The 71611-nt window shown below is 45.7% G+C and overlaps 2 protein-coding genes across 2 annotated transcripts; both read left to right on the forward strand.

The window, feature by feature from the left end:
- Positions 1-9355: 9355 nt before the first annotated feature.
- On the forward strand, positions 9356-19264 carry LOC306963098 (caspase-3-like; the record flags this gene model as incomplete). The annotated part of the gene is made up of 6 exons (XM_079556552.1): positions 9356-9375; positions 9494-9675; positions 14352-14480; positions 17149-17324; positions 18834-18957; positions 19038-19264. The coding sequence occupies 6 exons, from the start codon at positions 9356-9358 to the stop codon at positions 19262-19264; spliced, it is 858 nt and encodes a 285-aa protein (XP_079412678.1).
- A 7769-nt stretch (positions 19265-27033) lies between these two features.
- irf2b (interferon regulatory factor 2b) lies at positions 27034-53970 on the forward strand. The gene is made up of 9 exons (XM_079556890.1): positions 27034-27048; positions 32479-32571; positions 34665-34764; positions 39377-39553; positions 39615-39658; positions 39764-39872; positions 42562-42714; positions 50097-50134; positions 53690-53970. The coding sequence occupies exons 2-9, from the start codon at positions 32485-32487 to the stop codon at positions 53954-53956; spliced, it is 975 nt and encodes a 324-aa protein (XP_079413016.1). The 5' UTR covers positions 27034-27048; positions 32479-32484; the 3' UTR covers positions 53957-53970.
- The last annotated feature ends 17641 nt before the right edge of the window (positions 53971-71611 follow it).

The raw sequence follows: 71611 nt of genomic DNA on the forward strand, positions 1-71611 counted from the left end.
TCCTGACCACAGCTCCTGACCACAGCTCCTGACCACAGCTCCTGACGACTCCAGAGGTATGTACATGAACATCAGACACTCTTCTAGCTTCTCATTTAGAGACGTGATTTATTTTAGCGTTTTCTGTCTAAAAGGTCGTCTAAAGTGAGTTTTCATGTTGAATAATCCCGGATATGACATGAAAATCACTCACCCTTTAACCTTTTCATGTCTGATAAGCCTCTGTGAGTAACTGACGGGTTATTAGTCGATGAAAATGTGATTTATTATGTTTTTCAATAATTAATACTGAACATAATGTGCCTGGCATGTGGGAGGACACCATAGAAATGAAAAGGCTGATACTGATTTCATTATCTGTGCCAGTGATTAACCTATAGTTGTATCTAAAGGAATATTGTGTCTTGACCACCAGCTACTGCCAGATCAGATCTAAATGGGACTAAAGATCATCTAAACTGAGTGCAAACAACCAGGAAACCAGGAAAAAACAACTTACTAACTCAAATGTGTGTCTAATGTCTAATTAAAATGAATGAAGTGAAGGTGAAACGGCCCCATAGTTTTGCAACAGATCGAATATAACAGAATATTATAATAATGTGCTGCCACTTTCACCACTAAACATGACCTGCATTTGCTGCACGAGTCCCGTTTAGATTCTTCTTTGTTCTGAACATGTTATTGGATTCAGCAGCTCTTTTCCATTTACATAAAAGCAGCTTTTCTCCTCCTTTACTCTTTATTCTGTGATTGTTTCATTCCAGGGTGAGAAACATCAGCTCCTTTTCGCCTCTAACTTTCCTGCTGCTGGTTTTGTTCGTGAGTAAAAACCTTTGAGTGACTCATTGCACCAAAGACCGGTCTCACATCCACATTTTCACTTTCAAATCCAGCCCAGACTTTAGACTCTGAGCTGAACCTGAACGGCCTCATGTGGAGCCAAGATGGTGTTTGTTTTAAATTACGTAAAAGTCTATGTTTCAGTTGAGTAAAGATACTTCATTACAATATCCTCAAGTAGAAGCAAAAAGTACTGATCAATGTAACTTCTCTAATAAGTGCAGTTTTTTCACTTGTACTTGATTAAATGTTAGCGAGTTCTTCCCGCCTCAGTTACTCACTATGTAAAACGCTTCTGTCATGTGGTACTTACTTAACCCCTTAACCCCCACCTGAACCGAGCACATGTTCTCCAGTCTGGCTTTACCCCAATCCAAAAGCTTCTGGAAAAAAGGTGAGAAAATAGAGACAGAACTGAGACAAAAACAACGATGAAGATGTGACAAAAAATGACAAAAAATGACAAAAAAATGACAAAAAAATGACAAAAAAATGACAAAAAAATGACAAAAAAATGACAAAAAACGACAAAAAAACGACAAAAAACGACAAAAAAACGACAAAAAAACGACAAAGAAACGACAAAAAAACGACAAAAAAACGACAAAAAAATGACAAAAAATGACGAAAAAATGACGAAAAAATGACAAAAAATGACAAAAAAATGACAAAAAAACGACAAAAAAATGACAAAAAAACGACAAAAAAACGACAAAAAAATGACAAAAAATGACAAAAAATGACAAAAAAATGACAAAAAAATGACAAAAAAATGACAAAAAAATGACAAAAAAATGACAAAAAAACGACAAAAAAACGACAAAAAAATGACAAAAAATGACAAAAAAATGACAAAAAAACGACAAAAAAACGACAAAAAAATGACAAAAAAATGACAAAAAAATGACAAAAAAACGACAAAAAAATGACAAAAAATGACGAAAAAATGACAAAAAATGACAAAAAACGACAAAAAAATGACGAAAAATGACAAAAAAATGACAAAAAAATGACAAAAAAACGACAAAAAAATGACAAAAAATGACGAAAAAATGACGAAAAAATGACAAAAAAACGTCAAAAAAATGACAAAAAAATGACAAAAAAACGACAAAAAATGACAAAAAATGACAAAAAAATGACAAAAAAACGACAAAAAAACGACAAAAAAATGACAAAAAATGACGAAAAAATGACAAAAAATGACAAAAAATGACAAAAAATGACAAAAAATGACAAAAAAAAGGACAAAAAATGACAAAAAATGACAAAAAAACGACAAAAAATGACAAAAAACGACAAAAAAACGACAAAAAAATGACAAAAAAACGACAAAAAAATGACAAAAAATGACAAAAAACGACAAAAAAATGACGAAAAAATGACGAAAAAATGACAAAAAAACGACAAAAAAATGACAAAAAAACGACAAAAAACGACAAAAAAATGACAAAAAAATGACAAAAAAGTGCATGAATTACAAATAAAACATCTCCATAAATCAGCCACACTCTGGATAACGAGGACATGAGGCCCTGTGTCAAACATCCTGAAACATCCCTTTAAGTAAGTAGTACCACATGACAGAAGCGTTGTAGATAGTGAGTAACTGAGGCGGGAAGAACTCACTAACATTTAATCAAGTACAACTACTTGAGTAACTTTTTGAGTAGTTATTATTATTATTAGAGTAGTTACATTGATCAGTACTTTTTGCTTCTGCTTGAATATATTGTAATGAAGTATCTTTACTCAAAATAAACACCATCTTGGCTCCACATGAGGCCGTTCAGGTTCAGAGTCTAAAGTCTGGGCTGGATTTGAAAGTGAAAATGTGGACGTGAGACCCGTCAGTTCCAACAACGATGAGTCACTCAAAGGTTTTTACTTTACAACAACATCAGCAGGAGAAAGATTACAGGGAAAAATCTGCAACTCATTTGGAGTTACTTTGTCATTTTTGTTGTTAGTTTATAGATTATTACCTCCTGTTTTATAATTGTTGTTGGCATTTTACCCATGATGCCCTGGGAACAGGGGCCGGACTGAAACTAGCCCTGGACTCTGGTCAGCCCGGCCCAAAAGAGCGTAAATGTGACACTTCCACAAATACACATGTGAACCTCTGACCCCCCCGCCTTCACCTCTGACCCCCCGCCTTCACCTCTGACCTCCCGCCTTAACATTTTCTCCAGTTCAGCTTTACCCAAATCTAAAAGCTTCTTGACTGGAGAGCAACACTGTAACGCCTCATTTGAAAGCTCAAATCTAGAAAAGTGACGGGAACTTTTTGTCAAGTTGTCGCTGCATTTTTGTCGTGTTTTTGTTGCTTTTTCATTTCTTTTTTGTGGCTTTTTCGCTGTGTTTTCGTCTCTTGTTTTCCGTTGTTTTTTTGTCATGTTTTTGTTGCTTTTTCATCGCTTTTTTCATTGCTTTGTCGTCATTTTTTCGTCACATTTTGTTGTGTTTTTGTTGCTTTTACATTTTTGTTTTTGGATGCTTTTTATGCTTTTAGATTTGGGTAAAGCTCGGTTACGCCGGGATAAGGGTAAAGTAAAGTGAGAATATGGCCCGTCCGCCCCTGCCCGGGAACAGCTGAAACTAGCTTTGCTCACACGGACACATGTACAGAAACATGTTCATTAAAGGGACTAGATGCAAGTTGGGCATTTTATCCTCACTGCTGCCCCCTCAGGTTTTACACGTAACTGCAGCTTCTATATTAAGCTCATGCATGACGGCGCTTCAGACCCGAATTAACAGCTTTTTAGGATTTTAGAGGCAGTTGTGGAGAACAGGTCTGAGCTCGTTCACATTAGGACATGGAGGAACATTTCTTTATTTCTTTATTTAAGGATCCCCATTAGTCTTTACCAACGCAACGACTACTCTTCCTGGGGTCCATTCTCATTCAAAAGACCTTATACAGTCAAAGGGTAATTTATACAACACACATCGACAATACAGATTTCCTCATTCAAATAATTGAGGTAAGAGAAAAACAAAACAAGGTGTATTACAATACCCAAAGCAACTTTAAGTCAGGTTATTTATTTGTATTTGACTGATTACATGTTTCTTTAGATTTATTTTAAAAGAAAGATGATTTTTTAGTCTCTTAATTTCCTGAGGTAGCATATTCCAGTGCGAGGTGGCTCGGTATATAAATGTACTTTTTAGTGCATTAGATTTTGGCCGAGGCAAAGTAAAATTAGTAATAGAGGCTTGTCTTGTGCTAAAGCCATGTCTGTTACAAGTGGGCTGCAGTTTACAGAACAGGGTAAAGGGTTTGTGTAAGGTCCAGATTTTATGCAAAGACAACACAGAGCTACAGTCCAATCTGTCCTTGACTTTCATCCATGACAGTTTTTGATGCATAGCAATTGTATTTGTTCGAAAAGGACAACCCAGGGCAAGTCTAGCAGCCCGATTCTGAGCTATCTGGAGTCTGTCAAGGTGTTTTTTTGCAGCACTGGACCACACAGCGGGACAATAGTCCAAGTGACATAAAACTAAAGACTGTAATACAAGTTTTCTTGTTTCTAATGACATAAAAGGGGCACTACTTCTTATTAACGAGATGTTCCTACTCATTTTAGTCACAATGTTATTTATATGTGTCGTCCATGACAGAGTTTGATCTAAAGTTACTCCCAACAGTTTAATCTCTGTCACTTGTTCTACTGATCTGCTATTTATGGAGAGTTTTAACTTTGGAGTTTCTCTCATTGCATGTTGTGAACCTAAAATCATACACTTTGTTTTTAATACATTCAATTTTAACCTGTTCTCAATCACCCATTCATAAGTAGACATTAGCTCCTGTTGTAGCATGTTATTGACCTGGTCGACGGTAGAGGCAGAAACATACATTGTTGTATCGTCTACATATACAGTCATACAGGCCTTTCGTAAAACATATGACATATCATTTACATAAACACTGTAAAGAAGAGGACCTAGGCAACTGCCCTGTGGAATTCCACAGGTTAGGGCTATTGTGTCTGAAAGGGAACCATTGAAGGCAACACATTGTGTTCTGTCAACCAAATAACTACTTAAGAAACTGACAGCTGTGTTTGAAAAACCATATGCTTGTAGTTTCTCAAGTAGAAGTTGATGATCAACCAAGTCAAATGCTGCACTGAAGTCCAGAAACACAATTCCTACCAATTGCTTGTTATCGATTTGTCCCAGCCAGTCATCAGTCAGAGTTGTTAGTGCTGTGCTGGTTGAGTAGCCTGCTTTGTATGCATGTTGAACATGGAGGGAAATACTTAGTTTTAAACTCCGTATAGTCCCTTTAATGTGCACCGTCCCTTTAATGTGTACTGTCCCTTTAATGAGCACCGTCCCTTTAATGTGTCCCTGTCATATCAGGGGCGGCGCGGTGGCACAGCGGTTAGTGCTCGTGCTTCACAGCTCGAAGGTCCCGGGTTCGATTCCCACCTGGTCGGGGCCTTGTGGAGTTTGCATGTTCTCCCCGTGTCTGTGTAGGTTTCCTCTACCACTAAAACATGTACAATAGGTTTCCCTGTGGGGCCAGGACTCCCCTGATCTCAGCGGGACCGTCCTGGTTAAATAAAGGTCAATAAAACAAACTAATAAATACAAATGAATGAAACAGAAATGCACTGAAAGGGAGGAGTTTATTTCCTTCAGTGAATTGTTTGAATTGTTTGAATTGTTTGTGGTTTTTAAAAGTGTCGCCTTCAGTTCACAAACACGTCGCTCCTGTTTTGATCTGTTTTGATCTGAAACTGTTTTAACTGGAAATACTTTGCGTCAGAGAAACAGGTTTGTGAGTTAGATGGAAATGACTGCAGCTGCTTAACCCCTTAACTCCCGCCTGAACCTTTTTCTCCAGCTTTACCCCAATCCAAAAGCTTCTGGAAAAAAGGTGTGAAAATAGCAACAAAACTGAGACGAAAACAAGGATGAAAATGTGACAAAAAAAGTGACAAAAAAATTACAAAAAAATTACAAAAATTTGATAAAAAAGTTACAAAAATGAGTTGAATCCACAATAAAAAAATGATGGATAAAAAATGTGATGACGTGAGGAAAAAGATCCTCTGGGTTCAGCTTAAGAGGTTAAAATAACAGAGTGAAAGTAATGTGATTTCTCTCACAAATATATAGATTTATTTCTTTAGTTTTACTCACACATCTCAGTAATATCACAGTGTGGCTGCCTGATATTATTATTATATTACACATATTTGATCTTTTGCTCGCTCAGGCCAAAGAATTATGGAGCTAATTGTTTGTATTTGAATCACTTCCATAATAATGTTCATTAAGTGAGATTTTCTAACCACAGAAAGCTACAAATGTGCTGATGAGAACGTTTAACAGACGTCTATAATTATTCATTTAACTATTCATTCATTTGAAAAGCAAGTGCAGCAAGAGCATTCAACCCCTTAACTCCCACCTGAACCTTTTTCTCCAGCTTTACCCCAATCCAAAAGCTTCTGGAAAAAAAGTGTGAAAATAGCAACAAAACTGAGACGAAAACAAGGATGAAAATGTGACAAAAGTGAGAAAAAACTGACGGAAAAGTGACAAAAAATGGACAAAAATTTGACAAAAAATTGACAAAAAAGTCAAAAAAAGTCTTTCAAATGAGGCGTTACACTGGCCTACAGGATTTGGGTGAAGCTGAACTGGAGAAAATGCTCTCGGTTCAGGCGGGAGTTAAGAGGTTAAAGGTACTATACAGAGTTTAAAAATGTTACAATCATGTATGTTCCTCCGTGTTCCTCATGTGTAGAATGAGCTCAGACCTGTTCACCACAACTGCCTCTAAAATCCTGTCACTCAGAAAGACTTCGGGTCTGAAGTGCCGTCCTGCACGAGCTTAATATAGAAGCTGCAGTTACACATAAGGCCTGAGGTGGCAGTAGTGAGCATAAAATGACCAACTTGCATCTAGTCCCTTTAACATACGAATGAAAAGGAGCAGAAAGAAGTCATGTCGCCCCTGTCAACATAATCACAGTTCCATTATTCACGTTGTATTCAGTGTTAATTTTGACAACATATTTCATTTTAGTTTTAGTTTTAGTCTTTTTACTAAAATTTGCATGTCAGTTTAGTCGACTAAATTTCAGACTAATTGAGTGGACTTTGCATTGATAATATTGATTCTAATCATGTTTAATGTTGTTCCTCTGCTTCATGTTTCTGCTCCACATGAACAAAGCTCAGAGCTGATCCTTTAAACATGATCTGAGGCTCTTTCAGACGCTCAATACAAGTTTGGATGATTTTAGTCTCTCCTTTTCATTTTTATTTAGTCTGATTTTAGTCGACTCAAACATCTGGACATTTTAGTCACAGTTTTAGTCTCATGAGAAACTTTTCATTTAGTTTTAGTCCAATTTTAGTCACAAAAATATCACTTTGACTAAAATTAAGACTAAATATTTTAGTCGACGACATTAACACTGCCTTTATTAGACACATTTGTTATTTTGACTTTCGTTTCCAGGACGATGGCGACGGCGGCGGCGGCGGCGGCGGCGGCGGCGGCGGCGGCGGCGGCGGCGGCGGCGGCGGCGGCGGCGGCGGCGGCGCAGAGAAGCGGAGACACGGTCGACGCGGCGGCATTTTCAAAGTCAGTGTCGTGATTTTCAAAGTCAGTGTCGGGATTTTCAAAGTCAGTGTCGGGATTTTCAAAGTCAGTGTCGGGATTTTCAAAGTCAGTGTCGGGATTTTCAAAGTCAGTGTCGGGATGAACCACAGGGAACACAGCGACTCAGGCCTTAAACTTAAACGCTTTGAAAAGTCACATTAATCCATTATTTTGACGACCAAAGTTTGACAGAAATACAATTTATTTGTATCGAAAACAAATAATTCATCCTTAAACAAATAAAACAAATAGTTCAGTTTTGGTTGAAATTGTGCATTAAATGTATATTTTGCTGCTTGTATTTGCAGAAATGCTGTGATTACAAAGCAAAAAGAAGCTTCTCTTGATATGACAAGAACTACACATTCAAAACATAATCCAGCACTTCCTGTAAAGTCTGATTCTATAGATTTGCGTCTGACTCGGAGGATGAAATCACGCCTGTGGAGACGGCGGTGACTAAAGCACCGCAGAACCAGGACTGAACCAGGATTTCATTGTTTTGATCTGTTAGATCCACAGACTGTAAAATGAAGAAACCCTGAGGAAATGGCGTCGGCTCCGGAAGTTCCTGTAGAATTTCCATTGAAACTTTTGTGCCGCTCCTTAAGTTATTTTTAATACAGACTTTATTACATTCTAACCTCCACGTGTTTGTCTTAACAAGCACAACATCGCTCTAATTTGATCGTTTTACTGTTTTTTTTTTTTTTTTCCATATTCTAAATAACGGAGCCAAATTGTTAGCATGAAGGCGCTTCAGCCTGTGCTCAAAGCTACATTCTTCATTTTACTGTCTATGGCTCCACATATTGTAAATGATATCACTTCTTAAAGGTGCACTATGAACATAAGTAAAAAACAGCTTGGATGGTTCTGGACCTTTACTTACATCTCAGACGCTCCAGGACCTGTGGCTTTCTTAGATTTCAGGTTTTTTAAAGGGATGTTTCAGGATGTTTGACACAGGGCCTCATTTCCTATTTATCCAGAGTCAAGGCCGTGGGAACCCAGGGTGCTGAGGGCGCTGCAGCTCCCCCTGGTGGATAGTTAGTGAACTGCAGGCAATATTAACCCCTTAACTCCCACCTGAACCGAGCACATTCTCTCCAGTTTGGCTTTACCCCAATCCAAAAGCTTCTGGAAAAAAGGTGTGAAAAAGCAACAAAACTGAGACGAAACAATGATGAAAAATTTAAAAAAAAATTATGAAAAAGTGGCAAAAATGTGATAAAAATTTGACAACAGAAGGACAAATGTGACAAAAAGTGCCACAAAATTTATTATTTGAGAAAAAAAAAATACCAAAAAGTTACAAAAATGAGTTGAAAACCCCCCAAAAAAGATGGAAAAAAAATCTGCCGTGAGGAAAAAGATCCATTTAGTTTTGTAGGTCTTTCAGATGAGGCGTTACACTGGCCTACAGGATTTGGGTAAAGCTGAACTGGAGAAAATGCTCTCGGTTCAGGCGGGAGTTAAGCGGTTAATAAACAGGATTTATGCAGAAAAAGTATTTTGAGGGTACATTCTGTCCCTCAGCGCCCCCTAACTAAAACATCTTCCCACGGCTCTGACCAGAGTGTTGCTGATTTATGGAGATATTTTCTTTGTAATTCATGCAGTTCTTATGTTTGAAGAGTTTCGTGGCGCTAGGCTAATGCGAGGCTAGTGCATGTCTATGGTATCAGCTAGCCTGCATTAAACACAGTGTGACCCACAGAGCACCTGAGTCACTGATAACACCAGACTAACCATAAACACGTCTGTGTCGTCGCTTTAACCAGTGTGATGCAGGTCAGTTATATTCCAAACACTGTGTAAATGAAGCCACAAACACTCTGGGGGGGTTTGATAAGGAAATAGCAGAACAACATGGCTAAAAGCTCCGAAAAGTCAATCTGCCATGATATAGGACCTTATATTGAATTGAATATGAATCAATAAAGTCGGTCATGTCTCAGTGCACCAGGACAGTACAGGAAAAAGTCAACCATGTTTCTCTTTAATCAGGAAGAACCCGAGCTCGGGAAGTGGAGGTGACGAGAAGAGCTGTGAGACCCCGGTCCAGGACTCGGGTCCAGATGAGTCCAGTAAAGCCCAGACCGACGAGGACCCGTTCAGATACAGGACGGACTTCCCGAGTGTGGGAGTGTGTCTGCTCATCAACAACAAGAACTTCCACCGCAGCACAGGTTCAGACCTTTATCCATAATCGCTCATCAACAACAAGAACTTCCACCCCAGCACAGGTTCAGACCTTTATCCATAATCGCTCATCAACAACAAGAACTTCCACCACAGCACAGGTTCAGACCTTTATCCATAATCGCTCATCAACAACAAGAACTTCCACCGCAGCACAGGTTCACACCTTTATCCATAATCGCTCATCAACAACAAGAACTTCCACCGCAGCACAGGTTCACACCTTTATCCATAATCGCTCATCAACAACAAGAACTTCCACCGCAGCACAGGTTCACACCTTTATCCATAATCGCTCAACAACAACAAGAACTTCCACCGCAGCACAGGTTCAGACCTTCATCCATCATGTTTCCTCATGAAAAACATACTGTGAGGCGTGTTTAAACGCACCACAGGAATCATGCAGTCGGTGCCGGAGGAGGGGCTTTAGGGAAGGAGGAGGGGCTTTCAGGGAAGGAGGAGGGGCTTTCAGGGAAGGAGGAGGAGCTTTGAGGGAAGGAGGAGGGGCTTTAGGGAACGAGGAGGGGCTTTGAGGGAACGAGGAGGGGCTTTGAGGGAAGGAGGAGGGGCTTTGAGGGAACGAGGAGGGGCTTTAGAGAAGGAGGAGGGGCTTTAGGGAACGAGGAGGGGCTTTAGGGAACGAGGAGGGGCTTTAGGGAACGAGGAGGGGCTTTAGGGAACGAGGAGGGGCTTTGAGGGAACGAGGAGGGGCTTTGAGGGAAGGAGGAGGGGCTTTGAGGGAACGAGGAGGGGCTTTGAGGGAAGGAGGAGGGGCTTTGAGGGAAGGAGGAGGGGCTTTGAGGGAACAAGGGGCTTTGAGGGAAGGAGGAGGGGCTTTAGGGAACGGGGAGGGGCTTTGAGGGAACGAGGAGGGGCTTTGAGGGAACGAGGAGGGGCTTTGAGGGAACGAGGAGGGGCTTTGAGGGAACGAGGAGGGGCTTTGAGGGAACGAGGAGGGGCTTTGAGGGAACGAGGAGGGGCTTTGAGGGAACGAGGAGGGGCTTTGAGGGAAAGAGGAGGGGCTTTGAGGGAACGAGGAGGGGCTTTGAGGGAACGAGGAGGGGCTTTGAGGGAACGAGGAGGGGCTTTAGGGAACGAGGAGGGGCTTTGAGGGAACGGGGAGGGGCTTTAGGGAACGGGGAGGGGCTTTGAGGGAACGGGGAGGGGCTTACAGGGAACGAGGAGGGGCTTTAGAGAAGGAGGAGGGGCTTTAGGGAAGGAGGAGGGGCTTTAGGGAACGAGGAGGGGCTTTAGGGAACGAGGAGGGGCTTTGAGGGAACGAGGAGGGGCTTTGAGGGAACGAGGAGGGGCTTTGAGGGAAGGAGGAGGGGCTTTGAGGGAAGGAGGAGGGGCTTTGAGGGAACGAGGAGGGGCTTTGAGGGAAGGAGGAGGGGCTTTGAGGGAAGGAGGAGGGGCTTTGAGGGAAGGAGGAGGGGCTTTGAGGGAACGAGGAGGGGCTTTAGGGAACGGGGAGGGGCTTTAGGGAAGGAGGAGGGGCTTTGAGGGAACGAGGAGGGGCTTTAGGGAACGAGGAGGGGCTTTGAGGGAACGAGGAGGGGCTTTGAGGGAACGAGGAGGGGCTTTAGGGAACGAGGAGGGGCTTTAGGGAACGGGGAGGGGCTTTGAGGGAACGAGGAGGGGCTTTGAGGGAACGAGGAGGGGCTTTGAGGGAACGAGGAGGGGCTTTGAGGGAACGAGGAGGGGCTTTGGGGAACGAGGAGGGGCTTTAGGGAACGAGGAGGGGCTTTGAGGGAACGAGGAGGGGCTTTAGGGAACGAGGAGGGGCTTTGAGGGAAAGAGGAGGGGCTTTAGGGAAGGAGGAGGGGCTTTGAGGAACGAGGAGGGGCTTTGAGGGAACGAGGAGGGGCTTTAGGGAAGGAGGAGGGGCTTTGAGGAACGAGGAGGGGCTTTGAGGGAACGAGGAGGGGCTTTAGGGAACGAGGAGGGGCTTTGAGGAACGAGGAGGGGCTTTGAGGAACGAGGAGGGGCTTTGAGGGAACGAGGAGGGGCTTTAGGGAAGGAGGAGGGGCTTTGAGGAACGAGGAGGGGCTTTGAGGGAACGAGGAGGGGCTTTAGGGAAGGAGGAGGGGCTTTGAGGAACGAGGAGGGGCTTTGAGGGAAGGAGGAGGGGCTTTGAGGAACGAGGAGGGGCTTTGAAGGAACGAGGAGGGGCTTTAGGGAACGAGGAGGGGCTTTAGGGAACGAGGAGGGGCTTTGAGGAACGAGGAGGGGCTTTGAGGGAACGAGGAGGGGCTTTAGGGAACGGGGAGGGGCTTTGAGGAACGAGGAGGGGCTTTGAGGGAACGAGGAGGGGCTTTGAGGAACGAGGAGGGGCTTTGAGGGAACGAGGAGGGGCTTTAGGGAAGGAGGAGGGGCTTTAGGGAAGGAGGAGGGGCTTTGAGGGAACAGGGAGGGGCTTTAGGGAAGGAGGAGGGGCTTTGAGGGAAGGAGGAGGGGCTTTAGGGAAGGAGGAGGGGCTTTGAGGGAACGAGGAGGGGCTTTGAGGGAACAGGGAGGGGCTTTAGAGAAGGAGGAGGGGCTTTAGAGAACGGGGAGGGGCTTTAGGGAAGGAGGAGGGGCTTTAGGGAAGGAGGAGGGGCTTTGAGGGAACGGGGAGGGGCTTTAGAGAAGGAGGAGGGGCTTTAGAGAACGAGGAGGGGCTTTAGGGAACGAGGAGGGGCTTTGAGGGAACGAGGAGGGGCTTTGAGGGAACGAGGAGGGGCTTTGAGGGAAGGAGGAGGGGCTTTGAGGGAACGAGGAGGGGCTTTGAGGGAACGAGGAGGGGCTTTGAGGGAACGAGGAGGGGCTTTGAGGGAACGAGGAGGGGCTTTGAGGGAACGAGGAGGGGCTTTGAGGGAAGGAGGAGGGGCTTTGAGGGAAGGAGGAGGGGCTTTGAGGGAACGAGGAGGGGCTTTGAGGGAACAGGGAGGGGCTTTAGGGAAGGAGGAGGGGCTTTAGGGAAGGAGGAGGGGCTTTGAGGGAACGGGGAGGGGCTTTAGAGAAGGAGGAGGGGCTTTAGAGAACGAGGAGGGGCTTTAGGGAACGAGGAGGGGCTTTGAGGGAACGAGGAGGGGCTTTGAGGGAAGGAGGAGGGGCTTTGAGGGAAGGAGGAGGGGCTTTAGGGAACGAGGAGGGGCTTTGAGGGAAGGAGGAGGGGCTTTAGGGAAGGAGGAGGGGCTTTGAGGGAACGAGGAGGGGCTTTGAGGGAACAAGGAGGGGCTTTAGGGAACGAGGAGGGGCTTTAGGGAACGGGGAGGGGCTTTGAGGAACGAGGAGGGGCTTTCAGGGAAGGAGGAGGGGCTTTGAGGGAAGGAGGAGGGGCTTTGAGGAACGAGGAGGGGCTTTCAGGGAAGGAGGAGGGGCTTTGAGGGAAGGAGGAGGGGCTTTAGGGAACGAGGAGGGGCTTTAGGGAACGAGGAGGGGCTTTGAGGAACGAGGAGGGGCTTTGAGGGAAGGAGGAGGGGCTTTAGGGAACGAGGAGGGGCTTTAGGGAACGAGGAGGGGCTTTGAGGAACGAGGAGGGGCTTTGAGGGAAGGAGGAGGGGCTTTAGGGAACGAGGAGGGGCTTTGAGGGAATGAGGAGGGGCTTTGAGGAACGAGGAGGGGCTTTGAGGGAACGAGGAGGGGCTTTAGGGAACGAGGAGGGGCTTTGAGGGAAGGAGGAGGGGCTTTAGGGAACGAGGAGGGGCTTTGAGGGAAGGAGGAGGGGCTTTAGGGAACGAGGAGGGGCTTTAGGGAACGAGGAGGGGCTTTGAGGAACGAGGAGGGGCTTTGAGGGAAGGAGGAGGGGCTTTAGGGAACGAGGAGGGGCTTTAGGGAACGAGGAGGGGCTTTGAGGAACGAGGAGGGGCTTTGAGGGAATGAGGAGGGGCTTTAGGGAACGAGGAGGGGCTTTGAGGGAATGAGGAGGGGCTTTGAGGAACGAGGAGGGGCTTTGAGGGAACGAGGAGGGGCTTTAGGGAACGAGGAGGGGCTTTGAGGGAATGAGGAGGGGCTTTGAGGAACGAGGAGGGGCTTTGAGGGAAGGAGGAGGGGCTTTGAGGGAACGAGGAGGGGCTTTAGGGAACGGGGAGGGGCTTTCAGGGAATGAGGAGGGGCTTTAGAGAAGGAGGAGGGGCTTTAGGGAACGAGGAGGGGCTTTAGGGAACGAGGAGGGGCTTTGAGGGAACGGGGAGGGGCTTTGAGGGAACGAGGAGGGGCTTTGAGGGAAGGAGGAGGGGCTTTAGGGAACGAGGAGGGGCTTTGAGGGAAGGAGGAGGGGCTTTGAGGGAACGGGGAGGGGCTTTGAGGGAACAAGGAGGGGCTTTGAGGGAACGAGGAGGGGCTTTAGGGAACGAGGAGGGGCTTTGAGGGAACGAGGAGGGGCTTTGAGGGAAGGAGGAGGGGCTTTAGGGAAGGAGGAGGGGCTTTAGGGAAGGAGGAGGGGCTTTAGGGAACGAGGAGGGGCTTTGAGGGAAGGAGGAGGGGCTTTAGGGAACGAGGAGGGGCTTTCAGGTCCAGTCAGGAGGGAGACGGATCATTTACTTTAAAGATCTGCCTCTACTCATCACTTTAACTCTACATTTATCGGAAAACGATGACATTGCTGGACTATTTTCACTGCAGTTTTGGCTGAAATAGTTTTGAACTGAAACTGAGACTTTTAACCCGTGTTTTCCAGGAATGGGCGTTCGAAACGGCACAGATGTGGATGCAGCTGCGGTGACGAAGACGTTTGAGAACCTGGGTTACAGAATGATGGTGTGTCAGGACCTCACTGTAAAGGAGATGAAGGAGAAGCTGCAGAGCGGTGACTATATTACTATGTGTTTATAAATGTACTGTGACTAAACAGGTGAACAGACCTGCAGGGGGCAGCAGAGTCCAGCTATTCCTGCCGTAAATGTTTCTACTTATGTTATATGAAAAGGAAAAATAGTTTTTAGTTGGTGAAACTGTGGCTGTGGGACTTTACAAACTCAAACTTAACATTTCAATCAATCAATCAATCAATCAATCAATCAATCAATCAAATCTTTATTTCTACAGCAACATCTACTGTTGACTTAAGTGCTGAACAGAGACGAACTGGAAATGATCATCCATGCGTTTGTGTCCTCGCGATTGGATTACTGCAACAGTCTCTTTACGTGCCTGAGCAAGAAAGAGCTCGTCTGCAGTCAGTTCAGAACTCAGCTGCGAGACTTCTGACCAAGACAAACAGGAGAGCCCACATCACACCTGTGTTGAAGTCCTTGCACTGGCTCCTGTTGAACATCGGGTTCAGTTTAAAATCTTGGTGCTGACCTTTCGAGCTCTACACGGTCAGGCGCCCACTTATATTGCTGACCTACTTAAACCCTACAGTACATCTCGGAACCTGAGGTCCTTTGGGCAGAACCTGAGGTCCTCTGGGCAGAACCTGAGGTCCTCTGGGCAGAACCTGAGGTCCTCTGGGCAGAACCTGCTGATGGTTCCACGAACACACTTTAAAACCCGGGGAGAAACCGCTCCTTCAAAGCCGTAGCGCCCCGACTTTGGAATGAACTTCCTCTTGACTTGTGCTCACTGGAGTCAGCAGCTACTTTCAAAAAGCACCTAAAAACCATCTGTTTGAGAAAGTATTTGAGTCCGGCTGATGCAATACTGACACCATTTGTACCATGATTACTGAATTTTGAATATTATTATGTTTTAACACTGTGAAGCGCTTTGTGACTCTGTGTCTGTGAAAGGCGCTGTACAAATAAAGTTTACTTACTTACTTACTTACTGAACAGACTAAAAACAACATAACCAAGATGAAATGACCGAGTGTCTGAGCATCACGTCTAAGGACAATCATTTCAGAACAAACGTGTTTTAGGCAGAGTTTAAAATGCTCCGGTGTCTCTCGCGCTGGTGAAGCCAGTCCAGAGTTTCGGCTGGACCGGCTCGGCTCGGGTCGGGTCGGGTCAGTGCACGTTGATGAACATACATGGGGCTCATGCATGTAAACGCACCACGCCGGACTGTAGCCCCGCCCACTCGCTCTCAAACACGCTCTCGTTCATCCTGGGGGTGTCGGGGAAACCGGAGGAAACCACGGGAGAACAGGCAAACTCCACAGAGAGAGGCCCCGCCCAGAGGGGAGTCGAACCCGGGACCAGCACGAGCACGAACCGCCCAGAGGGGAGTCGAACCCGGGACCAGCACGAGCACTGACCGCCCAGAGGGGAATCGAACCCGGGACCAGCACGAGCACTAACCGCCCAGAGGGGAGTCGAACCCGGGACCAGCACGAGCACGAACCGCCCAGAGGGGAGTCGAACCCGGGACCAGCACGAGCACGAACCGCCCAGAGGGGAGTCGAACCCGGGACCAGCACGAACCGCCCAGAGGGGAGTCGAACCCGGGACCAGCACGAGCACGAACCGCCCAGAGGGGAGTCGAACCCGGGACCACGAACCGCCCAGAGGGGAGTCGAACCCGGGACCAGCACGAGCACGAACCGCCCAGAGGGGAGTCGAACCCGGGACCAGCACGAACCGCCCAGAGGGGAGTCGAACCCGGGACCAGCACGAACCGCCCAGAGGGGAGACGAACCCGGGACCAGCACGAACCGTCCAGAGGGGAGTCGAACCCGGGACCAGCACGAACCGCCCAGAGGGGAGACGAACCCGGGACCAGCACGAGCACGAACCGCCCAGAGGGGAGTCGAACCCGGGACCAGCACGAGCACGAACCGCCCAGAGGGGAGTCGAACCCGGGACCAGCACGAGCACGAACCGCCCAGAGGGGAGTCGAACCCGGGACCAGCACGAACCGCCCAGAGGGGAGTCGAACCCGGGACCAGCACGAGCACGAACCGCCCAGAGGGGAGTCGAACCCGGGACCAGCACGAGCACGAACCGCCCAGAGGGGAGTCGAACCCGGGACCAGCACGAGCACGAACCGCCCAGAGGGGAGTCGAACCCGGGACCAGCACGAGCACGAAGCGCCCAGAGGGGAGTCGAACCCGGGACCAGCACGAGCACGAACCGCCCAGAGGGGAGTCGAACCCGGGACCAGCACGAACCGCCCAGAGGGGAGTCGAACCCGGGACCAGCACGAACCGCCCAGAGGGGAGACGAACCCGGGACCAGCACGAACCGTCCAGAGGGGAGTCGAACCCGGGACCAGCACGAACCGCCCAGAGGGGAGACGAACCCGGGACCAGCACGAGCACGAACCGCCCAGAGGGGAGTCGAACCCGGGACCAGCACGAGCACGAACCGCCCAGAGGGGAGTCGAACCCGGGACCAGCATGAGCACATCACATGCTTTATTAACAAACAATAACAGTTTAATAACAGTTTAGTGAATAACAATGAGCTGAAGTAGTAAATATCCCAAACTCCTTGTCACATGATATATTTGAACTCAGTGTTTGTTGCTTCTCCTACAGCTGTTCCTGAGCACATCTGTCCAGGTTCCTAATGTTCATGTTTGTTTTGTAGTGGCTCAGGAAGACCACAGTAAACACGCCTCCTTCGTCTGCGTGATTCTGAGCCACGGAGACGAGGGCGTGATCTTTGGCATCGATGGACCAGAGGAGCTGGACGTCCTCACCAGATACTTCAAAGGAGACAAATGCAAAACGCTCGTAGGAAAACCCAAGCTCTTCTTCATCCAGGTGCGTTGGCTCCTCTGTCCCCCCCCCCCCCGTAACCCCTGGAAGTTTGACCCACAACGATGAGACCGTTCGAGAAGGCTTTGTGGCTTTTATGGGAAACTCTGGAATCACATATACAGATGGTCTAACACCGGTGTGTGAGGTCAAAGGGGCCGGATCATACAGTGATTTAAGGACTGACACAAAACACAAAGAATCCCTTAAAACAAAGCTTTAACAGTGTTATGTCACGGATAATGTTCACTTATAATGACAGACTTTTTACTCATGTCTAACCCAGATTATATTTCTAAAGTGAAACCAGTTTGTTGTGACACTCCATCATCCATCCATTTTCTTCCACTGTTCCGTCTCCGGGTCGTGGCGGCTGTTGGAGTTGCACCAGTCCGTTATGGCGCCCCCTGCAGGTGGTGGGTCCACAGAAGGACGGCCTCATGGTTCTGACCGGGCCTGTCGGTCTCTCATGAGGAGCTTCTGACCCGCTCTGTGTCTGACCCGTCGCCTATAGGACCTGTTTGCCCTGGGAGACCCTACAGGGGCACGAAGCCCCGACAACAGAGCTCTGTTCTCAGGGAAACTGATGCATTAACTGTTGCCCACGAGACATTAGGTGTGTTTGAGATGAGCCAGACGGACGCAGTTTTACAGCGACTGCAGACTCTCGGTGCCGGTTAGATTTCTGTTCTTGCTCCAGAGGCTCTGATGTCACGGGAAGATCTGAGACCCCGACGAGAGCAGCCGACTGGACCAGCCGCTGCATCTCTCCAGAGGAACTGCAGCGGCTCCACGGCCCAGTGCATGATGGGAAAACGCCCACCTGTCCTCACGCTCAGGTGATCGGATACGAGTCTGTGTGATCAGAAACGTGCTCCGCCCCCTCCTCCTCCTCTCTCCTCCTCTCTCCTCCCCCTCCTCCTCTCTCCTCCTCCCCCTCCTCTCTCCTCTTTAGATCTGAACAAATAAACTATGACTGAAACTATTAAAGTTCTGCATCGCCCCTAAAACTGAGCTCATGTTTGATGCTTTTCAGAACAAACTCATGATTTAAAAGGACGTGTTTTATCACAAACCTGAACAAACAAACGAATGTAAAGTTTCCTCTGATGAAGAATGACGTCTCTGGAGTAAAGGAAACAGAGCAGGAGGTGAAGGACTTTTATTTAGGATAAACTTTAAATGAACGCGATATCTGAACGAGACGCTGCTGATCTGAGGCTCTCGCTGTTCTGCATGTGGAGCGGTCGGATCATGGGTCGGATCATGGGTCGGATCGGCTTCAGACTTTTTGTCTCCGCCCCCGTTGCGCCGGCTACTCTCGTCGATCATCCAGGCGAGACACGACGGCATCTCAAACACACCTATTCTCTTTCCCAGTGTGCAGTACACAGGGCGGCCACCAGAGGGCCCCCTACTGACATTCTTGCTTCTTACTCCTTTTGAGCCTCTATGACTGTTTCATGTATTTTGTGAATTAGAAAAGTGTATAAATAAGTGTGATCTGTGTTAAAGGCGTGTCGTGGGGAAGACCTTGATGGTGGGACAGACATTGAGACGGATGCTGTTGCTGAAGACCCCTCGACAGACAGGATCCCGGTGGAGGCGGACTTCCTCTACGCCTACTCCACCGCCCCAGGTACTCCCTGTTATCTGCAGCTGTTCTCTTATTATTCTCTTATGAGGAACCAGGAAGACCCTTTCCCGCCTCATCCTCAGGTTACTACTCCTGGAGGAACACGGGCGACGGCTCGTGGTTCATCCAGTCGCTGTGTGAGATCCTGGAGAAGAACCAGGACCTGGAGCTGATGCAGGTCATGACCCGAGTGAACAGAAGAGTCGCCTATCACTTCGAGTCGAACTCAAGCCTCCCCGACTTCAGCGGCAAGAAGCAGATGCCCAGTATCGTCTCCATGCTGACCAAAGAGTTCTACTTCCCCAAATAACTCCCACCTGAACCGAGCACATCTTCTCCAGCTTTACCCCAATCCAAAAGCTTCTGGGAAAAAGCTGTGAAAATAGCAACAAAACTGAGACGAAAACAATGATGGAAATGTGACAAAAAAGTGAGAAAACATTGACGAAAAATTGATGAAAAATGGACGAAAAAATGACAAAAACGTGACAAATGAGTTGAAAACCCAACAAAAAAAAAAAGTCAGATGACGTGAGGAAAAAGATCCTCTGGGTTCAGGCGGGAGTTAATATAAAGAGGTTAATATTGATATTATGTGGACATGATTGTGAGTTTACACTGAATATGTTGCTTCTTTTGTCGCACCAGCGTCACTACAGGCGACAGAAAACAGTTCCTTCACAAAGAAGGTGCTTCACAGACCGGTGTGTTGACGACCCCCCTGTGTTGAAGACCCCCCCCCACAATGACTCCCCTCTATATGTTTATCCAGAGGGAGAGTCTGAACCCCCGTTCAAACGAGCCCCACTCAGATTAGTTTATTGTTATTATAATAAAGGCAGTGAGTGGTTGAAAAGGGGCTGTGCAGAAGTTACAGTGGGAGGAAGAATGAGTGGAATTTCTTACATTTCTGCCTAAATTTGACCTAAATGTGTCTGATCTTCAGTAAAACCACATGATGTTTGAACTAAAACCTCCCAAACATTTACATTTGTATCATATTTTTAATGGCCATAACATGTAGACATTAAATACAGGGGTGCACTCACTGTGTGTCCAACACTGGACCCTCCCCGAGCTGTTGTTTGGAGCCACAGCTGTCCTGGGGCAGACTGGCAGAAGAGCGGCTGTTCTGCGCCATTGGACCGACCATGATTCATCATTTTTTATAAATAGTTATATTTACTAAACTTACGCTTAAACGCAAGCAGAGAGTTTGTTTTTAAATATTCCATTGTGTGATGTTCAGAGAGATGTAATCGGCACCACTGTGTTTATTTGAAATCCATTTGAAACATTTGATCCAACATATTCAGTGTAAATGAGAAGTTGTGTTCTGAGAGGTTTGACATTTTATTGTATGAATAAGGACCAGGACATGGGTTAGTTTTAATTCAGTAGCTTCACTTTACTTTACTTTACTTTTCTAACTGTGAAAGGGATTTTTGCATAAACTCCGCGTGACCAAAGGTGGTGGAAACATGAGGAGCTGTTTCTATTTACTTTTCAAGACCAAGTACTTCAGATGAGTTAGATACAACACCAAGTACTTCAGATGGGTTAGATACAAGACCAAGTACTTCAGATGAGTTAGATACAAGACCAAGTACTTCAGATGAGTTAGATACAAGACCAAGTACTTCAGATGAGTTAGATACAAGACCAAGTACTTCAGATGAGTTAGATACAAGACCAAGTACTTCAGATGAGTTAGATACAAGACCAAGTACTTCAGATGAGTTAGATACAACACCAAGTACTTCAGATGAGTTAGATACTTCTTGGTTTACGTGGGTGAAATCATTCGAGCTGCACTGACTCACCCGCTCTGTCCGTCTGTGGGTTCAGGGTGGATGGAGCCTTTCCTTGTAAAACTATCAGGCTGTGGGGGGGGCACATCGTGGATCAGAGGCCAGAGGGATTTTGAAGTCTCTGATACTTGTCTTTGAATTACAGTCCCAGAACTCCTGCCTATTTCTATTCACCACATCATCATGAGGGTAAAACTAACATGTCTAACCTCAGCTCATGTCCTCGTTAGTGCGTAGAGATGCATGTACAGGTGAACTGGAATATCATAATATTGTAAGCTCCATAACTGTCCAGAATCGTCCCCACCAAAGGCCCATAGTTGTTTGGAAAAGGCTCCAATCTTTCAAAGTCCAAAGTCCTTGAATAATGGATTGAATTGCTCTGCTGGGATAATTCTGTGGCTTTTTCTTCATTGCACAAATGTGGTCTCAAAACTCAGGATAAAAGGTGTGACTGCTTTTTAATAAAGTATATTTTTAAATGGAGTTTAGTTTGTTTTTTGCTCTTGCTGTGTCTTCTTGTTTTTTTAAATTTGCGCTCAATAAGAAATTCAAATGTGTTCAGTGAAGGGGATTTTCAACTAAAAAAAGAAGAAGAAAAAGAAAAAGAAGAAAAAGAAGAAAAAGAAGAAGAAAAAGAAGAAAAAGAAGAAGAAAAAGAAAAAGAAGAAAAAGAAAAAAGAAAAAGAAGAAAAAGAAGAAAAAGAAGAAAAAGAAGAAAAAGAAGAAAAAGAAAAAAGAAAAAGAAGAAAAAGAAAAAAGAAGAAAAAGAAGAAAAAGAAGAAAAAGAAGAAAAAGAAAAAGAAGAAAAAGAAGAAAAAGAAAAAAAAGAAAAAGAAGAAAAAGAAAAAAAAGAAAAAGAAGAAAAAGAAAAAAGAAGAAAAAGAAGAAAAAGAAGAAAAAGAAGAAAAAGAAGAAAAAGAAGAAGAAAGAAAGAAAGAAAGAAAAAGGATTTAGAGGCGTGATCGACCTTTGACCTTTCCTGAATCCTCCAGTTGTCGGGTGTAGAATCAAAGCCAGTTACATTTCCTGCTGTGTCCTTTGGCAAGGCACATGTCACTGTGGCTTAAACCACTAGAGGGAGCTGAAGAGCCACAGAGAAACCAGAATGAATCATAATAATCATCATGAGTCATTTCTAGAGTAAGATGAAACATCAGGTGCTGGTAAATCATCTCTGTGGAGCAGGTTCAACCACATTCAGGCTCACGCAAGATTCCCTTTAATTACAAGTGTTTGCAGTCGTGTAATTCAAATCACCGTCTTCCTTTTGCAAAACACATTTACATTAGTGACCACAGGCCGGAGGGGCCAGGACTCCCAGGAGATATTTACATTTCAGAGGGACTTTCCTGGTAAATAAAGGTCAAATGAAAAAGAAAATACACAGGGTTGTTGATACAGTATATTAGGCCTAGTTTATTTTGTGATTTAACCCCTTAACTCCCACCTGAACCAGTTTGGCTTTACCCCAATCCAAAAGCTTCTGGAAAAAAACAGTGAAATTTACAACAAAACTGAGACGAAGAAAATTATGGAAATGTGACAAAAATGTGACAAAAAAATGACAAAAATGTGACAAAAAAATGACAAAAATGTGACAAAAATGTGACCAAAAAATGACCAAAAAATGTCAAAAATGTGACAAAAATGTGACAAAAAAATGACAAAAATGTGACCAAAAAATGACCAAAAAATGTCAAAAATGTGACAAAAATGTGACAAAAATGTGACAAAAATGTGACAAAAAAATGACAAAAAAATGACAAAAAAATGACAAAAAATGACAAAAAAATGACAAAAAAAATGACAAAAAAAATGACAAAAATGTGACAAAAAAATGACAAAAATGTGACAAAAATGTGACAAAAATGTGACAAAAAAATGTCAAAAATGTGACAAAAATGTGACAAAAATGTGACAAAAATGTGACAAAAAAATGACAAAAAAATGACAAAAAATGACAAAAAAATGACAAAAAATGACAAAAAAATGACAAAAATGTGACAAAAAAATGACAAAAATGTGACAAAAAAATGACAGAAAAATGACAAAAAAATGACAAAAAAATGACAAAAAATGACAAAAATGTGACAAAAATGTGACAAAAAAATGACAAAAAAATGACAAAAAAATGACAAAAAATGACAAAAAAATGACAAAAAATGACAAAAAAATGACAAAAATGTGACAAAAAAATGACAAAAATGTGACAAAAAAATGACAGAAAAATGACAAAAAAATGACAAAAAAATGACAAAAAATGACAAAAATGTGACAAAAAAATGACAAAAAATGACAAAAATGTGACAAAAAAATGACAAAAATGTGACAAAAAATGACAAAAAAGTGACAAAAAAATGACAAAAATGTGACAAAAAATGACAAAAATGTGACAAAAAAATTACAAATATGTGACAAAAAAATGACAAAAAAGTTACAAAAATGAGTTGAAACCCAACAAAAAAAATGATGGAAAAAAATAATCTGATGACGTGAGGAAAATGTGAAGAGGTTAGAAAAAAACCCAAGCACTAAAACTTCTTACTCATTTTATTAGCCTTGTTTTGCGCTGAGCTCTGTGGGCTTAATAACTGCTCACACATCCAAGCACCGGCTCTGGTTTCACTTCTACTTTCCTGTTTGCTTCATCGACGGTGTGTCTGCAGCCTGTCTGTCTGCAGTCTGTCTGTCTGCAGTCTGTCTGTCTGCAGCCTGTCTGTCTGCAGCCTGTCTGTCTGCAGCCTGTCTGTCTGCAGCCTGTGTGTCTGCAGTCTGTCTGTCTGTGTGCAGCCTGTCTGTCTGCAGCCTGTCTGTCTGCAGCCTGTCTGTCTGCAGCCTGTGTGTCTGCAGCCTGTGTGTCTGCAGTCTGTCTGTCTGTGTGCAGCCTGTCTGTCTGCAGCCTGTCTGTCTGTCTGCAGCCTGTCTGTCTGTCTGCAGCCTGTCTGTCTGCAGCCTGTGTGTCTGCAGCCTGTGTGTCTGCAGCCTGTCTGTCTGCAGCAGATAAACTTAGCAGGATCGCCCTTTCCAAAAGCTTTGACCTTAAGTGACTTCCCAAAACTAAACCCCAAAAACCCCTCACGCTTCAGCCACGTTTTTGCTGAAAGGCACCGTCAGTTTCACACAGAGGGGCAGATGTGAGTGTTTTAGAGATTTGCAGATGTTCTACGGTTTTGCATAAAAGTTTCTAGTTTCGTTTTAGCTCCAGACCCGGCGCGGTGGTGGAGGAGGGGGGAGGAGGGGGGAGGGGGGAGGAGGGGGGGGGGGAGGAAGTGAAACCAAACTGCGCAAAGATCGTCTCTACAGCGCAGAGAACAATAAAGGCACGGGGAGGTTTTTTCTATTTCTCTCTCTTTCTTTTTAATTAAAAATGTGGATGAAGTGAGTGAGTGAGTGAGTGAGTGAGTGAGTGAGTGAAGTGAGTGAGTGAGTGAGTGAGTGAGTGAGTGAGTGAGTGAGTGAGTGAGTGAGTCAGATCTACCCCAGGGCAGCTGTGGCTACACTAGTAGCTTACCACCACCACCAGCATGGAGAGAACGAATAATGAGTGTCCAGTGAAGCGCTGTATAAAACCAATGCATTATTATTATCATATCTTAACTAAAGTACAAAACATAACTTCACAGTCTTTAAAGGAACAGGCCGTGGTTTTTCCACACTGAGATATGTTCTTACCTGAGCTGTGACGAGTTCTTTAGGACCTGTCTGATCTTCCCCCGTGCCTTCAGTCATGTAATAATACCAGGAGTAGTTTGGCATCCGCACAGTAAAGTGAAGATTACTGCGCAGATGCCGAACTACTCCTGGTATTATTACGCCTTACAATATAGTCCCCCCTTTTATCCGCTTAGAAAATCCACATTGTTTAATTGTGTGTAATTATACTTTGTAGTGGAACACTTCACGTAACCATATTTAAATAGGGGAAACGTGGAAGAGCTTGGTAGCTTCTATCTTGACCTGTTTTGGAGCTATAGAGGAGAGAGGGAGAGGCTAAATGCTAACGCCGTCTGTGCTGTGTTTACGTGACTGAAGATCAGACAGGTCCTAAAGAACTCGTCACAGCTCAGGTAAGAACATATCTCAGTGTGGAAAAACCACGGCCTGTTCCTTTAAATATGTTCAAATTAAGTATTTTCCCCCCCTACATGTTCCTCCATGTCCTCATGTCCTGTTCACCACAACTGCCTCTAAAATCCTGCACTGTCCGGGTCCAAAGTGCCGTCGTGCCCGAGCTTAATATAGAACCTGCAGTTACACGTATGACCTGAGGTGGCAGTAGTGAGTATAAAATGGCCAACTTGCATCTAGCCCCTTTAAAGCCGCACCACGTAGAATTTTACTCAATAAATAAAATTGAAATACAAGCATTTATTTTATGACATACATTTTCATCATTGAGAAATACCTCATAAATTTACATTAAAACTAGGACGAGATGCAAGTTGGTCATTTTTATGCTCAATGCTGCCCCCTCAGGTCATACGTGTAACTGCAGCTCGTGCATGACGGCACTTTGGTGGTGAACAGGTCTGAGCTCATTCTACACATTAGGACATTAGTTTTAACATGTTTAAACTCTGTATAGTCCCTTTAAGACTGTAACCCTTACCAGGAGTGGGGACGTCTCCAGCTTGTTTCCATGGAGATGTAATAATAATAATAATAATAATAATAATAATACATTTTATTTGTATAGCGCTTTTCAAGACACTCAAAGCTTTACAGAAAACAAGAATAAAATCACACATAAAATGAGCCCATTAAAACAGAGGGCAGATATTCAGTATTAAAAGCCTTTTTAAAGAGGTGAGTTTCGAGTTCTCTCTTGAAGGTGGGGGGGTCAGAACAGGCGGAGCGGTGGGGGCAGTGAGTTCCAGGGTGTGGGGGCGGTGATGGAGAAGCCTCTGTCTCCCCAGGTTCGCTTGGTCTTACAGGGGAGGGACAGGAGGTTGGCGTTGGAGGAGCGGAGGGAGCGAGATGGAGTGTGATGGTGGAGCAGGTCGGTGAGGTCTGGAGGGGCCACATTATGGAGGGCTTTGAAAGTGATGAGGAGGACCTGGAACTGGATGAGGGACGGGGAGCCAGTGGAGGTTCTGAAGGACAGGGGTGATGTGTTCCCGGGGAGCGAGTGTGTGTGAGGAGGCGGGCAGCGGAGTTCTGGATGTACTGGAGTTTGTTGAGGGTTTTGGATGCTGAGCCGTAGAGGGCGCTGTTGCAGTAGTCGATTCTAGATGTAATGAACGCATGAATCAGTGTTTCAGCGGCAGAGAAAGTGAGGGATGGGCGGAGTCGTGATATGTTTTTGAGAAGAAAGACAGTAGAATTTGAGATTTAAACAGGTTCCTCATCCAAACCCATTCTTTGATCACCCACTGACAGCATTTTCTGTGTTGAGCTGGTCATTGGGAGCAGGTTTTGTTTTGCTGCAACTGTTTAAAATGTTACGCAGTGTATCTTTAACCCCTCACCACCCGCCTTAAACAGGTGCATTTTCTTCAGTTAGGCTTTACCTAAATCTAAAATGTTCTTGACTGGAGATCACAGACTTTGGCCGCAGTAACGCCTCATTTGAAAGACCCACAAAACTGATCTTAACGGATCCTTTTCTCGGCGTCATCGTCACTTTTGTCACATTCTTTTTCATCTTCATTTTTGCCACTTTTGTCTTTTTGTCCCTTTTTTGTCACTTTGCGCTTTTGTAACATTGTTGTCACTTTTGTGGCTTTTTGTCACGTTTTGTTTTGTTTTCGTTGTGTTTTCATCCTCATTTTCTTCTTGATTCAGTCACTATTGAGAGGCTTTCTTCAAGAAGCTGTTAGATTTGGGTAAAGCCAAAGTGGAAAAATGTCCTCGATTCAGGTTAAGACACGCCATAAAAGACCTTGAAGTTACACATACAATAAATAATAAAATGAGCAGCACCGCGTGAGCCCTCTTCGCCCCAGCTCCCTCACCTCTGCCGATCCGCACCTCGGCACTTTCCGACTTCCCTTCGTCTCCCGTCCAGCTCACCTTCGTGTGTTTCCGCCTCCCTTCGGCTCTTTCCGGAGCACCGCCAGGGAGGGGGATTTCCTTCACTCCCGGGGCCTCTCCTTCGCTCGCACTTCCCCGTGTCCCGCCGCCGCTGTTTTGCTTTCGCTCTGGACTTTTGGAAACAGAAAAAGAAAAACACCCAAACACTTTCATCTGTACCATTTCAAAAGTACGAATCCCCGCAGTTTTCCCGCGGTTCGGCTGTCACCGGCGGCGCGGCAGCGGGATTAGCCTCCGAAGCTAACAGGTAACATTTCTGACAATTTCCGCGTTATCTCCGTCACAGATCCTCTCGTGCTATCGCGACCACAAGGAGAGCTTTGCAAACGAAAGTAAAGCTCCCCGTCCGCTCTCTTTGCCCCACAGCCTCGGAATCACATCTATTTTCACTTTTGTATTCGTTGTTTTGGTGTCGGGATAACTTTGCGCGCTAGCGTCGCCCGAACGCGGAGAATTAACTTGGTTAGCATCGCGGATTCCAGCTCGGGAATCGAACCCGCAGTTTGACAGTCGAGATCCGCGACCAGGGCTGTTTTGTACGACACGTTTTAGCCTCAGATTATGGAAGAAGTCGACAGTAAGGTGAGATAAAGCGCATGTGTGGCTGTTTGTGAGTGAGTCTCTGTGTTGTTTACTCCACTTCAAGCTTCGGGATTGACTTTCGTGCAGAATCATACTGAATATTTCATTATAACTTTTGCATTTGTTGCAGCCAGACCTGTTTATCAGACGTTGTGTTTCCTGGTGTTGCTGAAAAGGGGAATTTGAAATGTTTTAGAGGAAGCTGGTGTTTTGGTTCGACTCAAGGAAGAAGCTCTGATCAACACGGACTGATTAACGACAATAACCTGTTCCGTCTATTACGTAACGTGCACTTTTATCACAGGTTTATTCCACACTTAGATCCACTGATATCACTCATCACTGTGTCACTTTATATCACTTTATATGAGCACGTAATCACTTCACACACCTGCATGTGAGGCAATGGTTGTCCTCTACCATATTCACCTCTTATTTACTTTAATATTCTTATGCTCCCAAAGCCTCACAGTGAAAGTTTATAGCCTGTTTTTATCTAAAGTCTGTGTTTTATGTTTTTATGTTTAATGTTGCACCAGGAAACATTCCTCGTTTGTGAACCTGTTTACAAACAGTCGCATTAAAAACTGTTCTGATTCTGATGAGCTGGAACCGTGATTGTCCTCCAGCTTTTGCAGGTTCACACATCGTTCTAAAGGTTTGGAAATGATTTGTGCAACACTTTACTTTCTCTAAATGACTGGGTGTTTGGCAACTCCAGGTGGGCGGCTCAGGCTGTGAGTGTTGGCACCAGTGCAGTCATAGGTCACCGTAAAGCGGCAGCACGGTGGTCACTCACCTACTTTATGCCACGATAACAAGTGAAACTGTTCACTCGTTAATGATTACTAAATACTAATGCTTTATCTGCTGTGTGTTGATCTGCCGTGCCTTAAAGAGACACTGGGATTGTTCTCACTTCTCTGTGTTCCCTCCGTAATAAGGAACTTCATCTGTTTGGTGTTTGTTGTGAAAGGTTAAGCTGCACCTCGGCCTTAAGTGCGTTTTCTCCACAGATTTACCCAAACGCCTCATTTGAAAGCTAAGACCTACAAAGCTCATCTAAACCTTTGCCCCGCGTTGTTGTCGTTACTTTCGTCACGTTTTCCACAGTTTCATCGCTTTTCTTCACTTCTGTTGCTCTTTTGTGGCTTTTCTGTCACTTTTTGTCATTATATGTAACTCTTTTGGTCACGTTTTTCACGTTCTTTTTGTTGCTATTTTCGCCACACATTTTTGTCACTTTTTCGTCACTTTTCTGACGCCCTTTTGTTGCTTTTCTGTTATATTTTTGTCATGTTATTGTCACGTTTTTCACGCTCCTTTGTGGCCTTTTCATCCTTTTTTTGTCTAATTTTTGTCGCTATTTTGACACTTTTCTCATGCATTTTCGTCACCTTTTTTGTCGAGTTTTTGTTCCGTTTCTATTGCTCTTTTGCGTTTTTTTGTCACTTTTTGGTCACGTTTTTGTCACTTTTTGGTCACGTTTTTGTCACTTTTTGGTCACGTTTTTCACGCTGCTTTGTGGCGTTTTCGTCTCATTTTTGTCGCTATTTTGACATTTTTTCATCGCTCTTTTGTTGCTTAGCTGGTGCTTTTTTGTCACTTTTCTGTTCCTTTTCTATTGCTCTCTTGTGGCTTTTTTGTTCACGTTTTTGATGCTCTTTTTGTTGCTATTTTGTCACTTTTCAGTCGCTCTTTTGTTGCTTTTCTGTTATATTTTCGTCACCTTTTTTTGTCACGTTTTTCACGCTTCCTTTGTGGCGTTTTCATCCTTTTTTTGTCTAATTTTTGTCGCTATTTTGACACTTTTCTCATGCATTTTCGTCACCTTTTTTGTCGAGTTTTTGTTCCGTTTCTATTGCTCTTTGCGTTTTTTTGGTCACTTTTTGGTCACTTTTTTCACGCTCCTTTGTGGCGTTTTCATCCTTGTTTTCGTCTCATTTTTGTCGCTATTTTGACATTTTTTCATCGCTCTTTTGTTGCTTAACTGGTGCTTTTTCGTCACGTTTCTGTTCCTTTTCTATTGCTCTCTTGTGGCTTTTTTTGTCATTATATGTAGCTTTTTTGTTCACGTTTTTGATGCTCTTTTTGTTGCTATTTTGTCACTTTTCTGACGCCCTTTTGTTGCTTTTCTGTTATATTTTCGTCATGTTATTGTCACGTTTTTCACGCTTCTTTGTGGCGTTTTCATCCTTTTTTTGTCTAATTTTTGTCACTATTTTTTTTACACTTGTTCATCATTTGTCTGACACTCTTGTTGCTTTACTGTTGCATTTTTGTCACGTATTTGTCGCTCTTTTTGTTGCTATTTTGACACTTTTTCATAGCTTTTCTGACACTATTTTGTCACTTTTCTTTTGCTCTTTTGTGTCATTTTCGTCCCACACTTGTCACGTTTTTCACGCTCCTTTGTGGCGTTTTCATCCTTGTTTTCGTCTCATTTTTGTCGCTATTTTGACATTTTTTCATCGCTCTTTTGTTGCTTTACTGGTGCATTTCCGTCCCTTTTGTTGTCACGTTTCTGTTCCTTTTCTTTTGCTCTTTTGTGTCATTTTTCTCATTTTTTGTGGTCACGTTTCTGACGCTCTTTTGTTGCTTTACTGTTGCATTTTCGTCACCTTTTTTGTCACTTTTCTGTTCCTTTTCTATTGCTCTCTTGTGGCTTTTTTGTTCACGTTTTTGATGCTCATTTTGTTGCTATTTTGTCACTTTTCAGTCGCTCTTTTTTGTCGCTTTTTCGCCACACATTTTTGTGGCTTTTCTGTTATATTTTTGTCACATTTTTCACGCTCCTTTGTGGCGTTTTCATCCTTGATTTTGTCTCATTTTTGTCACTATTTTTTTACACTTGTTCATCATTTGTCTGACACTCTTGTTGCTTTACTGTTGCATTTTTGTCACGTATTTGTCGCTCTTTTTGTTGCTATTTCGTCACTTTTCTCTTGCTCTTTTGTGTCATTTTCGTCACACACGTTTTTCACGCTCCTTTGTGGCGTTTTCATCCTTGTTTTCGTCTCATTTTTGTTGCTATTTTGACATTCTTTCATCGCTCTTTTGTTGCTTTACTGTTGCATTTCCGTCACTTTTGTTGTCACATTTCTGTTCCTTTTCTTTTGCTCTTTTGTGTCATTTTTCTCACTTTTTGTGGTCACGTTTCTGACGCTCTTTCGTGTCTTTTTCATCCTTGTTTTCGTCTCATTTTTGTCGCTATTTTGACACTTTTTGGAGAAAATACGATCAAGAGATTAAGGTCTAATCGAGGCACAGGGTTTTATTACAGTAATCTCTATTATTAACATGATCACACTTTCTGCTTTACACTTGACCAGATGTGCAGCTCGTACTGGCTGAAAACAGGAAGCAGATGTTTAGTTCAGTTGAAAGACCACAAGTGGCTGCTGTGCTTATTGTTTCTGATGGAAAGTGAGCGTTTCCTGCATGATGAGCGTTTTGTTCGGCGGTGAATGCGTTAGATTCAGTTTGTCCTGGTGAGAGAGTGTTATCACCAAACAAAGGTCTCGGCTCGAGCCATGGGTCAGGGTTAGGGTTATGAATGCGTTAGATTCAGTTTGTCCTGGTGAGAGTGTGTTATCACCAAACAAAGGTCGCGGCTCGAGCCATGGGTCAGGGTTAGGGTTATGAATGCGTTAGATTCAGTTTGTCCTGGTGAGAGAGAGTGTTATCACCAAACAAAGGTCTCGGCTCGAGCCATGGGTCAGGGTTAGGGTTATGAATGCGTTAGATTCAGTTTGTCCTGGTGAGAGTGTGTTATCACCAAACAAAGGTCTCGGCTCGAGCCATGGGTCAGGGTTAGGGTTATGAATGCGTTAGATTCAGTTTGTCCTGGTGAGAGAGTGTTATCACCAAACAAAGGTCTCGGCTCGAGCCATGGGTTAGGGTTAGGGTTATGAATGCGTTAGATTCAGTTTGTTTTCTCCTGGTGAGACGTGTGTTATCACCAAACAAAGGTCGCGGTTCGAGCCATGTTTATAACTTTATGGCGCTTTTATCTTTACAACTCGAGACATGAAGCGTCTGTTTTTCAGATGAAGGTGGAAAACGAACGTCTTGACTCTGAGGCTTTTTGTTTTAGAGGAAATGCAGGATGTTTAGGTGCTGGAAGTCGACTTTTCGAGCGTTTAAAATCTTACATCCCGCCTTAACCGAGCACATTTTCTCTCCGGCTTTACCCAAATCTTAAAGCTTTTCGACTGGAGCTTACAGCCTATAGGTCATAATAATGCCTCGTTTGAAAGACCTGCAAAATGGATCCTAGCTTTTCTGTTGCTTTGTCGCTGAGCTTTTGTCATATTTGTTGCGATTTTATCTGTTTTTGTTTTGCTTTTTCATTGTTTAGGTTTTGTTTTTCTGTAACTTTTGTTGTCGTGGTTTCGTCACGTGTTTGTCACCTTTTTGTCATGTTTTTGTTGCTTCATTGTTGCTTTTCTGGCAGGTTTTTGTTGCTTCTTTCTTGCTTTTTTTGTCACTTATTTGTTGCATTTTTCTCGCTTTTTTTGTTGCGTTTTCGTCAAGTTTCTGTCTTGTTTTCATTCTCGTTTTCATTCTGTAAGTCGACTTTTTGAGCTTTTAAAATCTTACAACCCGCTTTAACCGAGCACATTTTCTCTCCGGATCGGCTTTACCCAAATCTTAAAGCTTCTCGTAATGCCTCGTTTGAAAGCTAAGACCTACAAAATGGATCCTAACTTTTCTGTTGCTTTTTTCGCCGAGCTTTTGTCATATTTGTTGCGATTTTATCTGTTTTTGTTTTGCTTTTTCATTGTTTAGGTTTTGTTTTTCGGTAACTTTTGTTGTCGTGGTTTCGTCACGTGTTTTTCACCTTTTTGTCATGTTTTTGTTGCATCATTGTTGCTTTTCTGGCAGGTTTTTGTTGCTTCTTTCTTGCTTTTTTTGTTGCGTTTTCGTCACAGTTTTGTCGCGTTTTCGTTCTCGTTTTCGTTCTCGTTTTCGTTTTCGTTTTCGTTCTCGTTTTCGTTGCTGTGTTGAGTCTGGAGAAAAAGTGCTGGGTTTAGGCGGGGGTTAAGAGGTTAAATGTGATTGTGGACACTTATATTTCCCCCTCTCTGTCCAGGACGCGATGCCGGTGGAGCGGATGAGGATGAGGCCGTGGTTGGAAGAACAGATCGACTCGTGTCAGATCCCGGGACTCAAATGGGTCAATAAAGTGAGTACCAACAAATACACCGCAAATAAAGTGAGTACCAACAAATACTGCTCCAGACAAATATCTAAGTGTAAAACCAGCTTATAGATGAGTAGGTTTTCATTCATGATCTGCTCTTAGGTTTGAAATGCACTGTTGTTTCTCTTGTCATAAACTTTGATTGGAATATTTGCACTTAGGTTTATTGGCTTGGTGCACGGTGTGGCTATGCTAGCTCCTCTGACCTGAAGGTGTGAGCGCCTGGACTTCCTGTCTGTTTTCTTTTCCTGGAATAATAATCATATTTTCTAAAGATTATGTTGTGGGCGGTGAGTTCCCGGTAGACGATCATTTACTGTGTTCAAATCATGAAGTTCAGATCAGAGACGCCTGTGATCATGAAGGATCGAGAGTTTGTCTTGAAGCTAAAGGCTAACATGCTATAAAAATATATATAAAGGCACTATTTCAAGTTGTTTAATGCATAAACCCCTTAACTCCCACCTGAACCGAGCACATTTTCTCGACGAAAACAATGATGGAAAAGTAGCAAAAATGTCACAAGAAATTGACAAAAAATTGACAAAATAATGACCAAAAAATTAAAAAAAATGTGACAAAAATGTGACAAAAAAATGGCAAAAATGTGATAAAAATTGACAAAAAATTAACAAAAAATTGACAAAAAATGACAAAAATGTGATAAAAATGTGATAAAAATTTGACAAAAAAATGGCAAAAATTTGATAAAAATTTGACCAAAAAAAAAAAAAAGTGACCAAAAAGTGACTAAAATGATGGAAAAAAAATGTGATGACGTGAGGAAAAAAGATCCTCTCGGTTTAGGCGGGAGTTAAGAGGTTAAATTAGCCTTTAGCTTCAAGACAAACTCCCTGATCCTCACAAACATAAACGTCTCTATGGAAATATTTCTACCAGGAACTCACTGGTCTGAGCTCATCTTAATGGAAATGAACACAAACAGGAAGTACTGGCGCCCACAGCTTCAGCTCAGAGGATCTAGCGTAGCCACATTGTGCAACAAGCCGATTGGAACTTCTGGCCTTCCACACTAGTTCAATAAACATCTCAGGTTGTTATTAGGATGAAGAAACCACCGTGAGGTTTGTGTACAGTGGTAAAAATAACCCGCGACAGGTGAAATCCGTGAAGTCGTCAGCTTTATTTTTCACAGTTATTCTATGTTTTAAGGCTGTAAAACCCCTCACACTTTATACACTTTACTCACGGGTTCACACGGGTTCTCACGGGTTCACACGGGTTCTCCCTCACGCCTGGTGTCGCTGTGGGATGTTTTTTGTCTTTTTAAATTCACATTACAGACGTGGGGATGAAACATCGTGAGCTGAGCGATTGTTCAAACTAAGAGACAATCGTACCAAAGTGTTACGGTAGCAGTTTCAGCTTCAGAAGGCGAGTGTTTAGCCGAGGCGAGCGCTACGTGCTAGCGGTGCTTATTTCTGCGGAAAATCAATCGACTAAACATCAGAATATTCTCCCTCGTTCTCCGTTAAAATGAACGGGCTTCGCGCTCGACCGGACGTGTCTGGACAACGAGGCGCCGAGACAACGCGAAAAGTGGGCGGGGCGGAGTGAGGTGAACAGTGAGGGACCGCGTTACAGTGAGGGACCGCGGTTCAGTCAAATCTTTCCCAGCTTTGGTTATGGCAGAACTGAGCTTCATTCTCAGCTCTGACAACTTGCTGAATGTTTTACCCCCTTTTTCCCACTTTTTAACCTCTTAACCTGCAATTCGGCTTTACCCAAATCTAAAAGCTTCTCGACTGGAGCTTGCAGCCTTGGTTTGAAAGCGAAGACCTTTTTTATCGTGTCATTGCTGTGTTTTTGTCATGTTTTCGTCTCTTTTTTGTCGTGTTTCATCACTTTGTTTCTTTGCGTTTTTGTTGCTCTTTCGTTGTTTCATTGACGTTTTTTTACTGTGTCATTGTTGCTTTTCCGGCACATTTTCATTCTCGATATTACTTTTTTTTAACTTTGAGATTTGGGTAAAGCCGAGCTCGGTTCAGGCGGGGGTTAAGAGATGAAACAATAACATCTTAAATCATTCTGAGTCCTGTTTCTCTTTGTTTCAGGAGAAGCGAATATTCCAGATCCCGTGGATGCACGCGGCTCGTCACGGCTGGGACCTGGAGAAGGACGCTCCTCTGTTCATGCGATGGGCCATTCACACAGGTACGAGTTTATCTGGAGCAGAAGCACCGACGTTCCTCCTCACATGTGTCAGTGATGGGTCATTCACACAGGTATGAGTTTATACAGAGCAGAAGCACCGACGTTCCTCCTCACATGTGTCAGTGATGGGTCATTCACACAGGTACGAGTTTATCTGGAGCAGAAGCACCGACGTTCCTCCTCACATGTGTCAGTGATGGGTCATTCACACAGGTATGAGTTTATACAGAGCAGAAGCACCGACGTTCCTCCTCACATGTGTCAGTGATGGGTCATTCACACAGGTATGAGTTTATCTGGAGCAGAAGCACCGACGTTCCTCCTCACATGTGTCAGTGATGGGCCATTCACACAGGTATGAGTTTATCTGGAGCAGAAGCACCGACGTTCCTCCTCCTCACATGTGTCAGTGATGGGTCATTCACACAGGTATGAGTTTATACGGAGCAGAAGCACCAGCTCCTCCTCACATGTGTCAGTGATGGGTCATTCACACAGGTATGAGTTTATACGGAGCAGAAGCACCGACGTTCCTCCTCCTCACATGTGTCAGTGATGGGCCATTCACACAGGTATGAGTTTATACGGAGCAGAAGCACCGACGTTCCTCCTCCTCACATGTGTCAGTGATGGGCCATTCACACAGGTATGAGTTTATACAGAGCAGAAGCACCGACGTTCCTCCTCCTCACATGTGTCAGTGATGGGCCATTCACACAGGTATGAGTTTATACAGAGCAGAAGCACCGACGTTCCTCCTCACATGTGTCAGTGATGGGCCATTCACACAGGTATGAGTTTATATCGAGCAGAAGCACCGACGTTCCTCCTCCTCACATGTGTCAGTGATGGGCCATTCACACAGGTATGAGTTTATACAGAGCAGAAGCACCGACGTTCCTCCTCACATGTGTCAGTGATGGGTCATTCACACAGGTATGAGTTTATCTGGAGCAGAAGCACCGACGTTCCTCCTCCTCACATGTGTCAGTGATGGGCCATTCACACAGGTATGAGTTTATACAGAGCAGAAGCACCGACGTTCCTCCTCACATGTGTCAGTGATGGGCCATTCACACAGGTATGAGTTTATACAGAGCAGAAGCACCGACGTTCCTCCTCCTCACATGTGTCAGTGATGGGCCATTCACACAGGTATGAGTTTATACAGAGCAGAAGCACCGACGCTCCTCCTCAGAGACATGTGTCAGCGATGGGCCATTCACACAGGTATGAGTTTATACGGAGCAGAAGCACCGACGTTCCTCCTCCTCACATGTGTCAGTGATGGGTCATTCACACAGGTATGAGTTTATACAGAGCAGAAGCACCGACGTTCCTCCTCCTCACATGTGTCAGTGATGGGCCATTCACACAGGTATGAGTTTATACGGAGCAGAAGCACCGACGTTCCTCCTCCTCACATGTGTCAGCGATGGGCCATTCACACAGGTATGAGTTTATACAGAGCAGAAGCACCGACGTTCCTCCTCACATGTGTCAGTGATGGGCCATTCACACAGGTATGAGTTTATATCGAGCAGAAGCACCGACGTTCCTCCTCACATGTGTCAGTGATGGGTCATTCACACAGGTATGAGTTTATCTGGAGCAGAAGCACCGACGTTCCTCCTCACATGTGTCAGTGATGGGCCATTCACACAGGTACGAGTTTATCTGGAGCAGAAGCACCGACGTTCCTCCTCACATGTGTCAGTGATGGGTCATTCACACAGGTATGAGTTTATACAGAGCAGAAGCACCGACGTTCCTCCTCACATGTGTCAGTGATGGGCCATTCACACAGGTATGAGTTTATCTGGAGCAGAAGCACCGACGTTCCTCCTCACATGTGTCAGTGATGGGCCATTCACACAGGTATGAGTTTATACAGAGCAGAAGCACCGACGTTCCTCCTCACATGTGTCAGTGATGGGCCATTCACACAGGTATGAGTTTATACGGAGCAGAAGCACCGACGTTCCTCCTCCTCACATGTGTCAGTGATGGGCCATTCACACAGGTATGAGTTTATATCGAGCAGAAGCACCGACGTTCCTCCTCACATGTGTCAGTGATGGGCCATTCACACAGGTATGAGTTTATCTGGAGCAGAAGCACCGACGTTCCTCCTCACATGTGTCAGTGATGGGTCATTCACACAGGTATGAGTTTATACAGAGCAGAAGCACCGACGTTCCTCCTCACATGTGTCAGTGATGGGTCATTCACACAGGTATGAGTTTATATCGAGCAGAAGCACCGACGTTCCTCCTCACATGTGTCAGTGATGGGCCATTCACACAGGTATGAGTTTATCTGGAGCAGAAGCACCGACGTTCCTCCTCACATGTGTCAGTGATGGGTCATTCACACAGGTATGAGTTTATACGGAGCAGAAGCACCGACGTTCCTCCTCCTCACATGTGTCAGTGATGGGCCATTCACACAGGTATGAGTTTATATCGAGCAGAAGCACCGACGTTCCTCCTCACATGTGTCAGTGATGGGTCATTCACACAGGTATGAGTTTATACGGAGCAGAAGCACCGACGTTCCTCCTCACATGTGTCAGTGATGGGCCATTCACACAGGTATGAGTTTATACAGAGCAGAAGCACCGACGTTCCTCCTCACATGTGTCAGTGATGGGCCATTCACACAGGTATGAGTTTATACAGAGCAGAAGCACCGACGTTCCTCCTCCTCACATGTGTCAGTGATGGGTCATTCACACAGGTATGAGTTTATACAGAGCAGAAGCACCGACGTTCCTCCTCACATGTGTCAGTGATGGGCCATTCACACAGGTATGAGTTTATACGGAGCAGAAGCACCGACGTTCCTCCTCACATGTGTCAGTGATGGGCCATTCACACAGGTATGAGTTTATACAGAGCAGAAGCACCGACGTTCCTCCTCCTCACATGTGTCAGTGATGGGCCATTCACACAGGTATGAGTTTATACGGAGCAGAAGCACCGACGTTCCTCCTCACATGTGTCAGTGATGGGCCATTCACACAGGTATGAGTTTATACAGAGCAGAAGCACCGACGTTCCTCCTCACATGTGTCAGTGCGACGGGGCTGAAACCCTGATGTACTGATTTACTGCATCCAAGAATGTGTCTCAGATGGAGGAGCTCAGTTTCTGCACAGCCGTTCTTTTATGAGGATTGTTTGATTTTCTTTGATTTATGCATCTGTTAACCTCTTAACCCCCGCCGGAACCGAGCGCATTTTCTACAGTTCAGCCTGTAGGCCAGTGGAAGCTACAAAGGGATCACACTAGTGATGCGCGGGTTGCGGGTTCCACCGCCGGCCCCGCGGTCTGCCCGCGGTTCGGGTCGGGTCGGGTCGTGAAATTCTCCTTCGATCGCGGGGCGGGTTGGGGCGGGTCAAAAAATGCCGGTCGCGGGCACTCTATGCCTCCGTACGCCCATTCATTGAATTCATTCACAACTTATTCCGTCGTCTTTACAGCAGGTTTTTAGCGTAAATATACGTCGGATTTTCATAAAACAAGCAGCGTTTTGCAGCTTGTGATCCAGAGAACGCTTTTGTGGAGCTCATGTTTCCTATTTTCCACCGTATGTGCGACTGTGTGTGACTTCGCTTTAGGCCGACCTCTGCTCTTCCTCTCTCCCTCTTGCCCAGCGCTCTTCGGAGGGGGAGAGAGAGAGAGAGAGAGCGCGCGCGCGAGGGGCTGACACGCCGTTGCTGTTCATACGGATCATAGTTGTAACGGGTAATTTTTAATGGTTGCGGGTGCGGGTGCGGGTGCGGGTGCGGGTGCGGGGCGGGCTGTAAAAATAGAACAACGTTGCGGGGCGGGCCGGGTCGGGTTAGAACCTGCTCCAAATGCGGGACCCGCGGGTTGAAAAAAACCCTGACCCGCGCATCACTAGATCACATATTTTTTGTCACGTCGCCACATTTTTTTTTTCTGTCATGTTTTTGTTGTGTTATTGTCACCTTTTTCTCATTTTTTTGTCTCATTTTTTCACTTTTTTGTCATTTTTTTTTGTAGTTTGTTGTCTTTTTGTTGTGTTTTTGTCACATTTTTGTTTTCATCTTGGTTTGTATCGTTATTCTGATGGTGTTTTCAGCGTTTACATTTGGTCAGAGACCATGTGCTCGGTTCAGGTGAGGAGGTTAAAGACTCTTTAAGGCTGAACAGGAGCCTCAGAGGAAGCTCGGTTCAGGTGCAGGTGAGGAGGTTAAAGACTCTTTAAGGCTGAACAGGAGCCTCAGAGGAAGCTCGGTTCAGGTGCAGGTGAGGAGGTTAAAGACACTTTAAGGCTGAACAGGAGCCTCAGAGGAAGCTCGAGCCTCCACCCCCTTACTTTCATTTTCCAAGTAAGAACTTGTGTAATCAAGCCCTGCCGGTGACGTCGCCGGCTTTTATCTGACACGAAGTGAAACTGTTGATTTTGGCAGAAATAAAAGTGAACTGGAGGAGAGTGAAAGTCTCTGACAGTTTGTGTGATTGTGTAGTAAAGCTACAAAGAACATGAACAACTTTCAATCTGTGGCTGAACAGATTTGGAAATGAACATGAAGGGACTCTCATCAGATGCTCCATTGTGGTTCTTGTTTCTTTTTGTTCAGGTAAATATCAGCCCGGAGTGGACCGTCCCGACCCCAAAACGTGGAAGGCGAACTTCCGCTGCGCCATGAACAGTTTGCCGGACATCGAGGAGGTCAAGGACAAGAGCATCAAGAAGGGAACCAACGCCTTTCGGGTTTATAAGATGCTGTCGTTCCCAGAGAGGTGCATGAAGAAAGGTGAGTTTGTGTTCACAGACGTCCTCCTCGTGCTGCTTTTACTCAAACGTTTGTGTTTCAGGAAAAAAGAGGATCGACAAAGAGCTGAGGATCAAAGCAAATCGAGTAAGTTTTAGTCGCAGGAGATGGAAAAGAAACGGTTCAATCATTTGATCAGGAGCTGAAGTCGTGTTTGTCCCGTAATGGAAAGATCTTGTGTGTTTTTTGCAGACGTCCACGTCGAGTCCAGAGCAGTATTACGCTGAAGACGGTCCCATCGACTACACCAAACCAGACCCGTCCAGAGTCAAACAGGAGCCTCTGGACAACGGCGCCTCAGGTGGGACACGTCTCCTCACACAGGGCTCGGGCGGGGCATTAACGTCTTCACCCCCGCCTGATCGCATTTCCCTCCACCTGCCACTACGGCTAAAACTGTTTCCTGTGCACAAGTTCATCGATGTGAAACGCTCAGGCGGATCGTGCTGCTTCATGTAAATATCAGCACGGGATTAGAATGACCTCGGGACCACAGGTTATTTCTGACTGACTCTGAGTTTCTGTTGTGATTCTGCCATGACAGACATTTTGAATTCCCCATGTGATTCTAGTCCCGTGTGAATCCACATGTCGGAGTTTGGAACGTTTTTAACCAGCGTAGTAAAGTATAAATACACATCACGTCTTTTTACCAATATACTATTTATGTCCACAGTTAAAGGGATGTTTCAGGATGTTTGACTCAGGGCCTCATGTCCTCGTTATCCAGAGTGTTGCTGATTTATGGAGATATTTTTTTTGTAATTCATGCAGTTCTTATGTTTGAAGAGTTTCGTGGCGCTAGGCTAGTGCAAGGCTAGTGCATGTCTATGGTATCAGCTAGCCTGCATTAAAAACAGTGTGACCCGCTCCACAGAGCACCTGAGGCACTGATAACACCAGACTAACCATATACATGTCTGTGTCCATAGAGTCATGTTTGGAATATAACTGACCTGCATCACATGAATGATCACATTCTGAGGGACTATTTTCCATCAGATCACTCCGCCGCTGGGATATCACTGTGGAAAACATTCATGTTAGTTCAACGGCACCGTCCTTTCTGTGAGATGTGGGTCGTCTGATTGGTCAGGTGACCACTTCATGTCTGACGAAGGGTCACATTTTTGAAGCGTTTTTGTCTTGTTTGTGTTGCTTTTTCGTCACTTTTTTCATTCCTTTTTTGCCGCGTTTTCGTCACATTTTTGTTGGTTTTCCGGCACATTTTTGGCGCTTTTTTGTCATGATTTTGTTTTTTTTGTTGTGTTTTCATCTTGTTTTTGTCACGTTTTCATCGTTGTTTTCGTCTCTATTTTGATGCGCTTTTTTTTAGGGTTCAGATTTGAGCAAAGGCAAAAACTGGAGAGAACGTGCTCGGTTCAGGCGGGGGTTAGAAGGCTAAACGAGAAAGGAAACTACTGTTGCTCAGAACATTACAGCTTGTCATCATTCAATGTTCATTATCTATATCATTTCTGCAAAGTCCCATGTGACTAAACCCGTGTGAATAGGGCTGTAGAACACGTGTGGTAATAACAGTTATGTGTGTGTGTGTGGTAATAACAGGTGGTAATAACAGTTATGTGTGTGTGTGTGGTAATAACAGGTGGTAATAACAGTTCCTTGTGTGTCAGTCCTGCACAGTTCCTTGTGTTGGTAATAACAGTTCCTTGTGTGTGTTGGTAATAACAGTTGTGTGTGTGTTGGTAATAACAGTTGTGTGTGTGTTGGTAATAACAGTTGTGTGTGTGTTGGTAATAACAGTTGTGTGTGTGTTGGTAATAACAGTTGTGTGTGTGTTGGTAATAACAGTTGTGTGTGTGTTGGTAATAACAGGTGGTAATAACAGTTGTGTGTGTGTTGGTAATAACAGTTGTGTGTGTGTCAGTCCTGCACAGTTCCTTGTGTTGGTAATAACAGTTATCTGTGTTGGTAATAACAGGTGGTAATAACAGTTCCTTGTGTGTCAGTCCTGCATAGTTCCTTGTGTGTGTGTGGTAATAACAGGTGGTAATAACAGTTGTGTGTTGGTAATAACAGGTGGTAATAACAGTTCCTTGTGTGTTGGTAATAACAGTTGTGTGTTGGTAATAACAGGTGGTAATAACAGTTCCTTGTGTGTTGGTAATAACAGTTGTGTGTTGGTAATAACAGGTGGTAATAACAGGTGGTAATAACAGGTGGTAATAACAGTTCCTTGTGTGTCAGTCCTGCACAGTTCCTTGTGTTGGTAATAACAGGTGGTAATAACAGTTCCTTGTGTGTGGGTGGTAATAACAGGTGGTAATAACAGGTGGTAATAACAGTTGTGTGTGTGTCAGTCCTGCACAGTTCCTTGTGTTGGTAATAACAGTTCCTTGTGTGTGCGTGGTAATAACAGTTGTGTGTTGGTAATAACAGGTGGTAATAACAGTTCCTTGTGTGTCAGTCCTGCGCAGTTCCTTGTGTTGTTAATAACGTGTGTGTGTTGGTAATAACAGTTGTGTGTGTGTCAGTCCTGCGCAGTTCCTTGTGTTGGTAATAACAGTTCCTTGTGTTGGTAATAACAGGTGGTAATAACAGGTGGTAATAACAGTTCCTTGTGTGTCAGTCCTGCGCAGTTCCTTGTGTTGGTAATAACAGTTGTGTGTGTGTTGGTAATAACAGGTGGTAATAACAGGTGGTAATAACAGGTGGTAATAACCGTTCCTTGTGTGTGTGGTAATAACAGGTGGTAATAACAGTTGTGTGTGTGGTAATAACAGGTGGTAATAACAGTTCCTTGTGTGTCAGTCCTGCACAGTTCCTTGTGTTGGTAATAACAGTTGTGTGTGTGGTAATAACAGGTGGTAATAACAGTTCCTTGTGTGTCAGTCCTGCGCAGTTCCTTGTGTTGGTAATAACAGTTCCTTGTGTTGGTAATAACAGGTGGTAATAACAGGTGGTAATAACAGGTGGTAATAACAGGTGGTAATAACAGGTGGTAATAACAGTTCCTTGTGTGTCAGTCCTGCGCAGTTCCCCGGACGACCACATGGTGATGTCGGAGCAGCTGCCGTTCGTGTGTCAGACGGTGGAGGTTCGGACGGAGAACTGTGAGGAGCAGACGGTGTCGTCCTCGCACTCGTACCCGCTGCAGATCTCCCCGGTCTCCTCTTTCGGTCAGTGGCCACGCCCCCTTTTCATATTCAAACAGGATTTAACTTTATTTAAACTCTTACCACCGCCTGAACCCAGCACGTTCTCTACAGTTCGGCTTCAAATCCAAAAGCTTCTCGAGTTTGCAGCCCATAAGTCAGAGTGAAACTACAAAACTGATTGTGACTTTTTTGTTGTTTTTATCACATTTTTGTCTTGTTTTTGTAGGTTTTTTTTTAGTTTTTGTCGTTTTGTGTTGATTTCTTCACTTTTTTGTGCTTTTTTCGTGTTTTTGTGGCTCTTTTGTTGGTCTTTTTTTGTTGCTTTTTCATCAGTTTTTAATTCTGTTTTCATCACTCTTTTTCACTCTTTTTTTTTTTTCTTTTTCATCATGTTTTTGTGGCTCTTTATGTGTTGCTTTTCCATCACTTTTCAATTGTGTTTTTGTGGCTCTTTTTCTTTTTTTTTTTTTTCATCACGTTTCCATCATGTTTGTGTCGCTCTTGTTGCTTTTCCCGCCACTTTTTTGGTTTGTACTTTGATCCTCGTTTCCGTCTCTATTTTGACACTTTTAACTTTTCGATTTGGGTAAAGCTGAACTGGGTGCTGGGTTCAGGTGGAGGTAAAGCAGTTGTTTTTAATGGCACATCCCTGAAGCTGAACAGTTTCTTTAAGCGTTTACTGTATCGAACACAGACCTGTGAATGGAAGGTCAAACAGACCGGTCGCTCAGGCCGGTCCGGTTTCTCTCCACTCCTTATCGTCACTATTGTCTCTAATAACATCGTACGTTCCCTCTGCTCCCACTGCTGCAGACCCAGGGTTTAAACTGTAACACGTTCCCTCTGCTCCCACTGCTGCAGACCCAGGGTTTAAACTGTAACACGTTCCCTCTGCTCCCACTGCTGCAGACCCAGGGTTTAAACTGTAACACGTTCCCTCTGCTCCCACTGCTGCAGACCCAGGGTTTAAACTGTAACACGTTCCCTCTGCTCCCACTGCTGCAGACCCAGGGTTTAAACTGTAACACGTTCCCTCTGCTCCCTCTGCTGCAGACCCAGGGTTTAAACTGTAACACGTTCCCTCTGCTCCCACTGCTGCAGACCCAGGGTTTAAACTGTAACACGTTCCCTCTGCTCCCACTGCTGCAGACCCAGGGTTTAAACTGTAACACGTTCCCTCTGCTCGCACTGCTGCAGACCCAGGGTTTAAACTGTAACACGTTCCCTCTGCTCCCACTGCTGCAGACCCAGGGTTTAAACTGTAACACGTTCCCTCTGCTCCCACTGCTGCAGACCCAGGGTTTAAACTGTAACACGTTCCCTCTGCTCCCACTGCTGCAGACCCAGGGTTTAAACTGTAACACGTTCCCTCTGCTCCCACTGCTGCAGACCCAGGGTTTAAACTGTAACACGTTCCCTCTGCTCCCACTGCTGCAGACCCAGGGTTTAAACTGTAACACGTTCCGTCTGCTCCCACTGCTGCAGACCCAGGGTTTAAACTGTAACACGTTCCCTCTGCTCCCGCTGCTGCAGACCCAGGGTTTAAACTGTAACACGTTCCCTCTGCTCCCACTGCTCCAGACCCAGGGTTTAAACTGTAACACGTTCCCTCGGCTCCCACTGCTGCAGACCCAGGGTTTAAACTGTAACACGTTCCCTCTGCTCCCACTGCTGCAGACCCAGGGTTTAAACTGTAACACGTTCCCTCTGCTCCCGCTGCTGCAGACCAAGGGTTTAAACTGTAACACGTTCCCTCTGCTCCCACTGCTGCAGACCCAGGGTTTAAACTGTAACACGTTCCCTCTGCTCCCACTGCTGCAGACCCAGGGTTTAAACTGTAACACGTTCCCTCTGCTCCCACTGCTGCAGACCCAGGGTTTAAACTGTAACACGTTCCCTCTGCTCCCACTGCTGCAGACCCAGGATTTAAACTGTAACACGTTCCCTCTGCTCCCACTGCTGCAGACCCAGGGTTTAAACTGTAACACGTTCCCTCTGCTCCCACTGCTGCAGACCCAGGGTTTAAACTGTAACACGTTCCCTCTGCTCCCACTGCTGCAGACCCAGGATTTAAACTGTAACACGTTCCCTCTGCTCCCACTGCTGCAGACCCAGGGTTTAAACTGTAACACGTTCCCTCTGCTCCCACTGCTGCAGACCCAGGGTTTAAACTGTAACACGTTCCCTCTGCTCCCGCTGCTGCAGACCCAGGGTTTAAACTGTAACACGTTCCGTCTGCTCCCACTGCTGCAGACCCAGGGTTTAAACTGTAACACGTTCCCTCTGCTCCCACTGCTGCAGACCCAGGGTTTAAACTGTAACACGTTCCCTCTGCTCCCACTGCTGCAGACCAAGGGTTTAAACTGTAACACGTTCCCTCTGCTCCCACTGCTGCAGACCCAGGGTTTAAACTGTAACACGTTCCCTCTGCTCCCACTGCTGCAGACCCAGGGTTTAAACTGTAACACGTTCCCTCTGCTCCCACTGCTGCAGACCCAGGGTTTAAACTGTAACACGTTCCCTCTGCTCCCACTGCTGCAGACCCAGGGTTTAAACTGTAACACGTTCCCTCTGCTCCCACTGCTGCAGACCCAGGGTTTAAACTGTAACACGTTCCCTCTGCTCCCACTGCTGCAGACCCAGGGTTTAAACTGTAACACGTTCCCTCTGCTCCCACTGCTGCAGACCCAGGGTTTAAACTGTAACACGTTCCCTCTGCTCCCACTGCTGCAGACCAAGGGTTTAAACTGTAACACGTTCCCTCTGCTCCCACTGCTGCAGACCAAGGGTTTAAACTGTAACACGTTCCCTCTGCTCCCACTGCTGCAGACCCAGGGTTTAAACTGTAACACGTTCCCTCTGCTCCCACTGCTGCAGACCCAGGGTTTAAACTGTAACACGTTCCCTCTGCTCCCACTGCTGCAGACCAAGGGTTTAAACTGTAACACGTTCCCTCTGCTCCCACTGCTGCAGACCAAGGGTTTAAACTGTAACACGTTCCCTCTGCTCCCACTGCTGCAGACCCAGGGTTTAAACTGTAACACGTTCCCTCTGCTCCCTCTGCTGCAGACCCAGGGTTTAAACTGTAACACGTTCCGTCTGCTCCCACTGCTGCAGACCCAGGGTTTAAACTGTAACACGTTCCGTCTGCTCCCACTGCTGCAGACCCAGGGTTTAAACTGTAACACGTTCCCTCTGCTCCCACTGCTGCAGACCCAGGGTTTAAACTGTAACACGTTCCCTCTGCTCCCACTGCTGCAGACCCAGGGTTTAAACTGTAACACGTTCCCTCTGCTCCCACTGCTGCAGACCAAGGATTTAAACTGTAACACGTTCCCTCTGCTCCCACTGCTGCAGACCCAGGGTTTAAACTGTAACACGTTCCCTCTGCTCCCACTGCTGCAGACCAAGGATTTAAACTGTAACACGTTCCCTCTGCTCCCACTGCTGCAGACCCAGGGTTTAAACTGTAACACGTTCCCTCTGCTCCCACTGCTGCAGACCCAGGGTTTAAACTGTAACACGTTCCCTCTGCTCCCGCTGCTGCAGACCAAGGGTTTAAACTGTAACACGTTCCCTCTGCTCCCACTGCTGCAGACCCAGGGTTTAAACTGTAACACGTTCCCTCTGCTCCCACTGCTGCAGACCCAGGGTTTAAACTGTAACACGTTCCCTCTGCTCCCACTGCTGCAGACCAAGGGTTTAAACTGTAACACGTTCCCTCTGTTCCCACTGCTGCAGACCAAGGGTTTAAACTGTAACACGTTCCCTCTGCTCCCGCTGCTGCAGACCCAGGGTTTAAACTGTAACACGTTCCCTCTGCTCCCACTGCTGCAGACCCAGGGTTTAAACTGTAACACGTTCCCTCTGCTCCCACTGCTGCAGACCCAGGGTTTAAACTGTAACACGTTCCCTCTGCTCCCACTGCTGCAGACCCAGGGTTTAAACTGTAACACGTTCCCTCTGCTCCCACTGCTGCAGACCAAGGGTTTAAACTGTAACACGTTCCCTCTGCTCCCACTGCTGCAGACCCAGGGTTTAAACTGTAACACGTTCCCTCTGCTCCCACTGCTGCAGACCCAGGGTTTAAACTGTAACACGTTCCCTCTGCTCCCACTGCTGCAGACCAAGGGTTTAAACTGTAACACGTTCCCTCTGCTCCCACTGCTGCAGACCCAGGGTTTAAACTGTAACACGTTCCCTCTGCTCCCACTGCTGCAGACCCAGGGTTTAAACTGTAACACGTTCCCTCTGCTCCCACTGCTGCAGACCCAGGGTTTAAACTGTAACACGTTCCCTCTGCTCCCACTGCTGCAGACCCAGGGTTTAAACTGTAACACGTTCCCTCTGCTCCCACTGCTGCAGACCAAGGATTTAAACTGTAACACGTTCCCTCTGCTCCCACTGCTGCAGACCAAGGGTTTAAACTGTAACACGTTCCCTCTGCTCGCACTGCTGCAGACCAAGGATTTAAACTGTAACACGTTCCCTCTGCTCCCACTGCTGCAGACCCAGGGTTTAAACTGTAACACGTTCCGTCTGCTCCCACTGCTGCAGACCCAGGGTTTAAACTGTAACACGTTCCCTCTGCTCCCACTGCTGCAGACCAAGGATTTAAACTGTAACACGTTCCCTCTGCTCCCACTGCTGCAGACCCAGGGTTTAAACTGTAACACGTTCCCTCTGCTCCCACTGCTGCAGACCCAGGGTTTAAACTGTAACACGTTCCCTCTGCTCCCACTGCTGCAGACCCAGGGTTTAAACTGTAACACGTTCCCTCTGCTCCCACTGCTGCAGACCCAGGGTTTAAACTGTAACACGTTCCCTCTGCTCCCACTGCTGCAGACCAAGGGTTTAAACTGTAACACGTTCCCTCTGCTCCCACTGCTGCAGACCGAGGGTTTAAACTGTAACACGTTCCCTCTGCTCCCACTGCTGCAGACCCAGGGTTTAAACTGTAACACGTTCCCTCTGCTCCCACTGCTGCAGACCCAGGGTTTAAACTGTAACACGTTCCCTCTGCTCCCACTGCTGCAGACCCAGGGTTTAAACTGTAACACGTTCCCTCTGCTCCCACTGCTGCAGACCCAGGGTTTAAACTGTAACACGTTCCCTCTGCTCCCACTGCTGCAGACCCAGGGTTTAAACTGTAACACGTTCCCTCTGCTCCCGCTGCTGCAGACCAAGGGTTTAAACTGTAACACGAGGGAAAGAACGATCTCTGAGAACTCTGCTTTATCACGACCACTGTTTGAGGAGCTTAGTCCAGTATCACAAAGTCAGCAACACATTTAGGCTCTGCTTCCATTGTCCACCTTCTAGTTTCTTCCTAACACTGACTCTAATAAAACCTTCTGGAAGCCACTTTTAGAAGCCACTGTCGTAAATAATCTCTGCTTTAGTAATGTGCAAAAAGTGCTTTGATTCAATAACAGCGGGTTGTTTGTCAGAGTTTGCTGCTCCTATAATTCGCACAATTATCAAGGTTTCAGCGGGGCATTAAAAACCTCTTTACCTCCACCTGAACAAAGTACATTTTCTCCAGTTTGGCTTTTACCCAAATCTTCTTTCACAAAAATAACAACAGAAATGAAACGACAACGTGACCAAAAGAGGAGCTGAAAAGTTACCAAATAAACTATGAAAAACCCAACAAAAATGCGATGGAAAGAAATGCAACCACACATGGAAAAAGATCCATTTAGATCAGTTTTGTAGTTCTCAGCTTTCAAATGAGGTGCTACTCTGACCTTCAGGCTGTCATCTTGTACAGTAAGTGTGACGTCACGAGTTCCGCTTCCGGGTCCGAGCGTATCGGCTACTATGCGAGAACAAAAACATGAAAAACTCTTTAATACAACAATCAGTATTTCTGAAACTCCACAGAGTGACTGAACAGACTTATTTCTCAGACTAAAAAAGTAATATTTACTAAAGTCTGTACTTCCGGGGTTAGCGTAGCGTTAGCATTTATCTCCGTTAACCTGGAAGTACCGATTTTAGTAAATATTACTTTTTTAGCAGCAGGTGCGGCATTTTTGGCTAATGAGTCTGAGAAATAAGTCTGTTCAGTCACTCTGTGGAGTTTCAGAAATACTGATTGTTTTATTAAAGAGTTTTTTGTAGTTTCTCGCACATCTAAGACCCCGTAAGCAGAGCTGTGACGTCACCACTTAAACGTACAGATTTGGGTAAAGCTGAACGGGAGAATTAAGGCGACGGTTAAGAAATTAACCAGGAAAGCTCCACTGAGATTGGTAATATAGTTTCCAGGGGGGAACCTATTGTACATGTTTTAGTGGTGGGGAAACGAGAGTAAGTTGTACCTGTGGGTTAGATACACAGTGGAATAATATGTGTTTGCAGTTTGTAGGTACAGAATGTAATAAGACATAACTCTAACCTTCAGCCTTAAAGGTCTCGTGTCCGATTACATTATTTACCTACAGTAAATTTAGTTTAATCAAAGTTTCTGTTTTTCTGTACACATTTGTCAAAAACAAATGTTACATGTACTGCAGTAATGCAGTAATGCAGTAATGCAGGGGTGAGTATGTGTGAAAGTGTCCGACCACATTCCGTCGAGTCTGATCGTTTCCTCGATAAGAAGTTACGCTTTTGTTTCCAAAACCACACGTTCCACAACAGCAGAAACCGAGACTGTAAAACTAGTTCCTGAAGTCTCATCATGAGTTTAATTGGAGAGTTTAGAAATTCATCTTATTGAGCTCTGACCTCGTAACCCCCGCATGAACCGAGCACTTTCTCCACTTCAGCTTTACCCAAATCCTACAGGCCAGTAACACCTCATGTGAAAGCTACAAAACTCATCTAAATGGATGTTTTTCCTCACGTTGTCGTCACTTTTTAGATTTTTCTCTCATCACTTTTTTGTGGGTTCATCGCCTCATTTTCGCCAAGTTTTCATCACCTTTTATCACTTTTTTTGTCACATTTTTATCACTTTTGTGTCACATTTTTATCACTTTTTTGTCACATTTTTATCACTTTTTTGTCACATTTTTTAATCACGTTTTTGTCACTTTTTTTAATCAAATTTTTGTCACTTTTTTTAATCAAATTTTTGTCACTTTTTTGTTTCATTTTTGTCATTTTTCATCACTTTTTTGTTGCTATATTGTCACTTTTTTCAAGAAGCTTTTAGATTTGGGTAAAGCCAAACTGGACAAAATGTGCTCGGTTCAGGTGTGGGACTTTAAAGACTTTAAATATTAAATATGTGCCTTTTTTTCTGCGTTTGTGGCATTAAAACACAGTGTTCAGGATTAGAAAGCTCAGACAGATGCTGATGTGTCTAACATGTTATTCAGACAGTGATGATGTGTCTAACATGTTATTCAGACAGTGATGATGTGACTAACGTGTTATTCCGTGTGTTCCAGGCAGCGACACGGAAAGCGACACGGAGGAGAGCAGTAAAGTAAGTACGGTCCGTGCGTTTTATCCCGTGTGTTTAGGCAGCGACACCGAGGAGAGCAGTAAAGTAAGTACGGTCCGTGTGTTTTATCCCGTGTAGCGACACTGAGGAGAGCAGTAAAGTAAGTACGGTCCGTGTGTTTTATCCCGTGTGTTTCAGGCAGCGACACGGAGGAGAGCAGTAAAGTAAGTACGGTCCGTGTGTTTTATCCCGTGTGAGGAGAGCAGTAAAGTAAGTACGGTCCGTCCACACAGGGTTAGTCCGGGACAGGTCTGGGCCTGCTGGGACACTGTTGAACGAGTGCGAGGCCGAGCGTGAGCTTTGTTTTGGAGGCGTTTCCTGTATCTCGCAACAGGCCTCTGAGAAAAGGGGAGGGTCTTACCAGGAACCGGCGTCAAACATTAACATGAGCTCATCAGAGGCGAGGAGGAAACGTGACTCACAGATCAGGAAATGTCAAACACAGAACATGGTCCTGGTTCTTTTAGAATCCGGCCCGGTAAGTCCATGGTACTTACAGTGGTAATTACTAGTATTATGTGGTACATCTATGGTACTACAGCAGCAGTTCCTTGGTAGTAAATGTGGTGGTACTTCTAGATACAATCAATCAATCAAAGTTTATTTATATAGCACTTCACAACAACACCAGGAGGACCAAAGTGCTTCACAGAAAGATAAAAACTATTTAAAAACACAGATGCATTCAGAGGTCATTTCTAGAAAATCATCGTACTCATTAATGAGGTCCCGATACCACATGACGTGCGGCTCCTACAGGAGCAGCTCAGCTCTCAGAGTCTGAGCTGGATTTAACCAGAGCTAATGTTGTTAGTGCTGCAGAGTTTACAACATACAGGCTAATGTTGCTAACTAGCTGCTAACAGTTCTGGAGACGCTGTTTTAAGCCCAGGGGTTTATTCTGAAAAACTAACCCAGCGACTAAAAAGTCCTCAGAAAATCCAAAGTAAAGACACACAGCATGTTTATATTGAGCGAAAATGAGCTGCAGCAGAACCATCAAAATACTTGCCTACTCGCTAAGTTACTACAAACACACGAGAAAATCTACAGGAGCTGAAGTAAAGACGAAAAGAGACCATTTATCTGCAGTAATAAGTAACATCTCAATACTATTGTTAAATAAAAACACATAAATGAATAAAGCACAAGCACTGAGGAGCTTTAGGACATGAGCTGTTCTGTCTGTGAAGGACAGTGTAATAAAAAAAAGAAAAGGAAAGATAAAGGCATCTGAACAATTCTGATATAACTTCTCTTAAAAGTCTTTAAAGTGTCGCCTACTTTGCTTAAGGAAATGTAAATGAGTAAATTTACTAATTACAAATCTATAAATTGTGTTTTTCATCCTCGTTTTCGTTGCTAAAAATGTTAAAAGTAGTCGAGCAATGTCATTATTTATGTCAGTGTGAATCAAATGTAATGCTTTTTAATGCCATTCAAGGCCTTAAACTTTCACACAATTCATATAATGATTTTTTTATGCCCTGTGGAAACACTTTCTACAGACAGACCTTTATTTAACTACATTTCTGTCTTTTTACATCACCTTTAATCTGTCGCAGGAGATTTCTGCAGCGTCCGCCCTGTACAGGAGATGTAATAAATATATAAACAGAGGAAGCACAAACAGGGGATTAGTGGCTGTAGTGAAAGAGGAAAGTTTCATTTCAAATGTTTGTCCCGTCTGAGTCAGTCGTGTTTACGTCGTTCCCGCCGGTTCCTCGAATGCTGGGAATGTGTTAATCATTACAGAAACGACTCCCTTTGACAAACATTCAGGGACTCGTCCACCAGGTTCAGTCTGGGACAATCTTTAACCTCTTAACCCCCGCCTCAACTGAACACAACGTTTCTCCAGTTCGGCATTTCCCGAATCCCCAAAACCTGCCCGAAAAGCAGCAGCAACTTTGAAAAGTGAGAAAAACATGACACAAAAACAAAGACAAAAAGTGATGACAAAGCAACAAAAAGAGCGACAAAAACACAACAAAAACGCTACATAAAAAGAAAGGCAGATGTGCCACAGTCACTGTAGGCCTTAGCTTTCAAATGAGGCATTTCACTGTTTTGAAATTGTACCCACATTTTTGTTCAAAAGTCCAATTTTCTTTATTGTCTCTTCGTTCTTCTGTTCAGTGGAATGTTTCCGGTAATGCTTTATTTTAAGGTGTGCTCGTTAAGTATTAATAAGCGTTAATAACAAGCCTGTAAAGTATTAACACACTGCTTATTATACCTTTATCTGTTAACATACTAATAGGCCATTAATAATCTGCTTATTCATAGCCAACCCTAACCCTAATGTATGATTACTAATGCTTATAATGCTTAATGAGCACCTTAATCTAAAGCAACACCATGTTTTCAAATGAAGAAAAATAAATGAAATATGCCCAGACTTTTCTATTCTTTAACATTGTGGGATTGAACTGTTATTAAAGGAACCGTTTCCCACACTGAGATATGTTCTGACCTGAGCTTAGACGAGTTGATGCGTACCTGCCTGGTCTGCGTGCGCTCAGTCACCGACGGCCTCTGGCTGCTCTTGCTGTAGTACCTCCATACAGCCACTAGTCTCCCATTGGAATGCATTGACTTCAGACACATGAAAAACACCTTTGGAATAACTACACATCAAAACCATATTAATGAAACAAATTAACCTCAGATCCCCCATGTGAACTCAGCACCTTTTGGAGGCTTTACCCAAATCGAAAAGCAAAAGAGCAACAAAAATGTGCCGTAAAAGCAACAATAAGACAATTTTTAAGAAAGTGGCAAAAACACACGACTAAAGAGCGATGAGAAAACAAGAAAAAGGGACAAAAAAGTGATAAAAATCGGATGGAAAAAAGTGATGAAAAACAACAAAAAAGCGACAAAAAAGTGACAAAAAATAGATTTAAAAAAGCAACAAAAACGCAGCAATAACACAACAAAAAAGTGACAAAAACACAACTTAAGAGCGATGAAAAAACAACAAAAAAGCAACAAAAAAGTGACAAAAACACGACTGAAGAGTGATGAGAAAACAAGAAAAAGTGACAAAAAAGTGATAAAAATCGGATGGAAAAAAGTGATGAAAAACAACAAAAAAGCAACAAAAAACTTGACAAAAAATAGATTAAAAAAAGCAACAAAAACGCAGCAATAACACAACAAAAAAGTGACAAAAACACGACTGAAGAGTGATGAGGAAACAAGAAAAAAGTGATAAAAATTGGATGGAAAAAGTGATGAAAAAACAACAAAAAAGTAACAAAAACACGACTGAAGAGTGATGAGGAAACAAGAAAAAAGTGATAAAAATTGGATGGAAAAAGTGATGAAAAAACAACAAAAAAGCGACAAAAAAGTGACAAAAATCCAATGAAAAAGTTGCCAAAACTCAAAAACGCTTAAATGAAAATGGGGTTAGTAGGTCTTAGCTTTCAAATGAGGCGTCACACTGGCATCTACAGGCATAAGCTCCGGTCTAAGCCAGGTTAAGGTGAATATGTCTCTGATCCCCGACCTTCCCTCCTGTGCCCGCAGTGCGTGGGCGCCCTCTGGAGGCCGGAGTTCACCCCGTCCGTGCTGCGCGTTCCCTCCTGCTCCCTGCCCAGCATGTCCACCTTCGTCAGCTCCAACAAACCCAACTTCAGAGTGACCAGCACCCGCGACCCCACCCCCCTCATCAGTTACCACGCCAACGGCTGGACCCCCGCCTTCGCCTCCAGCGCCCCGGGAACGCCGTTCGCCCCGGGCCACGAGAAGAGAGCCAGCGTCATCATGAAAACGTCCGACGTCACTTCCTCCTGACCCGAAGCGCAAAGACAAAGATACGGACTGCGCTCTCTGCTGCGGCTGCGGCGGCGGCTGCGGCTGCGGCTGCGGCTGCGGCTGCGGCTGCGGCGGCTGTGGCTGCGTCTGCGGCTGCGGCTGCTTAGGAATCAAACCACAAATGTCACTTTTTACATTTGTTTTTAAGACGAATCATAGGAACAACAGCTCTTCTAGGAAAAGGGTAAGAGATGAAATGTGTTTGATTGTATTACTTCCTGTTTCCCGCTGGAGGACAGTGGGCCATCACTTCCAGCCGACGCCATTTTGGGAAGGTCAAAACATCAGCACTCGCATAGGAATCTAAACTACAGCACTTAATGTTCACGTATTTTAAAGCAGCTGGCGGTTCTGTTACGGCACCGGAACATGGCACAAATAAATGGGTAATAATCATGTATTTTTTAAATGATAAATTATGTCTTATTTAAAACACATAATTATGAATTTGACCAATATTCTTTGTATGAAAACTTTATTGTCCAACAAGTCTCACCGTAACACATGAAACAACACCCAGCCACCAAAACACGGTGTATATATGATATAAATAACTATATATATATATACTGTATAAATAACTATATTTATTTATTTAAGTTTATTTAAATAGGGACAAGTTTGTCACATAAACTCGTGCTACTACAACATTTTAGCCAAAGCTAATTCTCGATGTCCGTCCCTTGTTGAGCCTTTACATAGAAAATAAACAATCCATCGTTAAAAGAAACGTAATAATACAGTCGTCTGTCCCGACATGTGCAGAGTATATGAACATTTACATGTATAATATACAAGACCTTAAAAAAACCTTCACATTTAAACTTCCTGTTGTAATTAATACCATGTGATTCCTAAAAGTTCTAATTTTTTAACTTAAAGCCACATTTCACCTGAGCCGTGGGAACATGTTTTGTTTAGGGGCTGCTGAGGGACAAGAGTTCCTTCTGTGCAATACACAAACTATCCACCAGGGGGAGCTGCAGCAGCCTCAGTTTCATAAATCCAGTCAAAACTAAAATGTGTCTTGTCTTCAGGCCTGTCGACAACAGAATCTGAATAAGAATCAAACTAACAACCCTAACCTGCTGCGCCACCTCGACCTTCCCAACATGGCGGCTTCGTAAACCAGATAAACCACAGATTAACTCCACAATGAGCTGCAAACCGCGACCTTCCCAACATGGCGGCTTCGTAAACCAGATAAACCACAGATTAACTCCACAATGAGCTGCAAACCTTTCAGTCGGTGACTCAGACCTTTCACAGTCGGTGAGCTCTGACTAAATGACTCAGAACATGAGCTCTACTGACTAAATGACAGACCTTTAACATGAGCTCTACTGACTAAATGACTCAGAACATGAGCTCTACTGACTAAATGACTCAGACCTTTAACATGAGCTCTACTGACTAAATAACTCAGAACATGAGCTCTACTGACTAAATGACTCAGAACATGAGCTCTACTGACTAAATGACAGACCTTTAACATGAGCTCTACTGACTAAATGACTCAGAACATGAGCTCTACTGACTAAATGACTCAGAACATGAGCTCTACTGACTAAATGACAGACCTTTAACATGAGCTCTACTGACTAAATGACTCAGAACATGAGCTCTACTGACTAAATGACTCAGAACATGAGCTCTACTGACTAAATGACTCAGACCTTTAACATGAGCTCTACTGACTAAATAACTCAGAACATGAGCTCTACTGACTAAATGACTCAGAACATGAGCTCTACTGACTAAATGACTCAGAACATGAGCTCTACTGACTAAATGACTCAGAACATGAGCTCTACTGACTAAATGACTCAGAACATGAGCTCTACTGACTAAATGACTCAGAACATGAGCTCTACTGACTAAATGACTCAGACCTTTAACATGAGCTCTACTGACTAAATGACTCAGAACATGAGCTCTACTGACTAAATGACTCAGACCTTTAACATGAGCTCTACTGACTAAATGACTCAGAACATGAGCTCTACTGACTAAATGACTCAGAACATGAGCTCTACTGACTAAATGACTCAGACCTTTAACATGAGCTCTACTGACTAAATGACTCAGAACATGAGCTCTACTGACTAAATGACTCAGACCTTTGTGTATTTTGGGGAACGTTCTCTGAGCAAACATCGGGATAACTCCGGGTTCTTCAAGTTTTAAATCAAACTTTCGACGGCTTCTGATGAGTAATTAGCAGAAATGTAGCATGATTCCACACGAGTTGCATGTGACCTGGTGAAAGTTGAGCAGAATCTGTTGAATATACTCACTGCAGTGGTTAATCGTAGCTGTCGTGGAGTTTCCCGCTAAGTCCCCATGTTTCGCTTCACCCACTGGGATACTTTTACATCAAACTAATCATGTGTCTGCGCTGCCGAGGACGTCAAACTTCAGAATCCCGGCGGAAACGAGCGCTTCGGGAGATGTGGATCCTGTACATAGATGATCATGTGTATTTGAAGCTTTTGCACCTTAAAAACCGCACTGCTGTGTTCAAATCTAAACTTTGTGAATGATTTCGAGGAGTGACGGATGTGCCTTTGAAACGAAGCGGCTGGAGCGAGAGGCTGCGCACGAGGCCAACATGTTGCTCAAGCCGGGCCTCATTTGAAAGCTCAGAACCTCCAGAGTTCACCCACCGCCGCTTTGACGGATGGAAGGAAACACTGTGGATGTTTTTGGTGCTGGGATGTCGGTGTGTGGGGAGTTTTAGGTTGATTACAAACTGGTTTCAGCCGGATTTACTTTAGTTTGAGTCATTTGGATATTTTATTTTGTATTTGTTCATGTAAAAGTATTTGATTTTGTCAGAAAACAGTCCAACACTACAAAAAGTCATCTGGGAATCATTATTATGCTCACTACTGCCACCTCAGGCCTTATGTGTAACTGCAGCTTATATATGAGCAGCTTTCTGAGCGACAGGGCAGGTTTTAGAGGCAGTTGTGGTGAACAGGTCTGGGCTCAGTCTAAACATTAGGAAATACTGGAAAATACTTAGTTTTAACATTTTTAAACTCCACAGAAATGGCTGTAAATGATATTATTATAAACTCCCAAAGGAGGTACTGTTTGTGGCTGTAAACCTGTCGATTATAAACTCCCATGAGGATTATTGGGATTGACCAAAGTAGACATTGCCATTTCGATTAGATTTCGATTCATTGCCAGCTCTGTCTGGAAATGATTCAAATTTATGTAAATAAGTTTGTTTTCCCTTGATTTGAGTTTGTGAGTGAAACATCCGCCAGTGGAATAAGTGTTATTGGGTTTAAAATGACAGAAAAACATCTTAAATCAGGCAAATTAAAGATTTTTACATCATTTTTAGTGCAATAAAATGTTCTTTCTTGATGTTTGTTCCACTGGCAGATTTTTTACTCTCAAACCAAAGGGAAAACGTGATTATTCCATTCCCAAAGTTCTTGATTACTTTTGGCCTCCTGTTTTCTGATGACAAAACAAACTACTTTTACTTCATGAATAAAGTTTTTGTAATTGCTCGTCAAAAGGCTCTGGGCTAATGTGGTTCCACGTCGGTTCTTGCGTCTCCGTTCGTTCCTGTGAAGTCTCGTCTAAAACAAACAAAAGGAAACTTCACTGTGAGACACGGACCCGAAGTGACCGTGAGATGTTGGAGGAAACGTCTGTGTTTTTGGAGATAAGACTTTTTATCTCAGAGCTAACGGCAAAACAAAACAACGCCACAGTAAAGAAACGGCTAAAAAGTATTTATACTAATGTCGCTGGGAGAATGTAGGGCTTTTTTTTAGATTTTTTGAGCGGCTCGTTTAAAATCTTGTAGCCATTTTTTTTTGTTTTTTTTTTTTTTTTTTTTTTTTTTTTTTTTTTATTTAAGGTAGTGCAGACGAACAATACAAAAACAGTAGACAAGTCCACTGACGTGTAATAATAATAATAATAATCATAAAACAAATTCTATACAACAACAACAAAAAAAGGGCACAAGTTAGAAGTGCTACCTTAAACATTTACATGTGTGTGCGTGTGTGTGTGTGTGTGTGCGCATGTGTGTGCGTGCCTGTATGAAATGCTAAGTGCGACTTGGATATGTTTATAGGGGAAACACAAGAGAAGGAGAGTTTGGCAACATAGAAAGGAGCAAAAAACAAAAAAGAAAAACAAAAAGATACTAATGATAATATTAATAGTAATAGTCATACAACTAAAATATAGAATAGTAAAATCAATCAAATAGAAGACATTTCTTTCCAATTATACAATGCTTATAATTTTATTTTATTTATTTATTAATCATTTTTACTTATAAGTTCAATACCCTTTTGAAGTGGATGTAAGACCAGGGGCTTAAACTCTGCTGCTGCCCGACCCTGGGGAGGCAACTCGCAGAGCAAGGACTGCTCCATCACCTCAGAGCAACCCACTGACCAGATGAGGAGAGGGTCTGCTCACTTGATCAAGCAGTGTTTTTACCTGGCTAATATCCACCTCTACATTTGTCGTTAATTTTCTTTTTAGTATTATTATTATTATTATTATTATTATTTATTTATTTATTTGCATTCTTTAATTTTGAGGTGGGGTAAGACCATGGTGCTTAAATTCTGCTGCTGCCTGTCCGTGGTGGGGAGGCAGCAGCATAGCAGAGACCGCTCCATCACTTTAGAGCAACCCTCTGACCTGATGAGGAGAGAGTCTGCTCACTTGATCAAGCAGTGTTTTTGGTGTATCCCCCTTTTTTTTTTTATATATACATATATATATATTTTTCCTTACTCTACCTCCCCCCCAAAAAATGCATTATAAGCACTGCATAACCTCGGGGACATATAATTCATGAAAATTAAAAATAAAGGGGAGCAGAAAGGGAGAGAGAGATAGTGAAGAGGAAGAGAAAGGAACAAGAGGAGATATTGTGTGTGTATCTACATTTTTATATGCGTGTGTTTATTGTATAATTGACATGGATGACAATTAACCAATAAAAAAAATAAAAAAATACATAAATAAATAAAAAGATTATGAGTGAAATAAATGATTTCATGTCAAATTTTATGTTAATTATGAGAAGAAAAAAAAAAGAAAAAAACAAAAAAAAAATATATAAATAAATAAAAAAAAAGAAAAAAAAAAAAAAGAAAAAAACAATAATAATAATAAATAATAGTAACAATAAAAGCAAAAAATATACATATATATGTATATATATATACATACACATACATACACATACATATATATATATATATATATATATACATACATATACATACATGCACATACACGTACAGGAAAGATATATATATATATATATATAAAAGAAGGGGACAATATATTTCAAAGAGTACTGAAGTTATCTATTTTGCAGACATTTTGTGAGTTTGGTTTGGAATGGAGAGGGTTCTATCATCATAAATTCAGGGAATGTTGACTGAGATTCTGTAAGGATATAGTCAGACAGCAGATTTTTCCATTGGTGTACACTGATATTATTTTTGGATTTCCAGTTTGTGAGTATGGTTTTCTTGGCAATGGTTAGGGCTACAAGCAGTAGTTTAGTATGGGATGAGTCAAGAGTGATGGTTGAGGTATCTCCTAGGAGACAGAGTGAGGGGGATAGTGGGATGCGGCAGTCCAGAAGGGCAGAGAGGGAATCTGTCACCTGTTTCCAAAAAGCTGAAACAGGTGAACAGAACCATATGGCGTGAATGTAGTTGTCTATCTTGTTTTGTTTGCAGTTTGTACATGTATCAGAGTTTATGGTGAATTTAGAGAGTTTCTGGCCTGTGAGGTGAGTTCTGTGTATTGTCTTGTATTGTATCAGTTGTAGATTTGCATTTCTTGACATGTTGTAAATGTTATTGCATATCTGAGTCCAGAAGTTGGCATCAGGAGCAAGTGACAGATCTTGTTCCCATTTGTGATGTGGAATTGCCATCGCTTTGTCCGACTTTGTAATAATTTTATACATTTTGGTTGTGAGTTTTTTTGTGGACTTGATATTGACGACTTCTGAAGACAGAGGAGGGAGTTCCAAATTTATTTGTCTGATTTTGTATGCTGAAAGTACTGAAGATTGTAATTGTAAATATTCTAAATATTGTGAGCTCCTGATGCCAAACTCCTGGACCAAGTATGGAAATGAAACCAGTGTGTTATCCTTAAAGATGTGCCGTAGGTGTGTGATGCCTTTCTCTACCCATGTGCGGAAATGTAATGGTTTTTTGTTAATTTGCAAGTCCGGGTTATTCCAAATGGATGTGAAATTTGATGGTGCCAATGTAGAATTTGTAATTTTATGGAATTTCCACCAGGCTGTCAGAGTCGAGGATATTGTTGGGATTTTGAAACATGGATGACGCTTAATTGAATTATTAAAGAAAGGTAGGTCTGAAACTGAAATGTTACTACAGAAAGCTTCTTCTATATCTCGCCAGGTGTGGTCTGATGGGTCAGGATGGGTCCATTTGTATATGTATTGTAATTGGGTAGCTAATGAATAATGGAGAAAATTGGGAGCAGTGAGGCCTCCTTGGGATTTAGGTTTTTGTAAGGTGGAGAGTTTAATTCGGGGTGGTTTGTTTTTCCAGTAGAATGAAGTCTGTGAATCTTGTAGCCATTTTCATATTTAATTAGTGTTAGCCGTTAGCCGTTAGCTTCAAGACAAAAACACAATGTTTTTAACCTGATGCTGTGACTGTCCAGCAGGAACTCAGTGTCTGCCTGGAATCTGGAGCGTTTTATTCTTTAGAAAAGACCTCATAGGGAAATAACGGAGACGGAAACTCAAGCACCAACGTAAGATCCACCCGGAGTCACGTGACGCTCGTGTATCTGTTAACTTTATAATGACCTCCAATCCCAGCACATGGATGAATATTTACCAAAGAAACTTCCTTCTATGCAGGGAGTAAAGTAAGTTTTCTCCCAGAACTAAACCCAGTCACAGCTTGACTTGCTGTTTGAGAACCTCTGCTTGGCAACATTAGCGTCCGACTCTGGCACAGCCGTCGCCTCCAGCCGCTCCCTCTGCCGTGAGCTCCACCTTTCGGAAAACTGAACCCAACTCTGGAAATCCTCAAAGCAGAACTCGCTCACTTTCCTTTGCACTTTTTCTGTCATTGTGAACATTGTAGTGAGTCTTAGTGAGCCGTAGTGAGCCGTGGTGAGGGTTAGTGAGCCGTGGTGAGCCGTAGTGAGCCGCGGTGAAATCTGACACAAGTTTGTGCTCAGAAGTGTCAGTTTATTACATTTTCATTTGAATATCGACGTTCTGTTTGTTAATCGTAAGAAATGAAATCTGCACAGACGTCTTAACCTCTTAACCCCCGCCTGAACCGAGCACGTTTCCTCCTGATTGTTAAAAGCTTCAACAAGAACAAAAAAGCATCAGAACAGACCTGGAAACGAGGATGAAAACGGAACAAAAACGTGACAATGAAGTGACGAAAACACGGCAGAAAAGCAACAAAGAAACACAAAAAAAGGCAACAAAAAAATACGAAAACACAATAAAAAAGTGAATTAAAAACACAACGACAATGTGACAAAAAAGTCACTTGTAGGTCTGGTAGAGAAGCTTTTAGATTTGGGTAAAGCCGATCTGTTCAGGCTGGGGTCAGAGGTGCTGCTCGTCTTGTTCTCACATGTCAGAGTGAGAACAAGTGTCTTCAGATGGAAAAGAAACATCAGTGTTTCCCAACCAGGGGTGCGGGACACCTGTGGGACGTGAGAACTCAGCGGGTTCTTCTTTCAGATTAAGAGATGACGTGAAACTGTTTGTTTCAAAATGACTTTCAAAGGAAAGTCAGTTCAAATGATGTTTCCCATTAAAAGGTTTGAATTAGTGTCTTTCAGCTCTATTTACTAAATACTGAATAACCTTAGTCTAGTTGGTCACGTGTAATAATGTCTGCAGGAGTGACTCGTCTACATTAATGACCTTTGACCTTCTATGTGTGCTCTCCTAACCATTATTTATAAAGATAAGATAAGATGGTACTTTGACTAAAAAGGTCAATTAAAACTACTATTTATTAGTAATATGGAAAAAAAAAAGGTTCAAGATCAAACTAAAATGTCTGTAGTTGTTTGTTTTTTTGTCTTTATTAATCTCCGTGGGACTTTCCTGGTTAAATAATCTCTTGTCCAGGGGAGTCCTGGCTCCAGAGAGGACCCTATTGTACATGTTTTAGTCGGGGAAACCGGAGTACCCGGAGGAAACCTGCACAGACACGGGGAGAACATGCAAACTCCACACAGAAAAGCCCCGCCCAGGTGGGAGTCGAACCCGGGACCTTCCAGCTGTGAAGCACGAGTCACCACTGCACTACTGCCCCGCCTTAGAGTCTGAAGTATTTAAAGTATTTCAGATATTCTTCTGTCAGTACACGGCTCGGCTCGATCCCCCCAGTCCAGGCGACGATGTTTGAAGAATCTTTCCTACGATAGAAAGATCCTTCAGCCTCTGCGGCGCCGACCGGTCACTCAGACGTCTCCTCTTTTTAACCAACCCCTAACCTCCTGATGAAACTGAGCGGGTTCTGCTTTGGGAAAGAGTTTCCAGGTTCATTAAAACGAGAGGCCTTGGTTTGACTTTACCAAACTCTCTGATCTTTGACTTTACCAAACTCTGATCTTTGACTTTACCAAACTCTCTGATCTTTGACTTTACCAAACTCTCTGATCTTTGACTTTACCAAACTCTGATCTTTGACTTTACCAAACTCTCTGATCTTTGACTTTACCAAACTCTGATCTTTGACTTTACCAAACTCTCTGATCTTTGACTTTACCAAACTCTGATCTTTGACTTTACCAAACTCTCTGATCTTTGACTTTACCAAACTCTCTGATCTTTGACTTTACCAAACTCTGATCTTTGACTTTACCAAACTCTGATCTTTGACTTTACCAAACTCTCTGATCTTTGTGCCTTCGTAAGTGTTTCTTTGTGACAGAGAGCCTCGCGCTCCTCGTGTTGCGTTCAAAGACGTGAATCCTTATGAACGAATGCTTGGTTTGTTTTTGTATTGTTAATTTAAACTAATGTCAGATACATCTTTATATACGTCGTGTACAGGATTAAAATGAGCTGCAATTAAACCATTTATGTTTGAATTAAGCCAAACAGGAGGGATTTCACCAGACGGACAAAGACGAAACTGCTTAAACTTCTGATTTGCCGTTGTTGCTTCAGAGTGAATGTGTCGCTCTTCTCTTCTCTTCTCGCCTCTTCTCTTCTCTTCAGTGCTATATTTATCTCATTTTGCGAGACGACATTGTGGGCTGTGAACCATGTGTTTGAATGGCTTTAAGTTTGTAATTTTTAATATAATGAAAAGAGATTCTAATGATGTTAATAAAGTCAGTGATGTTTTACAGAAATGTGAGCTCTTTTTTTTCCAAGGGCCAGAGCTTTGTCTGTTCAGAGGGGCAGGTCGTACACATGTTCTTTAAAAATAATCCCTCTACAGGTCGGGGGGGGGAGTCCTCGCCTCGGGGGGAGTCCTCGCCTCGGGGGGAGTCCTCGCCTCGGGGGGAGTCCTCGCCTCGGGGGGAGGAGTTCAAGTATCTCAGGTCTTGTTCTCAGTGAGGGACGGATGGAGCGTGAGATGGACAGACGGATCGGTGCGGCGTCAGCAGTGATGCGGTCGCTGTATCGGTCTGTCGTGGTGAAGAGGGAGCTGAGTCGACCCCGCCCTCACCTGTGGTTATGTGATGGTCGGGTCCCCCAGAACAGCTGGAGGAGGTCGGGTCCCCCAGAACAGCTGGAGGAGGTCGGGTCCCCCCAGAACAGCTGGAGGAGGTGTGTGTGGAGGTGTGTGTGGACCTCTGCTGAGGCGCTGCCCCCGCGACCCGGCCCCGGATAAAGCAGAAGGATTGTATTTGGATAAATGAAAATGACTCGATGCTTGACAAATATTTGCAGGTGGAACATGTTTTTAAACTAAAACAAAAAAGAAATAAAATAGATGTATAATTGAATTATAATTGCATTGAGATGTTTTTAACTCATTCAACGGACAAATGTTTGAATAACCTGGTCAAATGAAGACCAGGTTGTTCCAAATTGCCGTTCGCAGAGTCTGACTAAAACAGGACAAGCTAATTGGCTCCTGTTTTTGTGCTTTGGGGACAGATGTGGTTCTGGACTCTGGTCTCCAGCACGAGTCGAGGTTAAGGTTCAGATAAACTTAAAACTTCCTGGAAAAAAGATTGGGATCAATATGCAAAAATAAAAGGAACACTTGAAAAACTCAATGTAACTCCGAGAGTTTATGTATGTATGAAATAAAGGGAACACTTGGAGTCACATTGTGTTGCTTTTCTTTGAGGAGGATCCTTCACCTCCCCTGGTGCTGCATCCTTCACCTCCCCTGGTGCTGCATCCTTCACCTCTCCTGGTGCTGCATCCTTCACCTCTCCTGGTGCTGCATCCTTCACCTCCCCTGGTGCTGCATCCTTCACCTCTCCTGGTGCTGCATCCTTCACCTCTCCTGGTGCTGCATCCTTCACCTCTCCTGGTGCTGCATCGTTCACCTCTCCTGGTGCTGCATCCTTCACCTCTCCTGGTGCTGCATCCTTCACCTCTCCTGGTGCTGCATCCTTCACCTCCCCTGGTGCTGCATCGTTCACCTCTCCTGGTGCTGCATCCTTCACCTCTCCTGGTGCTGCATCCTTCACCTCTCCTGGTGCTGCATCCTTCACCTCTCCTGGTGCTGCATCCTTCACCTCTCCTGGTGCTGCATCCTTCACCTCCCCTGGTGCTGCATCCTTCACCTCCCCTGGTGCTGCATCGTTCACCTCCCCTGGTGCTGCATCGTTCACCTCTCCTGGTGCTGCATCCTTCACCTCTCCTGGTGCTGCATCGTTCACCTCCCCTGGTGCTGCATCCTTCACCTCCCCTGGTGCTGCATCCTTCACCTCTCCTGGTGCTGCATCGTTCACCTCCCCTGGTGCTGCATCCTTCACCTCTCCTGGTGCTGCATCGTTCACCTCCCCTGGTGCTGCATCCTTCACCTCCCCTGGTGCTGCATCGTTCACCTCTCCTGGTGCTGCATCGTTCACCTCCCCTGGTGCTGCATCCTTCACCTCTCCTGGTGCTGCATCGTTCACCTCTCCTGGTGCTGCATCGTTCACCTCCCCTGGTGCTGCATCCTTCACCTCTCCTGGTGCTGCATCGTTCACCTCTCCTGGTGCTGCATCGTTCACCTCCCCTGGTGCTGCATCGTTCACCTCTCCTGGTGCTGCATCGTTCACCTCCCCTGGTGCTGCATCCTTCACCTCTCCTGGTGCTGCATCGTTCACCTCCCCTGGTGCTGCATCCTTCACCTCTCCTGGTGCTGCATCGTTCACCTCCCCTGGTGCTGCATCGTTCACCTCCCCTGGTGCTGCATCGTTCACCTCCCCTGGTGCTGCATCCTTCACCTCTCCTGGTGCTGCATCGTTCACCTCCCCTGGTGCTGCATCGTTCACCTCCTCTGGTGCTGCATCCTTCACCTCTCCTGGTGCTGCATCGTTCACCTCCCCTGGTGCTGCATCGTTCACCTCCCCTGGTGCTGCATCCTTCACCTCCCCTGGTGCTGCATCGTTCACCTCTCCTGGTGCTGCATCCTTCACCTCCCCTGGTGCTGCATCGTTCACCTCCTCTGGTGCTGCATCGTTCACCTCCCCTGGTGCTGCATCCTTCACCTCTCCTGGTGCTGCATCCTTCACCTCTCCTGGTGCCGCATCCTTCACCTCTCCTGGTGCTGCATCGTTCACCTCCCCTGGTGCTGCATCCTTCACCTCTCCTGGTGCTGCATCCTTCACCTCTCCTGGTGCTGCATCCTTCACCTCCTCTGGTGCTGCATCGTTCACCTCTCCTGGTGCTGCATCCTTCACCTCTCCTGGTGCTGCATCGTTCACCTCCTCTGGTGCTGCATCGTTCACCTCTCCTGGTGCTGCATCCTTCACCTCTCCTGGTGCCGCATCCTTCACCTCTCCTGGTGCTGCATCGTTCACCTCCCCTGGTGCTGCATCCTTCACCTCTCCTGGTGCTGCATCCTTCACCTCCCCTGGTGCTGCATCCTTCACCTCCCCTGGTGCTGCATCCTTCACCTCCTCTGGTGCTGCATCGTTCACCTCTCCTGGTGCTGCATCCTTCACCTCTCCTGGTGCTGCATCCTTCACCTCTCCTGGTGCTGCATCGTTCACCTCCCCTGGTGCTGCATCGTTCACCTCTCCTGGTGCTGCATCCTTCACCTCTCCTGGTGCTGCATCCTTCACCTCTCCTGGTGCTGCATCCTTCACCTCCCCTGGTGCTGCATCGTTCACCTCCCCTGGTGCTGCATCGTTCACCTCTCCTGGTGCTGCATCGTTCACCTCCCCTGGTGCTGCATCGTTCACCTCTCCTGGTGCTGCATCGTTCACCTCCCCTGGTGCTGCATCGTTCACCTCTCCTGGTGCTGCATCCTTCACCTCTCCTGGTGCTGCATCGTTCACCTCTCCTGGTGCTGCATCCTTCACCTCTCCTGGTGCTGCATCGTTCACCTCTCCTGGTGCTGCATCGTTCACCTCCCCTGGTGCTGCATCGTTCACCTCTCCTGGTGCTGCATCGTTCACCTCCCCTGGTGCTGCATCGTTCACCTCCCCTGGTGCTGCATCCTTCACCTCTCCTGGTGCTGCATCGTTCACCTCCCCTGGTGCTGCATCGTTCACCTCTCCTGGTGCTGCATCCTTCACCTCCTCTGGTGCTGCATCGTTCACCTCTCCTGGTGCTGCATCGTTCACCTCCCCTGGTGCTGCATCGTTCACCTCTCCTGGTGCTGCATCCTTCACCTCCCCTGGTGCTGCATCCTTCACCTCCCCTGGTGCTGCATCCTTCACCTCCCCTGGTGCTGCATCCTTCACCTCCCCTGGTGCTGCATCCTTCACCTCTCCTGGTGCTGCATCCTTCACCTCTCCTGGTGCTGCATCCTTCACCTCTCCTGGTGCTGCATCGTTCACCTCCCCTGGTGCTGCATCCTTCACCTCCCCTGGTGCTGCATCCTTCACCTCCCCTGGTGCTGCATCGTTCACCTCCCCTGGTGCTGCATCCTTCACCTCCCCTGGTGCTGCATCGTTCACCTCCCCTGGTGCTGCATCGTTCACCTCTCCTGGTGCTGCATCGTTCACCTCTCCTGGTGCTGCATCCTTCACCTCCTCTGGTGCTGCATCGTTCACCTCCTCTGGTGCTGCATCCTTCACCTCCCCTGGTGCTGCATCGTTCACCTCCTCTGGTGCTGCATCGTTCACCTCTCCTGGTGCTGCATCCTTCACCTCTCCTGGTGCTGCATCCTTCACCTCCCCTGGTGCTGCATCCTTCACCTCTCCTGGTGCTGCATCGCTCACCTCTCCTGGTGCTGCATCCTTCACCTCTCCTGGTGCCGCATCCTTCACCTCTCCTGGTGCTGCATCCTTCACCTCTCCTGGTGCTGCATCCTTCACCTCTCCTGGTGCTGCATCCTTCACCTCTCCTGGTGCTGCATCCTTCACCTCTCCTGGTGCTGCATCGTTCACCTCCCCTGGTGCTGCATCCTTCACCTCTCCTGGTGCTGCATCCTTCACCTCTCCTGGTGCTGCATCGCTCACCTCTCCTGGTGCTGCATCCTTCACCTCTCCTGGTGCCGCATCCTTCACCTCTCCTGGTGCTGCATCGTTCACCTCCCCTGGTGCTGCATCCTTCACCTCTCCTGGTGCTGCATCGCTCACCTCTCCTGGTGCTGCATCCTTCACCTCTCCTGGTGCCGCATCCTTCACCTCTCCTGGTGCCGCATCCTTCACCTCTCCTGGTGCTGCATCCTTCACCTCTCCTGGTGCTGCATCGCTCACCTCCCCTGGTGCTGCATCCTTCACCTCTCCTGGTGCCGCATCCTTCACCTCTCCTGGTGCTGCATCCTTCACCTCTCCTGGTGCTGCATCCTTCACCTCTCCTGGTGCTGCATCGTTCACCTCCCCTGGTGCTGCATCCTTCACCTCTCCTGGTGCTGCATCCTTCACCTCCCCTGGTGCCGCATCCTTCACCTCTCCTGGTGCTGCATCCTTCACCTCCCCTGGTGCTGCATCCTTCACCTCCCCTGGTGCTGCATCCTTCACCTCTCCTGGTGCTGCATCCTTCACCTCTCCTGGTGCTGCATCCTTCACCTCCCCTGGTGCTGCATCCTTCACCTCTCCTGGTGCTGCATCCTTCACCTCCCCTGGTGCTGCATCCTTCACCTCTCCTGGTGCTGCATCGTTCACCTCCCCTGGTGCTGCATCGTTCACCTCTCCTGGTGCTGCATCCTTCACCTCTCCTGGTGCCGCATCCTTCACCTCTCCTGGTGCCGCATCCTTCACCTCCCCTGGTGCTGCATCCTTCACCTCTCCTGGTGCCGCATCCTTCACCTCTCCTGGTGCTGCATCGTTCACCTCTCCTGGTGCTGCATCCTTCACCTCTCCTGGTGCTGCATCCTTCACCTCTCCTGGTGCTGCATCCTTCACCTCCCCTGGTGCTGCATCCTTCACCTCCCCTGGTGCTGCATCGTTCACCTCCCCTGGTGCTGCATCCTTCACCTCTCCTGGTGCTGCATCCTTCACCTCTCCTGGTGCTGCATCGTTCACCTCCTCTGGTGCTGCATCGTTCACCTCTCCTGGTGCTGCATCCTTCACCTCCCCTGGTGCTGCATCCTTCACCTCTCCTGGTGCTGCATCCTTCACCTCCCCTGGTGCTGCATCCTTCACCTCTCCTGGTGCTGCATCCTTCACCTCCCCTGGTGCTGCATCCTTCACCTCTCCTGGTGCTGCATCCTTCACCTCCTCTGGTGCTGCATCCTTCACCTCTCCTGGTGCTGCATCCTTCACCTCTCCTGGTGCCGCATCCTTCACCTCCCCTGGTGCTGCATCCTTCACCTCTCCTGGTGCTGCATCGTTCACCTCCCCTGGTGCTGCATCGTTCACCTCTCCTGGTGCTGCATCCTTCACCTCTCCTGGTGCTGCATCCTTCACCTCTCCTGGTGCTGCATCCTTCACCTCCCCTGGTGCTGCATCGTTCACCTCTCCTGGTGCTGCATCCTTCACCTCTCCTGGTGCTGCATCCTTCACCTCCCCTGGTGCTGCATCGTTCACCTCTCCTGGTGCTGCATCGTTCACCTCTCCTGGTGCTGCATCCTTCACCTCTCCTGGTGCTGCATCCTTCACCTCTCCTGGTGCTGCATCCTTCACCTCTCCTGGTGCTGCATCGTTCACCTCTCCTGGTGCTGCATCCTTCACCTCTCCTGGTGCTGCATCCTTCACCTCCCCTGGTGCTGCATCGTTCACCTCTCCTGGTGCTGCATCGTTCACCTCCCCTGGTGCTGCATCGTTCACCTCCCCTGGTGCTGCATCCTTCACCTCCCCTGGTGCTGCATCGTTCACCTCCTCTGGTGCTGCATCGTTCACCTCCCCTGGTGCTGCATCGTTCACCTCTCCTGGTGCTGCATCCTTCACCTCTCCTGGTGCTGCATCCTTCACCTCTCCTGGTGCTGCATCGTTCACCTCTCCTGGTGCTGCATCCTTCACCTCTCCTGGTGCTGCATCCTTCACCTCCCCTGGTGCTGCATCGTTCACCTCTCCTGGTGCTGCATCGTTCACCTCCCCTGGTGCTGCATCCTTCACCTCTCCTGGTGCTGCATCGTTCACCTCCCCTGGTGCTGCATCCTTCACCTCTCCTGGTGCTGCATCGTTCACCTCCCCTGGTGCTGCATCCTTCACCTCCCCTGGTGCTGCATCCTTCACCTCCCCTGGTGCTGCATCCTTCACCTCTCCTGGTGCTGCATCGTTCACCTCTCCTGGTGCTGCATCGTTCACCTCTCCTGGTGCTGCATCGTTCACCTCCCCTGGTGCCGCATCCTTCACCTCTCCTGGTGCTGCATCCTTCACCTCCCCTGGTGCTGCATCGTTCACCTCTCCTGGTGCTGCATCGTTCACCTCCCCTGGTGCTGCATCCTTCACCTCTCCTGGTGCTGCATCGTTCACCTCCCCTGGTGCTGCATCCTTCACCTCCCCTGGTGCTGCATCGTTCACCTCTCCTGGTGCTGCATCGTTCACCTCCCCTGGTGCTGCATCCTTCACCTCCCCTGGTGCTGCATCCTTCACCTCCCCTGGTGCTGCATCCTTCACCTCCCCTGGTGCTGCATCCTTCACCTCTCCTGGTGCTGCATCCTTCACCTCCCCTGGTGCTGCATCCTTCACCTCCCCTGGTGCTGCATCCTTCACCTCTCCTGGTGCTGCATCCTTCACCTCCCCTGGTGCTGCATCGTTCACCTCCCCTGGTGCTGCATCCTTCACCTCCCCTGGTGCTGCATCCTTCACCTCCCCTGGTGCTGCATCCTTCACCTCCCCTGGTGCTGCATCCTTCACCTCTCCTGGTGCTGCATCGTTCACCTCTCCTGGTGCTGCATCGTTCACCTCTCCTGGTGCTGCATCGTTCACCTCTCCTGGTGCTGCATCCTTCACCTCTCCTGGTGCTGCATCCTTCACCTCTCCTGGTGCTGCATCCTTCACCTCTCCTGGTGCTGCATCCTTCACCTCTCCTGGTGCTGCATCCTTCACCTCTCCTGGTGCTGCATCCTTCACCTCTCCTGGTGCTGCATCGTTCACCTCCCCTGGTGCTGCATCGTTCACCTCTCCTGGTGCTGCATCCTTCACCTCCCCTGGTGCTGCATCCTTCACCTCCCCTGGTGCTGCATCCTTCACCTCTCCTGGTGCTGCATCGTTCACCTCCCCTGGTGCTGCATCGTTCACCTCCCCTGGTGCTGCATCGTTCACCTCTCCTGGTGCTGCATCCTTCACCTCCCCTGGTGCTGCATCCTTCACCTCCCCTGGTGCTGCATCGTTCACCTCCCCTGGTGCTGCATCGTTCACCTCTCCTGGTGCTGCATCCTTCACCTCCCCTGGTGCTGCATCCTTCACCTCTCCTGGTGCTGCATCCTTCACCTCCCCTGGTGCTGCATCGTTCACCTCCCCTGGTGCTGCATCCTTCACCTCCCCTGGTGCTGCATCCTTCACCTCCCCTGGTGCTGCATCGTTCACCTCCCCTGGTGCTGCATCCTTCACCTCCCCTGGTGCTGCATCGTTCACCTCCCCTGGTGCTGCATCCTTCACCTCCCCTGGTGCTGCATCCTTCACCTCCCCTGGTGCTGCATCCTTCACCTCCCCTGGTGCTGCATCCTTCACCTCCCCTGGTGCTGCATCCTTCACCTCTCCTGGTGCTGCATCCTTCACCTCTCCTGGTGCTGCATCGTTCACCTCTCCTGGTGCTGCATCGTTCACCTCTCCTGGTGCTGCATCGTTCACCTCCCCTGGTGCTGCATCCTTCACCTCTCCTGGTGCTGCATCCTTCACCTCCCCTGGTGCTGCATCCTTCACCTCCCCTGGTGCTGCATCCTTCACCTCCCCTGGTGCTGCATCCTTCACCTCTCCTGGTGCTGCATCGTTCACCTCCCCTGGTGCTGCATCCTTCACCTCCCCTGGTGCTGCATCCTTCACCTCCCCTGGTGCTGCATCCTTCACCTCCCCTGGTGCTGCATCCTTCACCTCTCCTGGTGCTGCATCCTTCACCTCTCCTGGTGCTGCATCCTTCACCTC

The sequence above is a fragment of the Gobius niger genome (genome assembly GCF_951799975.1).
Source record: "Gobius niger genome assembly, chromosome: 5".
Classification (NCBI taxonomy): Eukaryota; Metazoa; Chordata; class Actinopteri; order Gobiiformes; family Gobiidae; genus Gobius; species Gobius niger.

What these genes read in the sequence shown, in the direction of transcription:
- irf2b (XM_079556890.1), top strand. Translation starts at nt 32,485, where the DNA reads ATGCCGGTGGAGCGGATGAGGATGAGGCCGTGGTTGGAAGAACAGATC. An exon ending in AGAGAGGTGCATGAAGAAAG is followed by an intron (nt 39,554 to 39,614) that starts GTGAGTTTGTGT and finishes TTTGTGTTTCAG; the next exon opens with GAAAAAAGAGGATCGACAAA. An exon ending in TGAGGATCAAAGCAAATCGA is followed by an intron (nt 39,659 to 39,763) that starts GTAAGTTTTAGT and finishes TGTTTTTTGCAG; the next exon opens with ACGTCCACGTCGAGTCCAGA.